The 69,707-nt window shown below is 41.9% G+C and overlaps 4 protein-coding genes across 7 annotated transcripts; 3 read left to right on the top strand and 1 right to left on the bottom strand.

The window, feature by feature from the left end:
- The first annotated feature begins 12,187 nt into the window (after positions 1–12,187).
- CHGB (chromogranin B) lies at positions 12,188–22,651 on the top strand. The gene is made up of 5 exons (XM_075707959.1): positions 12,188–12,236; positions 16,344–16,387; positions 17,736–17,829; positions 19,559–21,327; positions 22,514–22,651. Exons 1-5 carry the CDS (start codon positions 12,188–12,190, stop codon positions 22,595–22,597), a joined length of 2,040 nt encoding a protein of 679 aa, XP_075564074.1. The 3' UTR covers positions 22,598–22,651.
- A 3,198-nt stretch (positions 22,652–25,849) lies between these two features.
- On the bottom strand, positions 25,850–41,395 carry TRMT6 (tRNA methyltransferase 6 non-catalytic subunit). Of its 2 annotated transcripts, XM_075707891.1 has the most exons (11): positions 41,295–41,395; positions 38,971–39,098; positions 38,445–38,554; positions 35,449–35,540; positions 35,276–35,359; positions 33,950–34,074; positions 32,307–32,671; positions 31,983–32,068; positions 28,668–28,770; positions 28,502–28,588; positions 25,850–27,140 (listed from the first exon to the last, which is right to left on the bottom strand). In XM_075707891.1, the coding sequence occupies exons 1-11, from the start codon at positions 41,393–41,395 to the stop codon at positions 26,967–26,969; spliced, it is 1,455 nt and encodes a 484-aa protein (XP_075564006.1). In that variant the 3' UTR covers positions 25,850–26,966. The 2 variants fall into 2 exon arrangements, with proteins under 2 accessions (XP_075564006.1, XP_075564007.1); XM_075707892.1 differs by lacking the exons at positions 38,445–38,554; positions 41,295–41,395 and having other exon boundaries at positions 38,971–39,000.
- A 626-nt stretch (positions 41,396–42,021) lies between these two features.
- On the top strand, positions 42,022–59,317 carry MCM8 (minichromosome maintenance 8 homologous recombination repair factor). Of its 2 annotated transcripts, XM_009485713.2 has the most exons (18): positions 42,022–42,148; positions 42,348–42,422; positions 42,922–43,004; positions 43,185–43,334; positions 44,085–44,188; positions 46,227–46,425; positions 47,473–47,558; positions 49,108–49,259; positions 50,168–50,366; positions 51,171–51,201; positions 51,484–51,624; positions 53,349–53,490; positions 54,124–54,319; positions 54,601–54,814; positions 55,777–55,986; positions 56,575–56,651; positions 57,147–57,336; positions 58,590–59,317. In XM_009485713.2, the coding sequence occupies exons 1-18, from the start codon at positions 42,022–42,024 to the stop codon at positions 58,680–58,682; spliced, it is 2,469 nt and encodes an 822-aa protein (XP_009483988.1). In that variant the 3' UTR covers positions 58,683–59,317. The 2 variants fall into 2 exon arrangements, with proteins under 2 accessions (XP_009483988.1, XP_075563094.1); XM_075706979.1 differs by lacking the exon at positions 51,484–51,624 and having other exon boundaries at positions 42,116–42,148.
- Positions 59,318–64,067: 4,750 nt separating this feature from the next.
- Positions 64,068–69,165, top strand: CRLS1 (cardiolipin synthase 1). Of its 2 annotated transcripts, XM_075707848.1 has the most exons (8): positions 64,068–64,271; positions 64,326–64,481; positions 64,924–65,061; positions 65,682–65,811; positions 66,268–66,353; positions 66,775–66,843; positions 67,177–67,268; positions 68,889–69,165. In XM_075707848.1, exons 1-8 carry the CDS (start codon positions 64,068–64,070, stop codon positions 68,974–68,976), a joined length of 963 nt encoding a protein of 320 aa, XP_075563963.1. In that variant the 3' UTR covers positions 68,977–69,165. The 2 variants fall into 2 exon arrangements, with proteins under 2 accessions (XP_075563963.1, XP_075563962.1); XM_075707847.1 differs by having other exon boundaries at positions 64,068–64,481.
- Positions 69,166–69,707: the final 542 nt, after the last annotated feature.

The following is a 69,707-nucleotide window of genomic DNA, read 5'->3' as shown; positions in this document are numbered from 1 at the left end:
GTTATCTGTAATGAGAGCATTGCTGGGTAAGACGCAGTACATGGGCCAGGAATGCTGCTAAATGGGTGCTAAAATCAGCACTTCTTGCCAGGGAAACAGGATTATTCTGTGATTAAAGGTAGTGAGGTGGGGAGAGAGGGGATCAATGCTATGCCCTGCAACGCATGTGTGCCTTCACAAATTGGTTTGTTCTGAGTTCCCAGCAGCTTGTTCTGGGTATCTGGGAGCTTTGAAGAAGGAGTGAGAGGATAGGGCATTTACACCCACATCTTTGCCTAACAGCAACTCTCCTAAAAAGACCACGGTTTGAGGTTGAAATGGTATGGGTTTATGCCTGTGATCGAGGCCCCCTTGTTTAAGAAGCGACTCGGCGTGTGCTCTGTGAGGCTGGCATGTTTTTGTGTCCTAGTCCCCTCATCCTCCCTGGGTCTGGGGGGTCCCTGAGGAAGCATCACTGCTCTGGGCATGGGCTGGGGGCCAAGAAAGTCAGGGTGCAGCTGAAGGTGGCCATGGAATAACTGTATACATATTCTCAAAGTGCTTCTTCCCCTCAACGGGATGGCTGGATCTATAGGGGAGTTGCTTTGGTTGGTTGTTTGGGTTTTTTTTTGGGGGGGGGGGGGGGGGTGGTGTCTGATCTGAGTTCTCACTTTGGTATGGAAAGGTTGGTCTTAGTTTTGAGATGTATTGGTGCTGGAAGCAGAAAGAGGTGCCCGCAAGATGAGTACCACATGGAGTGATGAGAAATATGTGTGTGTGTAGACAAGTCCCACAGCTAGGTTTTTGTCTCCCTGAGTGTTAATGCTGGTGGTCTGGTGTTCAAGAATAAACTTGTTGCATGTGAATTACTGAGGAAAAAATATCTTCTGGGATGAAGAATCTTAGGAGACACAGACTGTGGCTAAGAGATATTTTGAAGGCTGGGGGAGTCTTTCCAGAGGCAGCAGTGGATCAGGCTCAAAATACAGTGGTGTGCTGGACAAGGGTAGGAATGATTTTTGGGCCGCTTCCTCCCGTTCCCACTACCATGGGGTGCCTCTGTGGCACTGGCACTCGATGAGAGGAGATGGCATCAGTGCCCAGCCTGCCATGAGGAGAAAGAAATGAAGCTGATTGATTAAGTGCAGATGCTTCTTGTTCAGTGTTTGAGTGCAGCAGGCATGCTCAACAGCCATGTCCTCTGAGCAAGGAATGAGGTTGCTAATGCTATTAAGGCCAAACCAGCCCCTCTTGTGAGGCCCTGGAGAGGGTGGCAGGTCATGATAGTGTTCTACTGCATGGCTGCCCTTTTGGGGCTGGGGCCAGGGAGGTGCTGATGCCCTTAGCAAGGAGGGATTGGCTATTTTTGGCAGCAATATCCATCAGGCTGCAACCAAGAGTAGCCTGTAGGCTGGGGTGGTCCCAGGCTGTCCTCAGGTCTGCTCAGCCTGGGTGGGACAGTCACCCATACATGCTGGCTGGCCAGCATCGGGTGCACCTAACCTTGAATGAAAGTGTCCTATTAACTTTGTTCCCGGTGTAAGTTTGCCACACTTGACCCTTTTGAGCTGAAATATCCACCCTGAGGCAGCCACTCGACACGGGTCTGCATGGAGGAGAAGGTGTGCGGGAACTGTCTCTTCCCAAAGCCAGGGCATGACACTTTGCGGGCTCAGTATGCCTTGTGTGAGAGCTGGCAAAGCCATCGCTATGGCTTGCTCTTCCCCATGTCCAGGGTAGCAGAGATCTCTTTCAGGGTCACTTTTTCTGCTTTTCCCTCTGCATCACCTCTCCACCCCCAGAGTTACAACTGAATGCTGGGCCTTTCGTTGGGGCTTGCACCAGCTGTGGTGGTACATCTTCCCCCTGCCCCTGGTTTTTTTTCTGTCTGTCCTGTTTTCCCCTTTACTTCGTCTGCTTTACAATCTCAGGAATTCGCAGGCCGCAGCTTTTGCGTAGAGAGTTGGTCAGTTAAGCGCTCCTTAATTGTACCAGAAACTCCTACATGGCTGGAGCAGAGAGCGGCTCTGTTCTTATCAAGATTCATATTATGGCTAACGAGGGGAACGAGAACAAACAGCTACCCCGGACAGCCTTGAAACAGGGTGGTATCATCACTGCTGGAATTCTAACAACAAGCCGACCCGAATTGTGGCTCGGATGGAAATTTACTGGTGATTAAAGTCAATCATCTCACAATCCTATAAACGGCAGTCCCAGGTGAGGCCCTTTGAGCTCTCCTGGACCGCCCGCAGGCTGCACCAGCATCTCCCTCTGATCGAAATGTCTCTCAGAGTCAGCGAAAACTAGCAGAAAGTCTGCTGCAACCAGAACTCCATTGCCGGAGATCGACAACGGAGCCTCGGCTGCTGATATTCTTCACTCCTCGAGACTCTGCTCTCGCCCGTTGAGAAATGCCAAGGCATTAGACGTGAGTATTTCACTAAACTCGAGGGGAATTTTTAACAGGTATACTATTTTCATATATGCATTTATAGTTGTAAGTGTGCGTGCATGAATCAATTTAAGTAGTTTGTAGATGTGTGATTTAATTTTAAAAGGAGTTTTATATTGCTGTATTATTCTTATAGCATTACTCTCCTAAACCGTTGACCAAGTCTGAGACTAAGAGTGGGCCCAGCCACACCTCAGCTCCTCTCTGAGAAGGAGTTTAGAAAGTAAGGGGGTCCATTCTGAACCTCGTGACTCAACGGGAGGGTTTCCATATCCCCTACATACAATTCCTCTCTCTCTCATATAATCCAATTTCCTTTATATATTTTTCCTATGTACTAAATATACATATATGTATATATATACACATTATACTTATCCATATAAACCGCTGACCAAGTCTGAGACTAAGACTAGACCTAGCTGCACCTAGGCTCCTCTCTGAGAAGGAGTTCAGAAAGCAAGGGGGTCTAGTCTGAACCTTGTGACTCAACGGGAGGGTCCCCTTTCACCCCACCCCCCCCTTTTTTGCCTATATTCCATATATACGCAATGCTTTTATGAATCATCTTAACTTGTTGTGATTTAATTCTCTTTTATGCGCTTCTGTGTAGTAATAGAGTGAACCTTGCCATCTTCGAATCTGTAACTAAGTCACTGTTTGACCAATTTTGTCTAATCACTTTATTAATCATTGATGATTGAGTGCTATTAAAAATACTATGATCAAATTCTGCAATTCGCTATAAGTAAATTCTAACTTTTACTAAATCAAACTGTGTAAAGTCACTCATTCATAGTGAATTGACATAATCAGCAGGATTCACAAACCTGCATTCGTGACACCAGCACATATCTTTTTTCCCCCCCAGCGTGTTTAAAATGCTTTCCGCCTCAGCCTTTCAAACGTCATGTGGAGTGGTGGACTGAGTCACCCCCAAATACCTCCTGTTTGAGCATGGCCAGCACTGGCTGTCAGCAGAAAGGCTGAGGAAACCCTGGGCTGTCACTTAAGCCTGAGATATGAGGCCAAGCCCAAGGGAGCAGGCATGGCAGTGGATTGGAAATCCAGACAGATTGTGCCAAGGAGTATGTCCTACACTTGTTTTTTCAAGAGACAGGCCTGAGGACCAGGTAGTGCCTAACACAAATGGCAGCAAAGGTGCTAAGGACACCAGGGAGAGCTGGCAACACACCCTTCCCATGGGAGCTGGGCTCCCAGCTGGTCAAGGCGACCTTTGCAAGGTCTGGAGAGGGAAGTGGTGGCAGGTTCCCACCCTAGTACCCCTGGATAACAGGTCATGGCTCTTGGCATCTGCTGGCCTCCACCTTGTGAGGATGTTTAATCTTGAAAGAGCTTTTTTCTGTATTCCCTGGCAGGCTGTGTGCTGGCTCTGCATCCCTGGCTAGGGGCCTGCAGCACATTGCAAGGGTTTTTGGCTGGAAAGCTGCAGAGGCAGACGTGTGTGATGGGATTTTGAATGTCAGCAAAGTTGCCCATTGCTCTCTGCTTGGTCCTGCCCGTAGGCTGCCAGTAGCCAGCTGCAATGAACCTCTGCTGCTTGCAGTAAGTGCTGCTCCTTGAAAATTGGTGCTTCTCCAGGGAGCACAATAGGAACCCCATATCCGCTCTCTGGCAGCCACAAAGTCATAAACTTCTGGTCAAGACCACCTAGATGGATGGGGTGGTGAATGAGTGACAGGCACTGTGGAGGTGAATTTCTGCCAGACCGTGCTTCTCTCTCTGACTAGGGAGAGATCTTTGGAGAAGGGGCAGAGTGGTGGCCCTGGTGTGGGATCATGGGATCCATGTGTAGCATCTGTGCTTAGAGCTTTGGTATGCCGGTGCTGCCTGGCTTGTTTGTACAGAGGTGGCAAAGCCAGAAGGTTTGTGACCACCCGTGTTTGAAGAGAAGGACCTAAATTAATGTTACTGGCAGATGGATAGAGAAACAAGACCCAAATTAATGCCTCCCTGAGGGAAGGACAATTGAGTAAGTCAGCTCATGTCCATCCTGCCAGCCAGTCACTCAGCCAGTTAGTACTTCCACAGCTCAGACTGCACCATGCCCAACCAGAATGGTTGGGACAAGAGGGAGGAAGGTGGGGACAGGGCACTGGAGCAGGTGGATGGCCCAGCTGTGATGCAGGAGCAAGCTGGGATCCCTGGGGAGAAAGGGGACACATTCAAAATCATGGAATTCATGTGTCATTAATTCTGCCTCTTGCAGAATAGCTCTGCTACTCTGAAAACATTCTCATTATCTTTGAGAGGGTGCTTTTTTGGTTATTGCAGGGTTGGAGGGAAGGTTTAGGTTGCATTTAAAAGCCTTCAATTTTGGGGAGCCAAACTCTGGACACTCCTCCTGCAAGGAGAAGTGGTTACTGCCACTTGGCTTGCAGAGCCGCTATCTGTTGGGCTTTTTCCCGCTGATCATTCTCACTCCCAGTTGCTCATTCCTACTGACTTTACATAGTATGGTGGCTGCTTTTCCAGAGGCTGGGGGGAGTGCTCTCCTGGCTGGCATGCTGCAGGGGCAGGGAGGGTGTTTTGCAAAACATCAGGTCAGCGCTGAAATGCGGTTCGCTTCCTCTGCCTTGCTGTTGGGGTGAGTTATCTGAGGTCCCTGGCATTGTAATGGGGGACATGAGACTGGAAAACATTCAGGAGCAGAAGGATGGTGGTGTCCAGTGAAGGGCAGGGGGGTTGTGTGTGAGGAAGGCAACGTCTCTGACAGGCCCTACCTTGTCCGTAGGGCATTTTGCAGAGGGATTATAACTATCATTTGCCTCTGGAAAATTGCCCCTACATCACAAATACAGGTAGTTATCGTCTTACTCAGGAGGGAATGCCTGAAAACTCACGTGTCTACAGCAAAGCCTAAAATGACAGGCCAGGGGTGTGCTCTCTGGTCCTGGCTCTCAGCTGGTATCATTTGAATGTAGTCTCTGAAGTCAATGGAACTAGACAAATTTACACTGATGGAGTATCTGCCAGGTATTTGCAGTTCCCAAGTCTGCCTTTAAACTTAAGCCTCTTAAGCCTTTTTTATAAGCACACAGCTTTTCACACAGCCTAAAAGTCTTAAAATCAGGGTGTGCAAAAGAAAAAAAGGATTTTCTAGTGGGAAGAGATCTTAGCAAAAACTCCTCTTGCATTTTGTGGGTTTTGCTCTCTCTTTCATAGGGTCTTATTGCAGCTGGGTTTCTGTTTTTAGTGCCAGTGGCAATTGAAAAGAGGTGATTGAAAATTTCTTTGTCAATTCCTTTTGCTGTGTGAGCACTGGTGTCATGAAATAGATCTCTCAGCACTGTCTTTTCAGTCTGGAATTATGTGCAAGGGCATAATGGAATTTTTTTTTTCAGTACGTACATTGTTCAGCAATAAAAAGTTTCCTTTGAAATCCTCATGGTCTGTTGCAGAAATCTGTATATTTTTATCTTAGAAAATTGAAATTTGCCTCTGAAATTTCCATGACACTATCAACCACAGAACAATATTGTTCTTACCAAACAGAACCCTTGCTGAGAGTCGAAGTGCTATAAATATTTAAAGAGATGAATTACTAAGTAAGCCAGACTAGTGCCCCAGTCTGTAAATACTAAATGGAACATACACAGTTGACAAAATGCAGACAGAAACACTGAATGGGGCTGTTTCATTGCCTAACTGAAATTATTTGCAGTGCAAAGGCAACTGTAAAAGTAATTTTTGCTTAATGACAAGCAGCACTCAAAATGCAAAGGCTTAAGTCAGCATTTTGCTTGCTGAAAGACATTTCCATCCTGTTCTACAGTCTACTGCACAAGCCCCAAATTTCTTCACCAGTGAGGTTACCAGTGTGGTTAATTGCATACTTTAAAAAAAGAAGCGTTGGGGGGTTGGGCAGGGGTTGTTTTGGGAGGTAGTGGATCTAGGTGTGCAGCTCCACTGTGCCCAGGCTGGAGGGTGAGATGCCCCACAGCTCTCAGGCTACTCTCTGGGCATCAGCTGCCTGGGAGCTCTGGTCCTGCAGTGATGCCGAGCATCTGAAAGCTGGTCTGGGGGAGACATGCTGGCAGCTTTCGGGGGTGCTGTTGTTCTTTGTCCAGGACTGATCTCTGGTGAGGAGGGTATTGGGGTGCTGTTACCTCCCCCCCTTGTAGAGGAGGAGGTGTCTGGGGCTGCAGAGGTTGCTTCTGTTGTCAGCAAGGCAATTTCGTTACAGCTGAGGCTACGAGAGGATTTAGTCACAGCCAAATTCATAAAGCCATGAGTAACTATGTAAGGGCTCCCGCGAATCCAAAGCTGCATTTTAGCTTGATGATCAGTTCATCTGGAGTGGCAGGTTTTGACTGGGACTCCAGCACATCATTTTCTGACAGCAAATCAGGAATTTATACCAAGGTGAGAAGTGGCAGCACAGATAATATGAAGAGACTTGTGACTAAAAATCCCAGCAGTGCAACAGTATTAGGCAAATTCCTACTTTGTCTTGTAGGAGGGCGGGAAATGTGCATGTTGTTTCACATCAATGTCATCTTTCCCCTGGGTGCCATACCAGTGTAATTGCAAGAGCTAAGTTGGATTTACTGCCTGGAGCAAGCAAGGTCAGTGAGTTGCTGTCAGGGAAGGATCTAGGAAGTGGCACTGCTTTTTATTGGTAATCATGCTGACAGTGCAGTATGGAAAAACTGTCCTTCATTCTGTAGGCCCCAAAGTCTGATTTTTATTTACATATTTATTTTTGTATTGCAGCATAATCCATTTTTTTCCCATTTGAGCTGACAAACACAGAGGGAAGAATGACCAGGGTGGGGAGATAGGTGTGTGTGAGCAGCATATGTGAAGATGTTCGTGTGGAAAACCTGGGATGCCAGGGAAATGGTTGTGTTTAGACTTGATCTTCCCTCTCTCACTTACCTGTGTTTTGGGTTTGGCTTGGTTTGGGGTTTTGGGGGTTTGGTTTTTTTTTTTTATTCTGGTGATACCTTTACAGCTTCTGTAGCCCATGAGCGTATCCAGAACCCCTGAAGATTTATATCAGCTGGCATAGGGCTTTTTCCAGAAGACCATAGCAGAGTCTGTGCATATATTTTTAATATCCCTTAACAATTATTACATGTCTTATAGGCACATTTTAAACGTCTTTTCAGTTTGGCCATATAACATTTGACCTTATTTCTGTGGTATAGATGTATCACTGAAGAGCTGGAGCAAGAAGGATCCTGCATGGAAGAGAAGAGGGTTACAAGTGAGCAAAATCTTCTTTTTTTAAAAAAGACCAAGAAAGACAATTCAAGAAGAGTCAACCTGAACTTTTAAGGTTCTCTTGGTTCTGAAGCAGAAATACCCTGTAGATTCTTTAGATTTCCTTTGAAGAAAGTCTTTGAGACTTAAGACTAGCAGTTGGTTTCTAGCAGTTGTTTCCGTACTGCCTAAGAGCATGTAGCATGAACAAAACCCCACTGTGTGAAGTGCTATGTAAATATAGAAAGGAAAAAAAGATAGTTGCCCATGCTACAGAAATTATACCTCTGTACCACACAGGGTCTCTTCACAGCTCCTCTGTCTCTCAGCTGGAGCTCGGTTTGCCAGGCAGTTCACTGATACCATGCACTAAGGCCACAGGCAGTGACAGGCGTGTTTAACTGTCAGGGAAAAATGACACAAAAATATTTCAGTGGAGGCAAAATATGTGCATTTTAGATTTAAATTGGAGGCTGGTTATTGTGTAAATACAGAATTAGGTGGGTTTATATCTCAGCGCATTCAGGTGATTTGCATCCCGTGGACTCAGTTCTGCAGTGAGGGTGCATTTTTTATAACTGTTGGGTTTCAGATGAGAGAGAGACTAAACCAAAATGTGCAGACTGACCACCCATTACAAGTAACAAACTGTACCAGCCCAATCCACCCAAGCACAGGCTGCTGCAGGGTGTGCTTAGAAGCATTTTGCCTTATCTAATCGCGGTATCATTTAATCTCCCATGAATTCAGCTCAAGCAGACACGGTGGCTGATGCCTCTGTCCCTGTCGTTTGTCAGATCCTCCCGTAGCTTGTTAAGCAAGCTCCATTCATCAGCAGCATTGCAGGTGCCTGGTACAGGATAAATAGTCTTTGCTCAATAAGAAGGAGGAGGTCTGAGTGTGGTCCTGGCTGCCACCTCTCACAGACTCTTTGGCTGCAGGCATGCAACAATTTTGGATTGTACACAGGCGTATGCACCCATGAAGGGTTGTCCCTGCTGCTTTGCTAGGCCCCCTTGTCTGGATGCAGCGCAGACGAGATCCAGCTGAGCACTGGCCTGTTCCCTCTCCAGTGGATATGTCTGATGGATTTTAACTCCTCTGAAGTCTGTTACCATACACGAACAGGGAGATGAGCCGGGCACCTGATCCTGTCTCACTGTAGAGCTACTAAGATGATAATTGAATTCCTGGGCTGTGGTTCAACTACATGTTGCACCAGCTTTAAGCCACTGTAACAGTTGGTATTAGTGAGCTATGGGTAAATACATATACGGTAATGTATAATGACAGCAAAGCCTATGCATCTGTCCGACCCCACTATCCATTGTGTTGCAACCAGCATTGCATATGCATAGACCTCTGAAAGGATTTTTGCTGCCGTTAGTGAAGCTGGATAGATGGTGTCCCTTGAGGTGCTGGCTTTTCGGATTTGATTGGTGTTTTTCTCCAGATCCATCCCCTTAGCACCTTCTGAATGAAAGAGATGAATTTGTTCATGAAATGGGCTGCAGGATTTTCATTCCATGAAAACTAATTGGCATCCAAGAATGAAGATAATCCCACTAGCACATCTAATTAGAGGAGAGCAATCTTCATATTCCCCGAGCAGTTTCCTCTCAATATAGAAGGAGCTCAGACACAGAAACTTGCTTGTCATCCTTTGAAGTTCTAGCTTCTAGCATCAGCCAAACGTGTTTTTTTTTTTTTAAAAAGTGTTTGTATTTGAGAGAATCCAGCAGGATAACTACTGTTTATTCATAGAGTGAGAGATTGTCACAACATTATGAGGCATGTATATCACTGCAATCAAAGTTCTGACACATCTGAGAAGGGAGGCTGGGATATGCCACTCACAACTGATCGAGTGAAATATGCCACTGTGTGCTATAATCGTGACTTAATGTAGCCACATCTCTTTCCTCATCTGAGGGGAAGCTCGTGCCAGCTGCTATACCTGGCTGTAAAAGTCCATGTGAAGCGACATGGCTTTGAAAATACAGGCTGACTTAATTAACTGCAGGCAAGGTGCTTGGATTCTTTCTGTCTGGTTTTCCAGCACTGGCAGAAAAGTCTGTGGGATCATGTTTTGAAATCCTACCCTTGGGTGCTGAAGAGGAATTAGATATACTCCACCCAGTTCTGTCCCTGTTCCTGTCACAGACCTCTTGGGTGACCTCTTGCAAAACTTGCAAATCTTTGTAACCTCGATTCTGATCAAATCTGAAGGTGTTAACATGTGCTCCCAGTAGACCCTGATATAACTGATGGCAAAACATGGCCCGGCAGTGCTTTAACATCATCTCTTACCAACGGCAAATACAGGACTTCTTGATTCTTCAGGATCAGCCCACACAATGCTGAGGTGAGGGGGCGTTTCAGAGAATCCTCCAAGTCAAATATAAATAAACCAACCAGCACAGAGAAAACAGCCATGAAGCCCCAGTGATTGCTGCTGCAGTGCAAGGGATGGATGAGAAGCCATGTGAGGCAGGGGCGCGGGACTGCTTAATCTCAGCTGTCTCTTCTGCAGCAAGAAGGCTTCTGCAGTGGTGGTTGTACCAGCTATCAACAGCACTTCTGTGATACAGGTACTTAGTACGAATACCTCATAGATACTAAAATAGCTGGCTATTTTTATTCAGCATCTTTGTATCACTTGCCCCTTTTGACTGTCATGCCCAAGATAAGAACAGCCAGGCAAATGCTGGAGTAGAGCAGTTACACAAGGATAACCAGAGTGCTATTTATATGTCAGGGGAAACAGAGAACGCTTAAATGGCAAATGTTTCACCCAAAATTCTTTCTCGTCAGCAGCTGAGGAGGTTGAGGACAGGCTGAATCCTCCCACAGACAGGGGAAGGCATGGGGGCCTTGGAGCCAGTGAAGTGCTCCATAGTCTTTTGAATTGGGCTCTCCACTTCCCACAGTCAAGGCTGGTGATTTCCAAAGAAGCATCTGCCTGTGGAGACAGGGCTCGTATAGACAGCACGGGAACAGCATGCAGGATGGGGAAGTTGAGGAAGCAGAGAAGATGTTGCAGTATCGATTTGCTTTTCATGGTGTCCAGGTATCTGGGTTCTGTCGTTTTGCAGAAACTGTAATCTGAATGCAAGGTGAATGAGCTATCTGGCTTTGCCTCCTGGAGTTAAAGGCTGTCTTCTGAAGCAAGCTTCAAATGGAGCTGAAGTTCCTGGCTTCCTTTACACACAGATGAAGCTGCATGTGAGTTTTACTGGAGTGTTGTGTCCCTGTGTCCTGTTTTATATGTTTAAAGGATATATGGTTATAGCAGCCTGGCATTGTTAATACACAATATAATAGTACACAGAATGATAATAGGGATGACTGCCATTTTGATGTAATAGATCCATTGTCCTCCATGAACACTGGCAACTACAGGGCCACCTGCTTAGCACTGAGAAGAAAAACAAAAAAAGAACAACTGAAAAATACACATAATTTGGAGATGGCCCTCTGAGAGTTAATGAAAGGAAAAGCAAAACAAGTTCTGGTGTTACAATGCCTTTGCCTGGCTCTGTAGGGAACTGGGGGGAGCGTTCAGACTTGTTCTGTGGAGAGCTCATCACAGCTTGTCATTTGTGCTTTCCAGTCCATCAAGGACTAATCGGGACAGTGGGGGCTGTTTAAGAAAATTGTATAAAACTTGGTCTCTGTAGGTTTGCTCTGGCTGCCCAGAGCATCAGCACAGTAAATAAGAGGTTTGCCTGTGGAAATGGATGCTAAGAGCAGTGATTTCCCCGGTAAAACTCTTGAGGAACACCGCATGTCACTCACTCACCAGCTGACATAAGCACGGGGATCACTTTCCAGTGTTCTCAGGTTCTGGGTTTGCTCGGGGTGGGGGTTTGATTTGAGTGGAAGGGGCAGAAACCTTGCAGGAAAAAAAGGCTGCTGCAGCATCTGAAGAGGCTTTGATCGGAGATGGATGTGGGAATGCAGCGGTGGTTTCTTGTGAAGGCTGTTCCAGAGGGATGGATTACCGCACCTCCTCCCTGTACGTAGAGCCTCAGCATCCTCTGACGGAGGGAAAGACCCACGGATGATACCGCATCCTCTGAGCTGGAGAAAGGGCAGGGAAACCCCGCTTTTCTCCTGTTCTGAGGGGACGGCAGGGCGGGGGGATGTAAAGGGGCTTTAGGAATATTAGGCGGGGGGCGGGAGGAAGAGATGCGCTAGTTCCAAAGGAAGGGAAAGCGAGCTCGGCTCTCCCAGCCTGGGAGAAACTTCCCCCGTGCTGGAGGGGAGGGGGCGAGGGAGGCGGGCGGGGGCGGCCTGCGGCGGCGGGGCGCGGGGGTCCCGCGGCTCCGGGCGGCGCCGCTGTGGGGGAGCGGACGGGGGGGGGGGGGGCGGGCGGCGGCGGCACCGCCCCCGGGGGCTCGCGGTGACGCAGGCTCCCGGCGGGGCCCCCCGCTCGTCTCCTCCGCCCCCGCTCCCCCCTTTAAATAGCGGCGAGCCGGCGAGCCGCCGCGCCGCGCCGAGCGGAGCGGAGCGGAGCGGAGCATGGGGCCGCTGGCGCTGCTCGGGCTCCTGGGGCTGGCCGCCCTGGCAGGTGAGCGGGAGCGAGGGCGCGGCCCGCCCCGAGGCGACGGCGGCCGTGGGGCTCCCTCCGCGGCGGGTCAGGGAGAGGCGGGCGGGGAGCGACACCGGGAGCGGGGTGGTTTCGGGGGGGGGGGTGGAGGGGTTGGTTTGAAGAGCGGTGGAGCGCGCCCCGCGGCCGGCGGGGTGACGCCATCGGTGGGTACATGACGTCACGCCCGGTCCGCCCTGCGTCACCCCGGCTCTCCCCTCCGGCGGGCCCGGTGAAGGGGAGGGTGAGGCAGGGAGGGCCGGGGTTTGAGGAAGGCGCCAGAGCGCGGGGCAGCGGGGCGCTGAGGGGGGCGGCGGGCCCGCCGGGCCCCCCGCTGCTGGCAGGCGGCAGCCGGCCCTCGCCCTCCGGCTGTGCGAGGGCCGCTCGGCTACTTTGAATTTATTTTTCTCCCCAGTACGGTTTCTTTCCACAGAGACTTCTCGGTATAATTTTATTCGAGCGGCGCTGCTAGGTTTTTTGCCAGCTAGTTGTTGATACCGGGAGGTGATTGTAAAGTAGCAGGTCTGCAGCTTTAACTAACAAAATTTTTTTTGCATGCGGCATTTAAATGTTAACACCACACTGTGAAATGAAGATTAAACACAATAGGATGAGGTGATTGCTTGCCTTTATATCTTTTTATGAATGCTACATAATTCCTTGAATGAATCGGTGTCATTCTGGGTTGAGTAATTCGGCTTTAGGTATATTAGAGGTCCCCACACAGAAACGCTTCTGGGGCTTGTACAGAAACTCTGAATGAAGTTGACTGCCTTAAACTGCCTTTATTGTGATCAAAGGGGAGGGTGGAAGATGGGGGGAGAGACCCCAACCCAGAGAGCTCACCAGACTTATTCCACAGACCCCCCTGGGGATTTCTTGCCAAATTATCTTTTCTTGGTCATGCCATCAAACAGATCAGGTGCCTCTTTATGTCTTTTTTGGCTATCTTGCTTTCAAATGTCAGCCAGGATCAATGAACTAAGGGGTTTGTTTGGGGCTGGGAATCAGTGAAACATTAACTTCAAGAACTTTCTAGTGCTCCTTCTGCAAATCAATATGCCGAAGTTTCTGTGATCTTTCCTAGGAAGGGGTTTTGCTAACATTTTGATGAGCAATGGCACTGCACTGAGTCATCGGCATTAACGAGACAAAACCATGTGGGGATTTCATCAGGGACCCACCAAAAGATCTGTCCCAATCTTGGAGACGCAAGCAAAAGCTGCGTGAATTTGTTCTACATTTCTCATGCTTTTTCATGATGTTCATCAGCTGTCATCAGCACTTCTGAAAAATCAAATAATCTGATTGCAACTGCCTGGGCAGATTTGGTTCAGGAGGGGGAAGCAGACCCAGGGCTTTGTTTTCTTTTGTGGGTCTGTGGTCTGGTTTTCTGCACGGGCAGGGGAAGGACTTCCATCTCGGTGTGTGCTCTGACTTTGTTTCTGCTGTGAAACCCTGCAGTTGTACCGTCTGCTTGGTCCCCACAAGCCTGGTGGGCGGGTGCCCTGCTTACCCGATGGTGTTGGCGGTGCCAGGGTGATGGCTTCGCCCTTCCTGAGCACATCTGGAGAGGAAGGCAGAGGTGTTGGCCAGCCATCTCCAGCTGGCAGGTGGCCCCGAGGGAGCTCTTGCCAGCTGGCGCGGGCTAGCGCTGCCAGCACCAGTGTAAAGCGGGGCATGCTGGCTCCCCACAGGCTTCCTATCTCAGCTCTGGCAGAGGAGCTGCCTCAATATATTATTTCAGGCTCTGGGATGGATTGGATACTCATTTTGTTCCTCCGGGCAGGTTAATATGACATATGTCTAATACCATTTGCTGCTTCTGACATTGTTATGATAGCCTAGTGCTTCCTCTTTGTCTGTGCATATCAGCTTTCACCATTAACCAAGCACTTGCTTAATGGTCATTAATCTATCTGTAAATCTCCTTAGAGAGGTGGCAGCTTTGGAATGACAGGACAAAGGCAGTGAGTACAACCTGACTTTATATTGCTGCACCACTGACATAGCACTCGAGGGGCAGCCTGAAGTTGGCATCTCTAACAGCAAAAATTCAGAAGTTTGTCTGTTCTCTGCTTTATCACATCAACTGGGTGTAACTCATAGGAGATGTGCTGTGGCAGCATCACTAAAAGGGCAAAATCAGATGTTTGCCCTTGTGTGTGTCATGATTTCTCACGGGCTGGAGGACCTGAGGAGCATCATCAAGAAGAGGCAATGAAGTGGGTCATCGCCTCTGCTTACATGTAAGTGGTGACTATGAGCAGCTCATGCCATAAGAGCAGTGTCTCCAACCCCTGTGGGATTGGGAGAATGTCCTTTTAGTGGATAACACTTTTTTTAGTAGAAGGGACTTTGCTGCCAGTCTCCTGCTCCTGCGTGTACATACATCCTTATCCTCCATGCTCAGATGGAGGATGCAGGCAGGTTAGACTGTAGCGGTGTCAGCTCTGTGCAGTGTGGTAGTTATTTGCATACTAGCTTAGTAAATAAAGTAACATAAAGCCTGGCTGAGTCAGCACTGAACACAAAAGATGGGGGAGAGCGTTGGCTCTGTATAACACCATCTCCCCCGTACACCACCTGGCATTCTGGGGAAATGATGGGGTAGGGGTGTAGTGCTATTTTAGGGGAATCCCTTCTGTGCTACCCTTGTGTGGGTTCCCTTCTCTGATCACAGTTGTATATGCAGAGAAGAGACGAGGGCTGGAGAAGCACATTCCTGCGTATGTGTTTGAGGGAGGAAAAATAGAGGACAGTAAGAATACCAGAGTTGTTGTTATATTGTGTTCAGTTATTACACACAGAGTCAGTGCTCAAGGGGATGCCTGCTTCCTCTGCAGACACAGAAAAGAAGAAAGGTTTTGCCGCTTTCAGTAGCGCAAGGCTAAGCGCTCCTGTCTGCTTTGCAGGAAACTTCCTCGGGGCGGTGTTAGTTTTCCTGATGCTGTAAGGTAAACTGACCCCCTTCATCTCTATAATCTGCTTTGTGCTCATCTGTTACAGAACATCTCTTACTGTCCTAACCAAGCAGTATTGCAGAGAGGGTGATAGATGTATTTAAGACTGTCCTCACTTGGTGTAAGAACTACAGAACTGCACCCCAAGCTGTACGTTTGTGTTCTGTGATTATGTACCATGCAGTAAGTCTGCAAAGCCATGATACAATAAGCCTTGCTTCTGTGTACTCGTGTGTGGCTGGCAGACTTGCTTAACTTCACTTCTGCAAATCTCAAGGTGGATGAGAATTGACACAGTTTATTAATAATGTACAACAGCCAAGCTCATTAACCAGCTGGAGACATATTGCAGCAGTGATGGCAAAATAAAGCAGCATGGAGGTTTCATTTGCAACAGCTTCTTTCCAAAAGCAAATACCTTGGACCAGGTCCAGTAGAACTGCAAGGAGGTGTTAATTGCCCCAAGTATCTTCAGGACAGAGAGAGAGAGAGAGAGACGGGTTGTGACTCTTCCTTCCAGAGTAGTGTTTTCCACTGGGATTTGATTTTTTTTCTTATTTCTTGAGGTGATAATGGACCACTCAGTGAATGGAAATTTTCTTGTCCCCTCTGGCTCTGTCCTTCCCTCCATGAGCGCCTCCTATCCAAGTGAGACAGGATTTTTCCAGTAGGATTGGGACAGTAGTTGCTTTAAAGCCTTGAAGAATGGCCTCCTATTGGGGAGGTGGTGGTGGGGCACCCAGAGCCTCTTGCAGAAGCCAAAAGGTTCTTGGGGTGCAAACAGGCCTTGCTTGTTTCCTGGTTTTTTACTACCAAGCAGGTACAACTACATGAAGACCTGACTTGCAGTAATGCTCCGGTCTTGGAATTTAAGCATTGCTTTCTGTTTTTTGGTGTATATTCTTTTTGTGCTAGCAATGTCAACATCCTTCTCTCATGCTAGGCTGCAATTTTACATTGCTTTCCCATCCTGAATAAGAAAAGATGTAATGCAAAATGTGTCTGGTTTACTGACCTGCTAACTCAAAACTCAAGCCATCTCATGAGACCAATTTGACTGAGGATACCTGTCAGTGATGCTTGTTGCTAGGATTAATGAGTAGGTAATAATTTGTTTTTCTTCCAGGTGTCAGTGCAGTTTCAGTGGAAAAAGACCATATTGAAGAAATGGTGAGTAGCTGTATGTCAAAGCAAATTTCAGAAAATGTCAGTCACATGCTCTCCATGTTTTGTCTTTAAACTCTCAGGGTAATGCTTTCTTTTCCCTAAGGGTAAACTCTTAAGAGATCATCGGTGATGTGGAACTCAGAGTCCCTTTAGCTGTCAGAAGATACCTGCATGCACTTTGGTGCATTTGATGGAAATGGAAGCTGTCTTCTTGTGTCAGTGTGGTACTTTTGAAACTCTTATGTTGTACAGCTGCCTGAAAAATGATGTGGAACGTTATTTGATAGTACATGTTATTGGAGTGTAAAAAGTGAGATGGCAACTTTGAAGAAAGATGAAATATGTACAGTTACCAACTATGTAATGGACTTTCTAATGCAGTCCTCCCATCTCCTGCTTTGGAAAGAGATTCTTAACCTGTTTGATTAAATAAATGCCATTAGCTGCTCTCAGCACCTGTAACCTGACATCAGACCCTGTAACCTGACATCAGACCCTCTCCAGTGGTTGATAGTGTGATCATTTAGATTAGTAAACACCTGGTAATAACTAAAAACAGTTAAAAGACAAATGGCTATATAAATGTTTTATTGTCTCCTCCCATCCAGCCACCCAGCTTGTCAGCCTGAGACTCTCGTACCCCTGACGATCTGAGCGCTCACTCACAACCAACAGCTTCAACATTTGAAAATCACATTGCATGAATTTGTACAGAAGAGCTACTTTGATAGTGCTTAGGATTAGAGGAGATTGTGTGACTTTCCTAAATGAATCAATTTCCTCTGCTTCCAGAAGACTATCCAGGAATGTTAAGCACTAAAAGAGGCAGGGCTTACAGCAGACACACATGAAAAAATGTGGAGCATGTCTCTTATAGAGGACATAAAGGTGCTTTTGGTTTCTAGGCAATCCAAGCAATACTTCTGGTAACACCTTTGCAGCATCCTCATTTGGACAGATCCTACAGGGTGATCCTCATCTTTTGAATGTGTGTGGTGTTGGTTATTTTTTTTTTTTTTGTAAGGTGCTGTTACCACATGTTGTTTGACTCTCCTGTATACTGAATAGGGTATTTAATATTTTAAAATACACAAAAGGAGCGTGTTACCTATGCAAACAAAAGGGGAGATAAAAAGAGCTAATGACTATCCTCTTCTTACTAGTATGGGAATGAGGAGCAAAGCACTTGTTGCCCAGTGCACAGGAAGTTGTGGTAGAGCTGGGGATTACTCAAAACTCATAAATGTTAGCTTGAACTCTAATCCTAAATTAGCTTTCATCACTAACTGGATCAGAAGCAGGATTTCCATTTTTGCCATGAGAATTTTTTCTCCTGTTTTGTTTCTTATAGGTAACTCGGTGCATAGTGGAAGTCCTGTCCAACGCTCTATCTAAGCCAAATGCACCACCAATTAATCCTGAATGCAAAGAAATCCTGAAGAAGAGTAAGTACAGCATTATCTGAACTTGTGAAAGGAATTTGGTAGATGGATTCTGTCTTGCGTTGCAGCTGGTGAACTGTTACATCAGCCCATGTGAAACTGGTGCCTCCAAATTTCAGTGTCAAAATTCTGATTTCCTTCTGTTTAGTCTGACTTGGTCTAAGAGCAAACAGCCTGACCTGATAACTGTCAGGGATTCTTGGCTAACACATGTGGCTCTCTTCCTAAGCCACCTGGAGAGTCTAAGAGAACTAGACAAGCTCTTTCAGTAGCCTAAGAGGTCAACAAATGTGACTGGGTTTGGACCATGTGCTGAATGCATCCCAGAGGGTAGGAACTGGCTTCAAATAACCACCACTTAAATCAACAAGGCTCCTGTGCCTGGTGGCAACTGAATCCACACCCAGCTCAGGAGAGGGGAGTCTTTTGCTCAGCCCAGAAATTATTAAGTTTGTGGTACTGAATCCGGAGGTCTGGAGACGTGTGCTGAAAGCTCCCTGTGGGAGTGCTCATTTCAGATGAGCTTGTTCCTACAGCGTGGTGCTTTGCTGGCTCGATGTCGAGATGTAAGCCTGTTTGCATGCTTGATTACTGTCTGCAGTGAAGTGTGGTTAAGTTTGACACTGCCAAACCGCAGAACGCACATCTTTTTTGCCCACTTATATTTATTTGATTACAGAACAATAAAAGTCTCTTAAACTTACCCGCCGTCAAGAAGCAGTAACAAAACCTGTCTGTTTCCTGCTTGTTTATAGAGGGAATAATGCATGGCCCTAATACAGTCATCAGAAGAGGGTGGGGTTTGGGCTTTGGGAATACATGTATTTGTATCTAACTCAGCCCCAAATTTCTAGGAGATGCTGAATGCCAGCAGGCATCAAGCTTTGTTTATGACATTGTTAGTTTCAGAAAAAAACCTGTGTATTTGCCATGGTTTGGAAAATTAAAAAACACTTACTAGAAAGAGAGGGTAAGGACCATATTTTTGCCATTAGACAGATCTCCTCCAAGAATATTGGATAATGAGAAGCTTTTCAGAAATAATGAGCTATTTTTAAGTCTGCACAGCTATTGTCTGAAAACTTTTAGGATTTGTGATCTATTTCTGATGTTACTCAGACAGAAGTGAAGCAGAAATGTCTTCATAGAAATACACTGTTACCATTGTGGTCAGAGTCAGACTTTCATTTAGCATTTTGAAAATAGTGGAAGGAGCATGATTTGATTAAACCTAACTATTGCAAAGTAACAGATTTTTTTCTTTATTTTCAGTGAATTTAGAACTTCTAAAAGTTGCTAAAAGCCCCAGATATTTTTGAGTAGCTTGAAATAGATGGTTGTCTCTTTTGTGAATAAGCATATGTGATGGATAAGGCTTGACATTCCAAGAACTGAACACAATTCCAGATCCCATTGATTTTTAATGCGAATGAGAGTTAATTTAATTCAGTACTAAAAATGTGATCACAAACAAAGAAAAAAGCCAAAGGAGAAAAATTATTCTGAAAATTTCAGTGGAACTTTTAAAATGCCTAATTAAATGAAAATTAGTTAATGCTTTTCCAGGCAAACATACAAAATATTAGGAAATTACTAATTTTAAAAGCAGAATTAAAAAATTAATTCTGTCCAAATCTTCTTGCTACTTTGGGAAGTCAGTTATCTATTTAAACTGAAATAATGCTTCAGTGGAGAGCTGGATTACTTCATTGTGCTGCTTTTGTTATTGTAGGTGGTAGAAATGACAGAGAGAGAAGCGAAAACAAACAACTTGAAGTGAGGCATTTGGAAGACCCAGCACAGATTGAAAAACATCATACCGGGAGTGTGGAGAAAGAACAAAGTCAGGCAGAAGAAGAATCTAAAAAGTACGTGAAAGCAAGTGATGAGGAGAAACTTGGTCACAAGGAAGGTAAAAGCAAGGAAGAAGAGGGTGGACACCACACACCTATTCAAGAAGAGAGACTTCATACAGAAGAAAAGAAACACTATCAGGAAATTCAAAGAGAGGAGGAGAGCTACCACAGTGAAGAACAAAGCAAAGAGAGCAAGCAGCATGATGAAGAGGTAGAGCATGCTGTTCTCAACAAGAAGTCAAACTCTGGAGGCATGAGCACAGAGGAGTTCCCTAATGGGAATGATCAGCACCCTGTGGACCACTGGCATTCGGAGGAGGGAATGCAGAGCCCTTACAAAAGAATTGATGAAGGTGAAGAGAGACAGGCAGAGGGAGAAAGAAGTGAAGAATACCACCATGAATCTAAGGAGCGTAATTTCTCCCATCAGCAAGAGCATGAAGAATCTGATGAGAGTGAAGAAACAGAAGAGGAAAAGCAACCCTACACACCCCAACGTTATCATGGGAAGCACAGAATGGGTGACACCTCTGAAGAAAAGAGGGGCCGTGGTGGTGAGGAAGAGGAACTAGCTGAGGAATCAAACACAAAGGAGGCCCATCTCTGGGACAAACAGAATCACCATCAGAAACATCATGAAGAGTCTGAGCAGCAGCGTGAGGAGAAGAGTGGTTATCATGGGAGGCATGGGTCTGAAGAGGTGGAGGAGAAGAGGCATGCAGACCAGGGAAGTGAGGAGTACAGAGAAAGGTGGCAGCAGAGTGAAGAGAGCAGTGAAGAAGAAAACAAGAGGCATCACCACAGTGAAGAAAGTAATGAGAAACTGAGCGAGGAGAGGAGACACTATGATGGATCACATGAGGCGAGGAGGCGGCACCATTCTGAGGGAAGGACGTATCTTGGAGATGAAAGTGAGGAAGAGCTGGACAGGTATCTCAGCGGTGGCAGCAAGGAGAAGCAGCATGGCGCTGGAAGGAGATACCGCTTGTGGGACAATAAAGATGAAGGGTTACAGAAAGTGTATGTTCGAGAGCGCAAAGGACAGGCCAGAAGACACTACAGCACTGAGGACAGTGTAGAGCAGCAGCGCTACCCTGGCAACAGTGAGGAGGAAGTAGAAAATAAGCATCACAGCAGTGATCAGATGGAAAATGAGGAGGAGAATATGGAGGAGGGAAGATATGCAGAGAGGGAAGAGTACAGAAGCCATCTCCCTGAAGAGAATGAGAAGAGAACTACGGCATCCTACAGTCCTTTCTACCCGCTGCTGTGGTGGAAAAGCCGGCACTTTGAGAAAAGGGACAGTGCAGGAGAGCAGCTTCTGGAGGGCAAAGAGGGAGGCAGGCCTACCTTGAATGAGAAGAGTCTTTTCCCTGAATATAATGACTATGACTGGTGGGAGAAAAAGCAAATCCTAAGTGCTCTGAACCATGGACGCACCGAGAAAAGGAATCTTAGCAAAATGAACAGATACGATATGAAAAGGCAATACAACAAGATGGATCAACTTGCAGAACTTCTGAATTACAGGAAGAAATCAGCTGAGTTCCCAGAGTTGTACAGTTCTGGAGAAGACATGATAAAACATCACATAATCAGGAATGACAGAGGAAGTCTGAGCCAGAGGCCTCTGACGGAAGAGGAGGTATGTGTACAGGTGTTTCTCTGAAAAGCTAGGGGAAGCTGACTTTATGTGCACATTTCTAAATCCATTCCCAAGGCAGGTGGTAAACCATGAGTGGAAAAACACAAACAAGATTAAGTCACAATGAGAGCCAAATCTGTAGTGATTTAAATATCTGCTTTCTTTGAATAAATTCAGTGGAACTATCCCAGGGCATAGTTTGTAAAATAAAGACAATGTGCATCCTCATTAGCTTCTGTCTGCTGCAAGACAGCGAGGGAGATTTTCTTCCCCTTTTGGCCCGACCTCTCCCTCTAGGGTCTTACAGACTAATAAAATAAAGATGCCTGTTGCAGCAGGAGCAAAGAGGTAATTAACAAGTACCACTTGGTCTGTTGGGTTGTTTAAGATGTACATCTGAAAAGCAAGTTGGACATTTAGAGTGAAATTCAGCTGTCCATTGACTTCACAGCTGTAATTGCAGAGCAGAACCTGGCTTGTGCTTATAAGCCCGATCAGAGCATGTAGTTCCTGTTTTCCTGTTGAACTTCCTGTTCTGCTTTGGTGTCCAGGAAAACTCAGTCTACACCCATCGGCTGGATGCTCCTCATGTACGTCACTGTATCTGTTGCACAAAGCTGAGCTGGGAGCAGTGGAGGTTTAATACTAATTTCTGTAGAGGTTAAATGGTGTTAGCAAGCATCATAATAACCAAGAATTGGCTGCATAAACTTTTTTCCCCTAGCATCTGGTAATGTGGAGACGTTCCTCTTGTTGCACAGTGTGCTTGCTGTATGTCATAAGCCAGAACCACTGTGATCAATTTTGTAGCCTCCTAAGGGACCTTCACCTGGGCAGAAGTGACTGCAGGGGGCAGCAGCTGTGAGATAGCAGGAGGTCACTACTAGATAAAGGTACTTTAAAGCTGAAAAGATCAAGCTGTAATTAGTTCCAGCCCTCAGAACAAGTAGTTTGATACCTTCCCCAGCCCTAATTCAGTTAAAAGCAGGAAATTGCACAGATCTCCAAAGTATGTGCGGCACTGCTGTTAACATCCCCCCCACCCCCACACCCACCCAGCAAGCTCCCCAGGGACCAGTAAGTAGCAGGAGATGTCTGCCTTGGAAAAGGTCTTTGTCTCACTTTCATGGGAGAAAACGTTTGCCAACGTTATTTGATGTGTAAAATGCTCTTTATGTTTTCACAGGAAAACGAACTGGAAAACCTGGCCGCTATGGATTTGGAGCTGCAGAAAATAGCTGAGAAGTTTAATGACAACAGGAGAGGCTGAAGATGATCTGCTTTGGCATTTCAAAGCTAGGTGTAGCTGTACTCACCTGTATTTTGTGGTAAATTCACTGCCACAGGATTGTTGTTTGCCCTAAGACCAGGAAATACTATTTACTGTCCACTGTAGCGTAGTGATTTATACAGCTGACAATATCTTTAATTTGCTATTATGCTATTGAGAACTGAATAGCATGAATTTTAGTATTATCACCTTTCATGCAAGGCAGATATTTTTAATATGCTTGTGAAAATAATTGTGTTAGTGTTCTTCAGAAATATATTTGTCTGAGTTTGAAATAATAAAACCCACTGATCTTGGACCAAACTTTCTCCTTGCTTATTTCATTGATTGGGTTATTTCAAAGTAAGCTGTATCAGGTGGATAGATTGTGTACAGAATGTGGACTTGTGGTTCACCAATATTTTTGAAAAGTTACAAGGAGCCTATCTGTGCCTTTTATTTGTCAGTTAGCAAGAGCATGAGGTAAGAAGGAATGCCAGTTACTTTGCTCCAGTAACTCGGAAACAGCCTGTAAATTACTTAGTTCTGGAAATTAGTCATTAAAGAAGCAAAAAGGTTGCAACACCAAATGGCTGCTTGTTAATTTGGAAAGCACATGGTGCTTCAGCAGCAATGCATTACACAGTGGATTGGTTTTGCCACTTAGACTAAGTAGTCCCATTCATTTAATCACCTACCACACATGCGTTGCTAACGTGTTCTTTCCACCTACTGCAGGGAAGCAGGCCGTGCTGGGAAGCGTTACAGAGCCTGTGCGCTGCGTTGGAGCAGGGCTGATCTCGCACAAGGCGAGTTTCTCAGCAGCCAGGCAGGATGGGCTCTATGTAAGGAACCGCAAAGCGTCTTACGGAGAAGGAGTGGTGTGTGGAAGGAGCCATTTGGGAATCTTACGACACTGAAGCAGTAAAAGAAATGATCCCATAAGGAGTTCCAATTACTCTGAATATCTGGGGTTCAACTGAATTTAACTTATGCAAATGTGGGGTTTTTTACAGGCTTTCTGCTGTGAGTGTCTCCAGTTGCTTGTATAACACCACACACAGGAGAGAGGAGCTACACAAAGAATTCAGCTGAGTCACATTATCAGTAAATGTGCAGTATCTATCATCCCAGCTTAACCCATTTAAGCCACTTGCTCATTAAAACCCAAACACAGTCTCCGATTAACTGTAAGGCCATATGAACTGAAAAGTTCCGTGAGCTACTGATCCTTGAACTGTGTGAGCATGTTTTGGTAAGACCACGCAGATGTTTCATCTTGTTTGGTTAAGGTACATGAAGTTCGAATCCTGGCTCAAAGAAGTTGACAGAATTTTGACTTCAGTAGGACCATGGTTTCACCAGGCTTTTCCAGCAACAGTAAGGAAAGTTATAAAAGTGTCCCAGCTGCAGAAATACTTCGTTTGCTGCCTTCAAATTCTGAGACTCTCCCTTTGAAAATTTACAATACTGTACAATAAGTATTGCAGCACGGTACTTTTGTTCCCCCAGCTAGTATGAGAGAAAGCATGTCTGGGAGCATGTAAACACCTAGAAGCAAATACTTTTAGTTGTAGCTCAGAAAACTTTCTAAATTGTTCAAATATGTAACTTTAGCAATTTTTTTTTTTTTTAAAGCTCTTATGCAAATACATGTTCATGAATCAGCAGCATTTTGCTTAAAAACATCCCTTGAAAGACTTTAAACCCTATCATCATTCAATGGCTTCCAGGAGTTTTGTGACAGCCCTTTTGCGTTGTGTGTCGCTCTGTTCCGCTTGTGTCGGGCTGCAGGGCTGATGCCGCAAGCACTGTGAGCCATGTAGCTGCTCTGACTGCTCCTGCCTGTTCCATTTTTATCTACACATTTGCATCGTCTGTTCAAGATTTTTTATTTTTTTTTTTTTATGAGTAATGCTAGAGCTTTTTTTAAACAGCCAATACAATTTACATCATTAATCTGCATTACTTAAAGGCAAATTGCCTGCTTTTGGCATTGAAGCTAGGTGGTACAATTTAAAACAAGTCTTGGCGTATAAGATGCATAACCTTGTTCCAGGAAATCAAATGAAGCAGAAATAATGGTTTTGGCTCTGGGGGCAGGGGGGGCGGGAGGGGGGGGAGGCGGCGGGAAGCACTGCCTCTCTTCTGGTTCATGCATCTTTCGTTAATGGTAAATTTGACGTGTGTAGTTTTAGTAAAATGCAAGAATGGAAAGCCTCGTAACTACTTATTTCTTCTAATCTCTTTTCAGCAAATTTGCATAGTGAAGGCAGTTGTACGCTCTGCTCTGTGACTAAAGATAGCAATAAAAACAGCTCCCAGGTCTCTGTTTAAATGCAGCAATACCTCTACCAGGCCGGGCCCTGACCCTGCCAAACAGCCACAGCATCTTATAGACACTGAGGCTCGAGAAGCTCGGTTGGCTGTTGTGCTTGGACACTGCCAACCTCTAGAGGAAGGCTGAAGTTCCTCTGAGGTGTAAACAGCACCTGGATCTCCTTTGCCACCCTCCCTGTGCAGATTTCAAGCTTGGAGGAGTACTTCAGGAGACAGAACATGAGCAGACACACACAATACCCTTATTTCCAAAATAACTGCTCTTTTCTGATGGAAGTGGCCCATTTCAAGCTGTAGGCAAGTGTCATTTGAAGGCAGCCGCAGTTCAGCTAAGCTGCCCATAACCACAGCCGAGACAGGCCCGCCGAGCGCTTGTGCTGTAGAGTAACACGCCGTGCCCGTGATGGCCCTCACACGCCAAATGAGCCCCAGTGGGGGAAGCTGGCTGTTCAGCCTGCCCATCCAAACCACGGTCTCTGCCTCTTCAAAAGGGCGGCTTCTGCGTAACTTGGTGGTCTAAATGTTAACCCTGCCTTAAGGAACCCACCTCTTGTTTAATATCCACTACCTTTCCCCATTCCTTACCTGCACATCATTGACCAAAATTAATTTATACCTCCAGACATAAAAGTTCTTGAGGCTTTAGCAATTTACGGAGACTAAATACAGGTGCAAGTATGTCCTTCCTTTTCCTCGCCCCCACTTTTGTCTTTTTCTCTTGGAGATGTTCATTACATCAGTTATTTTCAACTTATGTTAAGATCTTACAGGATGCACTCTCTTTCCTCTCATTTATTCTGTATTTTCCCTAATTTGTTACTTGTAAAAACATAAAGGCTCCCTAGAGTTTCAGACAATCATAACTTGCATTTCAGCAATGCTTCTCTCTTATTATAGTCTTTAGAGTTTCATTTATCCATGTGTTTCAATTCAAATAGGAACAATGTTACATTAAGATGTAGTCTTCCATTATTATATACAGAATATATTCCATCAGTTTGAAACATCAATAATTTGAAATATTTTACGTATTTCCCATTTCCCCACTAATTCTTGAACAAAGTTGAGAAATAAATACAGCAAATGTTAAAAAGCTTAGTAAAAGCCAAACATCACATTTCTATTCCATACATCTGAAAGCCAGCAAGGGTATTCTCCTCCTAAAGCCTCTGCTAGACCTTTTTATTTCCAAAAAGAGGGAAAAGTTAAGACAAGGGAAATAAATCTCATTAGGAAAAACATCCTGCAGTTTAATTGAAATGGCAAACGCAAAGTTAAAAAAATAATAAAAACCTACACATCATGAAAACTAAATCAGTAGAATAAATATATATACATATAGCAGTTTTCAGAGTAGTTGCATCTTAAAAACAACTCATGAAAATGACAGGCAATACTAATAGAGACATTCTGTTTAAATATTTGGTATTTTAATTTACGAACATACACTTTCTCTTCTGTATTTATTTCAGGAAAACATGGGGTCATGCTGTAAAGTTCTGGTATTAGTATTCTCTTTTTATTGTTCCTTTGGAAAGAAAAGTGTGTGATTTTTGCTGTTCATTCTACTTCCTTAAATTACTGAACACAGCCAGGTTCTATGTCCAAAGCAGGAGCAGATCACTACATAGAACATTTTACCCTGATGCTGTTCGGGGAGCAAAATGGGAAGCTAAGTTGAATGTGTTGATTCAGACTCAGCCTTTTAAAAAACTACTTTGTCATATCCGCTTTTGGCAACAAACAGAATGCCTTCACTGATGCCTTATCTTCTCTTGATCTTCTCTTCTTTTTGAAGTTAAGTGTGTTTCCAGTGGAATGTTTGCTTCCAAGGGTTTTTCTTCTCTTTCTGATCATGTAAACTGGTAAAGAGCAAGACAATCCTCCCTACCACGCAGTTCTACTGCTTTTTGCTGACAGGTGTATGACAGGTACAATTTCTGTGCTGTCAAGAGCACAGAAAGTATATTTCTTATTTTACTAACAGTAGGGCTCTTGAGATCTAAAAAATAAATCAGTTCTTCAAATGTTAACAGTGAAGGTCTTGAACTCTGCATCTTTTAGATGATGGCTCTTCCATCCTCAGTGCTTCTGAATTACTGCAATCAGATTTGCCCTTATCCAAGACAACAGTTATACCAGATAGAAGGTACCCTCCACCTCCGCTCATTGTCAGTTTTGGATGGCTTCGATCTGGTAAGACCTTTAAAAAAACAAACCCCAAAACAAACAAAAAAACAAGCATTTGTAAAAACTCGCTCTATATGTGCACATCAAATTGTGTAATTTAAGCTTACAGTATAAGATGTAATTTTTTTTTTTCAGCCACCACAACAAACAGCCATTTGGAAAGTGTATTTATCATTAAAGGGCAAAGTATCTGCATAGCAGAAACCAGTTATAAAAATACATAAGAATACAGGCTACTGCCTTACTGATTACTTCATTACTCCACCCTTAATTGGTTTAGTGGTGGACTTGGTAATGTTAGACTGGTAATGGTTGGACTGGATGATCTTAAAGGTCTTTTCCAACCTAAATGATTCTATGATTCATGGCATTTCCAGCAAAATTACAAAGCCAAAGTTTGGGATACATGAAAGTCTCATTAATGTGTTTGGATCTGGTGTACTTTATAAGAAACCACAGCTGGTCTAACAAAACAGCAGTAAGTAGTACAGTAATTTCCAGTTCTGTCGCTGTCATCTTTACGTAGCTATGCTTAAGGTAAGACATAGCAATCAACCATCACTTTCAGCTGCATTACACTTTTCTGTAAATGCTTTCTCTTCAGTTACGCTTCCTCCTCGCTTTGACTGCCATCACAGGTCTCAGCTGATTTACATGTGTCCAGAAGACGGTGCAGTATTGTTCCTAACTGCACCTGAACATTGTAACTCTTGCCAAGCCTAGTGTATGTGAACATCTTCATCTATGTATCTCCTAATCATTCCCAATTTGGCTGCCTGACCAATAGTAATCATGGCCACCCCTGAATTAAATCTTCCCCTAAATAATAACTCCTTATGGACTCCAGAAGCCTATGGGCAAAGAGAAAGTCAGTAAAATGCATCTTGTTTTCATTGTTCAGTTCCCAGACTGGAAACTTCTTGTTACTTTAGTTCCAGGAAACGTGTTATTTGAAGACACTGACTTTGTAAGTCACCACCATTCTTAACATTACAATTTTTTTTTCAGCTATCAAACCAACTGGAAATGAATAAACACTTGTAATATTTTGCTACATCTCTCTTACACGACAATAAATTGTCTCTCACTTTAGGCTAGCCACTAAAGCAGCACAACTATTAAACTGTCAGTGTGCTACAAGTATTTCAGCAAATGTTTAAATGAAATGCTTTGGAAGAACACAATAAAGTATTTCCATTTGAAATTGTTGCAATGAAGCATTAAAACTCTTCAGAATATCTTCCCACCGCTCTCAGGTAAAACAAACGCATGAGCTTATACACAGTTTCAGTCAGTCCAAAAAACATAATTTCAGAGAGTGTTTTGCTCCCCAATATTCATGCAGTTTTGACAACCACTTACTGCAATCCTTACCTGGTAGTTTCGTAGCCAGGTTTCAGACAGCTTTAGGTTAATAACACCGCCTCTTTCCCTCAGCTTTGTGTAACATTCTAATAATGGCTTAAAAAAAACCCAAATAGTAGGTTATACATCAGAATAGTCTTGAACTATAACAGCTAAAATAACATACTTGATTTACCTCTTTATACTGGCAGTAGACAACAAAAGGCCTTGAAGGAGCAACAAATTCCAATAAAGAAAGTAATAAAGGAGTGGGATGAAACTTGCTGGCTACAATTAAGCTGCAAAAGAAATTACATGTGCATTAGTTTTCTGCTTCTAAAACCTATTCATCAAGTGACATTTTCTCCTACTTAGGAGAGTAATCAATTATAGCTTAAATGTTGCTACTCAGCATGTTTTCATGGCTCTAACAACTCCCCAAATATAAAAACAAATCACGATTTCCTACTTGCATAATTAAGAGGATAAAATACTTGTTCCCTGAAGTGCACTATATTAAACATATTGCAGAAGCACTCATTTCAGCTGTGTGGAGCTCCACAGGAATTCCTGTGACCCAAGAATTTGCATGCTGCTTTCTCTACCCTAAGACCATTGTCCAAATTAAATTTCTCAATTAAATTAAAATTAAATTTTAAATTTAAATTAAAGTTAAATTTTGTGACTGCTAATTGTTGCTTAGAATGTAACCTCAGTCGTGACTCCTTAAACTGGGTAATCTTCATTAAATATAGTTTTATATAAAAAAAAGTTACTATAGTTACTATTTACGCTCAAAACAATCCCTTAATGGTCATGACTAAAAATCTTTTAAAAAGAAATTACGTCCTTGCCAACTTAAAGGCTTCATATTTTATTCTCCACCCTCATTTTAATATCATAGTACAACTTGGATTTACAGATGTTTAAGATTCTCTGCAGATATCTAGAGTTTTAATCAAAAAAATCACTGGTAAACTAGATTGCAAGAAATGGTTGAGTAAATTAGTTAATAAGTTGTACTTGTGCAGAAAGAACGGGCTAATTAAACTACTTCTCCAGTATACAAATACTGTATGAGACAACCCATCAATTAATATTTGGTCTCCAGGGGAATGTACAGCACTGGAGACACTGTTAAACTTACCTAACAAAAGGAAGGTAAAAATGGATGTTCAATTTTCTAAACACAATAGAGGTGAGACAATTCTTTTACAGTTGTTTCCAGTTTGGTTTTCTGCTGGCCATGGCCTTGCGGGCCATTTACTTCAAATCCAAACTTCAAAAAATTTGTGCTCAGTAATTAACCAAGCAGACCATAAAGCAAAAAGACTCCAGAATGTGCCTCAGAAGGCTTGGAGTGCTGCATTGACACTGCCAGGAGCTCTGCCAGACAACAGGAAGGTAAGTGAGAGATGGGAGACTGTGAAAAATCAAGTTCTGTTCTCTCATATGGCAGCACATATTGCTGTCAGCAGGTAGTCTGGCCAGTTGCAAAATTAACGTAATGGGTGAGAGAGGAGGAGGTGGTAGAGGAAGGGCAGGGAAGGGTAGAGGCAGGGGGTGTGGTCTATTTCTGAACATATGGAGTGTCTATAAACCAATCTCTGCTTTCATCATATCAGAAAAAAATTAATAGTCTATCTTAAAAAAGTATTCTTTAGAAGAATGCCAAATCCCTAATGAATGTCTTCCTCAAAGACCTATGACAGACTTCAACTGTCATAAATGGAATTGAACAAATAGGTTCAGTAGGACTGTTTTAATACATAACAGCACAGAAGACATAAATTTTATTGAAATTGTATCTTCTACATTAAGTAGTGAATATTGTAAAATTCAGGACCTCAAGAAGTAATTCTCCTAAAGTTGGTGCCCCTCTTTACGTAACGACTAGTTTTTCTTTACTCTGACAGTAAGTCCTAATCTTTCTCCCCACCTCCAATGTCAACCAGCTTTTACCTATCCTTTCCCTGTTTCTCTCTTGCAAAACAAAACAAAATCCTAACTTCCCTGCCTGCTTCTACTCATGTGCCAAGTTGTTAGTTTGAATCATTTCTTTACTGTGTGCCAATTTTTCCTGGCTTAGCAGTATATGTACCCTGTGGTTCTTGATCTAAACAAATGGTGGGCTATGAAAGGCAGATGACTAAAGAAAGGTGATCCTGACTGAGCCATTCTTCTCCTCCCCCGCATCGTGCTGAAGACTTCCTAAAGCAAGAAATCACTCATACCTTCAAGTATATAATTTGTTACAGCTTTCATGCATTACAAAGGACAAAAGAATTAGACAAGTGATTGAAAACAAATAAACAAGAGACAAATACTAAATAGGCTTCCTTGAACTCAAACTTAATCAAAACCGAATATACTATTTTAGACTACAGGAAGAAGCAAGTAAAGTCAAATACTAATTTTCACTTTGCCAGACCATGCACAGACATTGATTGTAATGATGAGTGCAGGAAACGGTGGTAAAACCATAACAAAACACTACCACTGTTTAGGCAGCTTAATGGTCATCCACAGGCATCACCAGTGGTGCTGCTGCCCAACAAACATGCAGTACTTTTTATGAACCTCCATTACTGTTTTATTGCTTCAGAGAACACAGAATGACCTGTCTCTGCATCTTTACAGAAAAGGCTAATTCTACCACTTAAATATGCTAAATGAGATATACTAAAATATGAATGAGCATGAGTTAAAACATTTAATAATAATAAAAACTATACACAAGCATTTAAACATAAGTGTGTATTAAAATTTAGCCAAGCAGAACAGCTTTATTCCCAGTGAGCCAATATTCTTAGGAGGAAAAAATGAATATGAATGTTATTAACTAAACCAATGTTACTTGATGAACTCAAATCACTTCAGCATTTGCTAAGAACATCATGAAAAAGTCACAACCACCAAGTGCTCTTACACTATTGTGGGGCTGAATTTCTAGGAATATATTTATCATATTTGTTTTAAACTTCTAATATTAAATCTGCACATTAAATTGTTCCTTGGGAACAATCAATCCTGGCTAAAGCACATAAAATGAAGTTATGTGTTTTTTCCTGTGTAAAAAAGAAATGAGTTTCTAAAAACAAACCAACCAACCAAACTCCAAAACAACACACTTCGTTCCAATTTAATAAACCTAAAACCTCAGGTTCTATTTTGCCAATTAGAATCCTGTGATTTTTATCAGCAGTCCCTTTGTATTAAATTCCACCTGGATTCTGTTTCTCTTTGGATAGATTGGTTTTTTTAATGTTTACTCATAGCAGTCAGCAAACTATGACTTTTAGATCATGAAGTTTCAAACTGCTTAAATAACAGAAAAAATCTCAACCAGGTAAGAACCAAACAAGACCCAAGACACACCTGGGTTGACTGCTTGCTTGTAAATCTTAAGAAAAAAAATCAGGGTACTTTTAAAACAGTTTTTAAAGGAAATTATTTTCTGTAGATGTGTTTTCTAATGGAAGACAGAAGACCTTTCTGACTACAAACTCACCCATCAGCGTTCTTCTCTCTCAACAAAGCAGCAGTTTCTATTAGCTTTTTCCTTCTCTCCCATTGTTTTCTTTGCTTTTCCTGAACCTTTGAACAACAAAACAAATAGTTTGCACTTTACATGGCAATTATATATTGGATCACTACTGCATGGACTGAATTTTCATTTTTTGCATCTTAGATAGCTTAATGTAAGACAAAAGACAACTTCCAGAGTTCCATTTTAACACCCGAATAAGCTGTATTTCAGCATGTCTGATTCAGATGGCAGAATTTTAAGTATATAGACTTGTAAAACTTGAATACCCAGAATAAATAGTCTTACATTTTCTTTATTTTCTTTTTCTTTGTTCTCTTTAAATTCTACATTTTCAGCATTAATGTCCATTGTTTCTTGCTCTTCTGTTTGGTTGATCTCCATAGCTGCTTCAGTAGTAGATTCCTCTTCTGTTTCCTGTAGGGAAGTCTGCTTCTCATCAGTCAATCCATTGCTTTCTTCTTCCACTAGCACATTATCTTCAGGTTCTGAAGGCAGAGTCTCTGTAGATAATGTCCCAGAGAGGAGACTATCCACTTTGCTGAGAGGAAATTCATGAAGATTATTGAAAAAAAGTTTTGGAAATCCAAAACAACTGGTAGCAGCTCTAACGGGTCCCCCTCCTGGATACATCTGAATAATGGATCCATAGCCTATAAGAGCAAAAGAATCAAAAACACATTGGAAAGCCAGAATTTCTTAAATTGCTTAAAATTTTCTACATTTCTAAAATGCTTAAATGAAGCATTCCTTTAAGAATAGGGAAGTAAATTGCCTGCTCTTAATCTAACCTTCATCACATTTAACAGGCTGCTGAAGTATGCCTCTAAGGTAGAAAATCTTTACTGGAGAGACAACAATTACTGCAACTCAGAAGGATAAGGTAACTCAAAGATTATGCATATATTAAACATGTACTTAGGATTAGCACAGAACATTTAAGCAGTGACAAGTTGTTAGAAAAGCTAATTTAATGAACAATTAAAAGACAAATTTTCGATAGTATTTGTTACTTGTAACTATGGAGTGGTTTTGAGAAAAAATAAAAAGCTAATTTAAACAGCATTAATAGGCAAAGAATTTCTTCAACATCCAGACTCTAAAGGAAGAGACGTCAGATACTTAAACATACTAGAAAGAACATTTCAATAGTTATATTGAAATTGCATCTTATTTAATTCACTTCAGAAAGCATCCCTATAGCCAAAAATTGCTGAAACAAAACCAATTTATAGCATAACTGCCTGTGTGCTTCTCAGCCAACAGACAGCACATCTGGGTGCACAGTATTGCATCACACTTCCTACCTTTCCAGGCTTCTGGAGTATAACTGTCACCTCTGTTTAGTGTCTTTGAATGACTTATGATGAAACTAATTAACTGAGTTTGAGAAATAAAAAACAAGTCAAACTTCTCCTAGAATACACTCAAGAAAACGTCATATACTACTTTTAAAATGCACATCTTGCAGACATTAAATCTCTGGCACAGTGAACAAGAGGAGTGACAACATTTTCAGTGCTGCAGGCTGTCTGAATTCCAGCGTTACTATTCCTGTTTTCTGCCATTCAGTTTCCTGGACTTCTCAGGTGCCTGGAAGAATCTGCATACAAGCTCCTTACAGCCTTTTCTGAACACAATGTCATTATGCTAAAGAAAATAAAATAGATCTACATACAGTGATACCAACTTTAAATTTCATATTTTTTTTTAAATAGTGAAAAATAAATCCAACTGAAACATGCAAAATACAACTTTCTCCAATAGAAAATCAAGTATCTTTTTGAATACTGAAGACAGTAAAAGTAGATTTTAAAAACCGAGAAAGTATTTTGAAGTACTGCCTTTTAAAAGTATCACAAAGATGCATATTTCTTAAGTTTCAAGTAAGCCCGCAGTCAGTACGTTACTAAAGCTGCTGTGTTACTTGCCTCCCATTCGTTCCATCACCGCACCCAGCACAAGGCCTGCACATGTTTCCATTACAATCATCTTGTTGCCAGCACGGATGTTTCCTAAAGTCAACATCTGAGCTAGGGTGTCATATCGCAAGTGGCTAGAGGACAGAGGGTTTTAAGAAATACCAAATTAGTTTTCTTACAGTTAGAAATCCTGTGTATTAGCTCAGGAGCCTGTCAAAAAAAAAGCTGGATTACAGGTAGATTTTTGGGAACAGGATCAGTGGCCATCACAGTCACCATGCAGAAACTTATAATTAACCAACTGGTAATAAAGAAGCCCTAGAACCAGAGCCAACAAGGAACTAGCAGGGAATAGGTGTTTAGGTTTACAGACAAAATAGCAGAAGTAAGATATGAAGTTGCATGCATATAATAAAGCGCACATCTCATACTGTGCCAGTCAGACAAAATATTTTTTTAAACTACTTTTCAATTTTTTGTTGTTCTCTCTAACATGTCAGTTTTGCAAAGAACAAATGGTATTTGAACACATTTCCTAACCCAGTAATGTATCCTCAGTGATTTTCACCTGTTTCAGAGCAGCACGCACCACCTGCAATCCAGGATCAAAACCTAACTCTGCTGACTGCAGCTCCTCCACTGATAAGACTCGGTGATGGGCAAGAAAATTGCAACTAATCTTAATAGACAAAGCAAGCCATGTGAAGGAGATGGGAGAAGGAGAAGGGAAAAGGTTTGAGAAGCCTTAAATAGCATAAATGGCATTCTTTTCAGTCTCAGCATCTTAGACCTACTTTTAAAACAATAAAACAGTCCATCGTAAACAATGTATAATTTAATCTAGGCAAATGAAAATCAAACCCAGCTAGCGTTCTGCCCACCCTATCCCCCCAATGTTAACCACCTGTTTTTAAATTCTGGAGACTTCTCATTGAAGATTTGATTCCCTAACATGTTTAAGACAAAAATTCCTGTTTCTGGTGGGTGGCTTATTTTGATTACTGAGCCAGAAAACAGAGACAATATGCCACTGACCAATGACAGATAAGAGATTCCTCTGCAAATGCAAAGAGCCTCTATCTACACAGGTAATTAGCAAGACAGTGGTGGCAGGGAAGGTAAAAACTGATGCTGCATGCAAGAGAGTTTTCACTGCAATAGCATATTGATTCATCTTCTTTATCATATTATTTTTCATTAATTTACAGTCTTTCCATTAACAGGAAAAAAAGGAAGAAATGTGATGGTATTATATACTCTGGAATAATATAGGTATTTTGAAAAATACTAAAATATCTGTTATAATTTGAAAAAAGAAACAAAATGGAAACTTACTTAATCTTTCCAGGTTCTCTTGCATAATACATTGTTGAAAGAATACGAGTGGATGGTTTCACAATTGTAATAACTGCCTCATATCTGTAAGAAACACACAGTAGTGGTCTTATTTCAAGCTCAACAAATTTAGAAAACTACTAAGTATTTTCCAGATTTTAAAATTCACTTACTTTTTTTTCTTCTTCTTTATGTATTTATCTTGAGCAAATTCTGTTTTGTCTCTGAATGTTGTACTGTTCTCTATTAACTGTTGAACTATTTCCTTGGAAGAGACAATTTATTTTTATTATAGCTGGTATCTATTTCTCGTTCATTTCATATATAGTATTTTTTAAACAAACACTTAAAGTATTTTCTCCTGTGGAGGCATGTATACCATTAACTTCTACTGACATTAATGGCAAAATAAATTTCTACTGATCAACATGACACCTGAGGCACTACCCTGACCATGTGCAGGAATTTAATCATATACTTCTGCCCCTAGGTGTTTTATCACTACATAATGTCAGCATAAAAAATTATAAAACTGGAAATGCTTATCCTGGAAACAGGATATTTTGTGGGGAAGGAGTCTGGTAGGTGCCAGAACTAACTTGTGAGAGAGGGCAGACTCATATGGCCAGAAATTAAGAAAAAGCAGGTTTGTTTCTTTCAGCATCAGCAAGTCATTACTTCAGCTCTTACTGTGAAGCCTCAGCACCTACATATTCTATCCTATGCTGAATGTCTAGGAGACTACCTTGCTTAGTGATTATTTTTAATTTCATTTCATTGATTTAGGATGAGGCAGAGTTATGTTTATTGTCAGTTATTATGGAACAGCTGATGTATATTCTGTCAGTCTAACATTCCCCATGGTAACTGGTTTACATGACAGTACCCTAAGTCCTGCATGAAGCTCTACAGGCAAAAATATTTTACAAAACCAAAACAAAACAAGGAACCTGATGTCATATATAATATTTACTTTAATCCAACTCCCTCTTTGGGTCTCTTATCTGACTTTAGCACCTCTATCTCTAAAGGTATCTTTTTTCCCATCTTGTGCTAGTTCTTCCCCTATACTCTGGCTATTTATCAGACATCTCCCTTATCCCACTTAATTTCTTCTGCCTCCCAAATTGTGCTAGACTCCTGTACCAGCTCCTTGCACAATGTCAAACTCCTTAGCATTTACTATTTCCTACAATACTCCCTCTGACTTCTTCCTTCGCTAGCTCCCAGGTTTCCCCAGAACACCAGGCTTTGTTTCCTGGTCTCCTTGTTCTAATCTCCTCCCTTTGCCAACCCAACTCTTCCTCCTCGTACTTTCAGGTTCCAGCTGGAGGAATCGTTAAGACCTCCAACAGAAAAAAGCTTTCATTGCTCAGAGTTTGTCCCCATGCCTGCAATACAAGAACAAATGCTGCAGAGTGCTACTTTGGTTGTTTGGTTGTTTAACTGCTAAAATCGTAAGTTTCTATTAAACATGTAGGAAGAGCAATAGTATAACCTGGGCTCACAGGAGTTTGGAGAGGGTGGTGGTGAGGAATGACAAAAGGAGTATTTTCAACATGGACACTGCATCTCCCATTGCACTTGAAAAACCTGCTCCAAAATACAGTGGTGCAAGTACTTCTCGCATTCTATTGCTATTTTTCAAGCCATTATTTCTTAAAGCTCTTCAAGCACTTGAAACGTACTATTAATGCCATGAAACAGCGTATCTTTCTTTTTTTGCCTTATTCTTGGAAAAAGTTAAATGCAGTGTCTGGGTTATTTGGGGTTTTGCTACTTCCCCCCCCCCCCCCCCCCCAATAATTTACAGCGAGGAAACTGGGTAGTATTTCTGTAGGGTAAGCAAAACAAGCCAAAGGGAAGCTGCAGCACTATGCAATGCCCTGGGAGTACATGTCACTTGAAGTCTGCATCCTAACATCTATCCTTCAGGACCTGAGAAGGATTTGGGAAGTGATGGAAAAATCAAACCCCATTAACACTGTGGTTGCTTTATTTCAAAGAACAATCATCTCTAAAGTGAGCCTGTGTCGCAAAGACATGCCATTCACAAACATGAGTTCAAATTTTACCAGACATTTATGGAAGAATAGTATCTACTGCTAATACAACACAGTCTAACATGAATATTCAGCTACAGTTCAGAAGCTAGAGTTAACAAAATAGGATTTTTTTGATAACCTAAAATAACAGTATGGTAGATATATGGCACAGACATGCTGAGGACATACAGAGCTGCAACAGATAATAAGAATGAATAGAAAACATCAAAGCTATCAGACTGATTAGTACATTCTTCTCAAAAAGATAACACCACGAGTAGCACAACCATGGAAACAGAAGAAATACCATTCTAAACTCCTTGGACCCATCCATTATTAAGCAGGCAAAAGCAGAACAGCTGCTCTGAAGAGCAGCAGCAAACAGCAAGATGGAGAGGAGATGAACTTGATGTAAGCATAAGCCATTTCTTATTTTTATTGGAAATGGTAAACCAAAGATGAGAGAGAATTTTGACTGATAACATATGCAGAACAGAACTGGCTGCAATGGTTATTAACATTTAAGATGGCCTCACTTCTTGTTGACAAAATGCGGGGTAAAATCCAATCTCTATTCTAACAGAACTGAACTGATCTTTTGAGAATATTCTTAGCTTTTGAGGTGCAGATAAAACACCGGCATCACATGCGTTTGGTACGTACTGCCTAAAGGCGTGCTCATAGTACATTTGTTATATAGTGTAATTGGTTATTACTTTGGTGTTTATCCATAATCCTTTCCTTCTCCTTTGATAGTTTAATTACTGCACAATTTTAATATGTCTGTAATATAGAAATAATATTTTTAATCCAAAACTAAAAGGTGATTATGTGAGCTGTATTTCCTTAACAGCTTTAATATTTCTGTCTGTTATGACTTCTCACGCCACAAAAATTCATACTTTACTCTCTATTGAGAAAGTTGCCAACCTTACATGAAGTTTTCTCTGAAAATAGCCTTTTCATTTTTGTAAAAACAGATCTTTAGGAAAAACATGACTTGAGCAGAAGAACAAAGAAAAAGCACTGAAGTCTATACACCGATAAAAAGAATAGCCTATTTCATAAACTAAAATATAACCATCAAGGTAGCACAGAAATGACACCAAAACCTTATTTTTTACCTGTCCTTTAATACCCTTGTCCTTCAAAGCCTTTATGTCATCATGAGTCAGTTTTTGAGACTTTCCATCGTCAACTATGTTACGATTATCTGTACCTGCTTCTTTTGCGTCTAAAGGAAAAGGATATAGACTTGTAAAATCTAGCTCTAAGTATCTTTAAGTTGGAGAAACACATGATTTTAGTTTCACAGAAAGCAGACTCCTCAGGATTAAACCCACATGCTTCATGGCCTTGCAAAGTATTGCCTAAGCAATCAATGAAATGTAGTATGTAAAAAACACTTTAGTATATATATTTACCCCAACTAAGGTTCAAATTTTCTCCCATATTAAAAAGCTGATTTGTTACAGGACTAGTAAAACAGCAGATCAAGACAAAACCATGGACTTTTATGACAGAAAGAATGTAAGTAATCTTAAGTTAACAAATGATTAATAGAAAGATTTTCCATCATCTTTGGTATTATCAAAGAAACAAATTAATTAGAATTCATTTTTCCAAACACTAGTCAATCCTCTGTAATACCTGTGGTAGTCTCTTCCACCTCTTGCTTTGGCTGGAGGTTTCCACCAGTGGTTACTTCAAACGTAGTTCCATAAATATGTCCAATAGCATTATCCAGATAGAACCACTGCTTCTCAAAAATAATTTTTCTGAAACAATAGAAAAGTTAATGATATTAAAAGCATTATTTTTACTATGTCTAAAACCCACAATAGTTGAAAGTAAACTATAGCTTCATATATGTCATTTCTATCTATATCCTCCAAGAAAACCAGGACAAGCATAAAAAGTGAAATACTACTATTAACAGCTAAACCACATTAAACTGAAACTGGTTAGGAAAAGAACAAAGAACTTAAATCGAGCATACAGTAAGAATTTTTTTTTTCCAGTTCAAAAGAACTCTAAAATGGCAGATAAAACAAGGACCTAGCATTTGAATTATACAGTACCATTTCTGACAGAGAAAGTCGGAACAAGGCAAAGAATGAAATTCATCTAAAGTACATTAAATCTAGGCTGGGTCATGCAGATTAGTGCAAAAAGATGAGCATGAACCTGTATTTTGCAGAGCTTCTTTGACGTAACATTTGGCAAAGGACTATGAAGAAAACAGAAAGCAGAGAGTGTCATGTAATCCTAGAAATGTTTAATACGGGGCGGATTTTATTATCCGTTTCATTTTGACTGCACTAAGGGAGGTTTGCATTTTTCCTTCTTCACATGAAAAAGCACCTACAATGCCTTTAACTTTCAGGCTGACCTACAAAGGTTTCCTGGCTGACCAGAGAAATATCGATCTTGTCAAATGAAATGGGTACCAGTGTCTATGCCACACTCACATTTGAATCAAAACTTACTGATGCGAGCTCTTATTACGCTGATTATACTCATCACTAATTCTGACGCTATGCAAAAAGATTGAGTTCTTTGTTATTTCCAGGTTTCTACTGACTGAAGTACACAATTCACGCATATATTTTAAATATGATATTATTTGTATCTCAAAATACAATCCAGAATTTAAATAAAGCATAAGAATAAAAAGCTTTGTCAGAGACATTACCAAATCCTCTTAATAAAAAATTACGGACATTATACTTGCTCATGTAAAGTCTATTAATACCTGCCAACCCAGATTTTAAAAGACTAATAAATGATTGTAAAACACTTGAAATGACTGAAAAGAATTTAGATAGATAAAAAATTGGGTGCATGTGCTCAAATTTCATTTTGGTGACCACTCTAAACAGACTATCCAACCACAGCTACTGTCACATGTTCTTGGCATGTACTTACCCTCATCAGATTATAGAAAAGGAAAAACTAATGCAAAAATTATTTAATTTCCTGTGGCAATATTTACTCTTTGATTTTTTTTATTATTTCTTTCTGTTATGATAGGGGTTTTAAACAAAAACTGAAGAGGGACCTAATGAACAGATCTTGGCAGTGCTCTGCAGGCTAACAGAGTAACTACCTGATTTTGGTGCCAGATTCTACCAGTGAACATTAAGCCTGTCAACACCCAGTACTCACAAATTCCTAGGTCTGAGCTATGCCATTTTTAAACCAGTCTCATTCAAGCACAATACCTTTAAATCTCCATGCTACTGAATCAGATGTCTGGCCTCAGTACCCAATACTGACTCTTACACATTGGTCTATAAAATTGTCTGCTGCAATGGGAAGAGACCAGGCTATGTCCACTGATTACAGTATTTCCTGCTGGGGTGCAGGCGCTTCTTGCTATGCCAGCTGGCCTAGGAAAAAGAAATAGGAGACCTTTCAGAGCATCCTCTCCAAAGCAGTAACCATCCAGAACTGACAGCTAGCATCTTCCTACAGTCTAACACCGATGAGAATACTGAAACCAATCCCTATTAATAAGGCAGTGCTGCACCTCGCAGAAATTACATGCCACAGCAAGGTAATATGATGAAGACACACTTCTCAGGCTGCTGCGCCTCTTCTCCTATTCAATCGGCACCGGTTTGCCAACGACAACACAAAGCCATATTAAATACTTTTCAAATTCTTACAAGAAACGCAGCCAGGAGATCTTCCGGGGTTTTTTTCCGTCATAGGAACTGAGGCAGCATTAAAATCTTTCACGCTGCCTCTCACATGGGCCTAACAAGGCCGTTGTTTCTCACTGACACGGCCGGAAAGCCGTTGGTCACAAGGGCCGCACCGAGACCCCCCCCTCCCCTCAGGCGGGGCCGCGCGACGACCGTTGGAGTCCCCTCACGGGAGGGTGGGGGAGGGAAAGGCGCAAACCTCTGCCTAAGGGCGGGGAGAGAGAGATGACAAGCGGGATCGAAAGCCCCAGACCGGCCCCTCACCTCCGCCGTAGCACGGGTACCGCTTTGAAGACGTCGTCCCGCTTCAGGACGGCGCAATCCCCCTCACAAATGCGTGCGCCCGGCCTCGGGCCTCCCTCCATCGCCGCCGCCGCTCGTGCGCCTTCCCGTCGCGGGGGCGGCCAGCGCGCAGGCGCCGCCGGCTCCCTCTCCCGCCAATGGCGGGAGAGGGAGCCGGCGGCGCCTGCGCGCTGGTGCAGGGCAAGCGGAAGTGGATTGCAAGCGGGCGGAAAGAAACGCCCTCGGAAGGGAAAGGGCCGACGAGCTACGCCTCCTGCTCCATGGCGACGCACACATGCTCCCTCAGGATTAGTGGCAGAGCCGGAAGTAGGGGGGAGGTGACAAAATAGGGCGTGGAGGAGGAGGAGGGGGGCTGTACGGTGCCTCGCGCGGGGCAAAAAGTCTCGCCAGCGGCGGCCGTTGCTGCGGGAGGTTGGCGCCGTTGTTTCCGTCTCTCATCGCCGGGGCTGTGTGGTAGAGGCGCTTTAGCGGGGGCTTCCTCTTTGCCTCCCTGGGCCCTGCGGTGGGGAGAGGGAGGCCGGGTCTTCCGCAGGGCCTTCGGGGTGCCTCAAGAGCTTTCTGTCCCAGCCCCGCAGGCGAAGTCCCCCTGGCACATAACCCCAGCTTAAATTAAATATTGTCTGGTAACATTTCTGTTTCTTTAGCTCAGTTTGCCGTCGCGTCCCCAAACTGACGCCTGCAGAGCGAGATGAGCAAGGACCTCAGAGGCAGGGGATGCACCCGGGGAAGAGGCTTTCAGGGGTGGCGAGGAGGATGGCGAGGCGGATGGCGAGGCAGGGGACAGAAAAGAGAGTGGAGAAGAATGCCCGAACCTGGTGAGGCAGCTCCCGTGCTTCTCCCTGTTTTCTGAAGCCATAATGCTTTCAGAACAACCTTTTCTTTTGCCCTATTTTTGCATTGGATGATTACAGCTGGTTGCTTCCTGGTGCTCTAAAGGATCACTGAGGAGAAAAAAAGTTGCAAAGTTTTAGTATCCACACTGTTTTAATCCCTGCTTTTTTTTTTTTTTTGTAGTAAGATCTCGACTAGTTCAATCAACATTGGACCAGTTTATTCCCTATAAGGGCTGGAAACTTTATTTCTCTGAAGGTATTTTTAGACCAAAATTGTATGTAGCAAGTATTTTATTCAATTTTTTCTAGAACTGCTTATAAGTAGAGAGGATAAGTTCAACAGAAAGCAACTGAAATTCATATTTGTTATATAAAAACACAAATACAGTAGACATTTTGGTCTTGTGGCATACTGTAATCTCTGTGGGCTCCAAGCCTTGGAAAGGAATCTTGAATAGTGTAAAACATGAACTTTCTTAAACCAGTTCAATTAGGCACATAAAACCTGCAGTCTATCAAAGACCTCTGCTGTGCTTGTCTTGATCCTGTGTGCTTCTCTTACACTATCTTAGACAAAGTTCTGTTTTATAACAGGTTTTATAACAGGACATTACTGTGATACTGTAGAGATCGATCATCTTCCTCAGTTTTGGAATGCAGAAAAATAATGGAAGAAAAATTGCCTGTTCATGTTATTTTTTTGAAATGGAATTAATTATTTATGTTAATTACTAATGCAGTGTGTTTCTAATTAGCTTATGCTGACAAGTCTCCTTTTGTCCAGAGGACTCAAGCCTTTGAAAAGTTCTTCATGCAACGCATTGAGCTTTACGATAAGGTAAAAGCAAAACGAAGCATGCCCCCACCCCCAACCTATTGTTGATACAATAACATTATTTTTAATGGAGAAAATACATAAAATCTGTAATCCATCATAGGAATGAAATGTTTATGACATTATTTGGATGTGTTGTGTTTATAGCTTGAAGTGTATTTAATAACTTAAAATGTTTCATAGGATGAAATAGAAAGAAAAGGAAGTATTCTTGTGGATTATAAGGTACTGATACAAGACAGAGAATTAACTAAATCAATACCAAATATATCTACTGAATTAAGGGATATGCCTCAGAAAATACTGCACTGTATGGGTCTGGCAATTCATCAGGTAAATATGATGTTCTAATACATAAAAGCATAACCCTCACAAAGAATGTGTGATTTAAAGGCAATTACATTATAAAACCCAAATTTCTGTTTTTCTGTCGTACTGAAATTTACTGTTTATTCAAAACTCAGACTCTTCCATCTCTCCACCATTTCTGTATGGCCTACAAAATCATGTTTTGAAAATGCTTTAGTCTTGGTGCATTTTACTTATTCATCATCAAAGCAGTTGACTAAAACTAAGTGTAGTTCTAACGTTTATGTTACTCCTTATTGGGAGTTCTAATTCCTGGGTTTTTTTTTTTTTTAAAATGTACTGTGAGTTACCTGTGCATCCCACCTCATGCAGCAGAGCCATGGCTCTGGTGGGCAGTGAGCAGATTCAAGAATTCCTGGCTCTATTGAATGTCTCTTAAAGTAGCAATTCACTGCTTGTTGACAGGCAAGTTCTCAGATGCTTGTGCTTTAGTCAAACAAAACTCCACACATTGACCAGCATTAAGGATTACTGTATACATTCTTTTTCTTTTTTTTAATTAAAGAAACAAACACAACAAGTATGTTTATCTTCAATTCCATTTAAAATGAAGTTTAAAACTGTTCAGAAGCAGAAAAACACTGTTTAGCAGGGGTCACTGGACAGCAGAGGTCTCTTTAGACTTCAGTAGGGGGTCTAATTGTAAAGCATGGTAATCAAACTTAATAGTATCTTGAATCCATACTACATTTGTGGCCTTTCCGTTCTGTCTAGGTTCTAACAAAGGACCTTGAAAGACATGCTGCAGAGCTGCAGGCGCAGGAAGGATTACCACTTGATGGAGAAGCTATAATAAATGTGCCTCTCATTCATGCTAGGTAATGGGTGTTGAGTCTTTGTTTTGTTTTCAGGAGGATCTATTTGCCTCTTGTCTAATGGTTGTCAGTGTCCATGCATGGCACTGTAGGCTTATTTATTTTATTGAAACACTTGACACTTGTGAAGCCATTTCCAGAAAAATGGTCTATGCTTTGCTTTTTTCTTTGCCATGACAAAGGCTAGACTGTTGTCATGAAGACAAAAAGGAAATGAAACCTGATTGTAAGCTGAACAAACAGCTTATAACTAGAAAAGCTTATAAACAGAAAAGTAGCTATAAGTAGAACAACTGTTCTGTGAAACGTGTTGATTAAAAACAGAGAATTATATTTAAATTTCTGCTGTTTACTGGAGAAGTCAAGAAGTCATTATGGTCTAGCCTTTTGTTAGCAAAAGGCTTGTCTTTGTAAGGAAGTTGATTTGGAGGGTGTAGACCTAAACTACAACTGGTAATAAATGTAAAATAATAATTATTACTCCTTGTATGGATGTTTTGGCAGTGGTGTATGAGGATGTGTTATTTCATCCCACCTTAAATCTAGTAAAGGGTTACTGGTAGAAAGCCTCAGAATATTAATTCTAATTAAACTTTAATTTGAAATTTGAAGAAGCTGAGGTTACACAAATTCTGAACAAGCATGTACTTATGAGAATCATAATTACTGTTATTTTAAAAATGTGACTTCCTTTGAGTTCTTAACGAAACAAGCCCTTAGCACTTTTTTTTTTTTTTTTCCTTTGTCAGAAGTAATGGAATCTCAGACTTCAGGAGTCTGAGGGGGACTGGGAGTATAAGCCCTATTTGAGTTTGGTTTGGTTTTGGTTTGTTTTGTTTGTTTTTTATTTTTCTTTTTTTCCTGCTGGTACTGGTTTGGTATAGGAAAGCAGCATGTTTGGGCATGGCAGGTGGATTTAATTTGGGGGTTTGTCACACTAAGATATGTTTTTAAGTTCTGCATTATTATAAAACTGCACCTTTTTAATTACACGGTAGAATGTGTTCAGGAAAAACCTGTGGCATAAAAAGGTATATACAAGCTCTCAAATTCTAAGAGACAGTTATGGACCATTAGCCTGTAGAGGAAAGTATTCAGTAAGTCAATAAAATATCATGCTCCTAAAATGGTTCTGCAGCATAGGCAGGGTTGAATAATGAGATGGTGGTGTTCAGGGTCCTAAGCAGAGAGAATAAGGAAAACCCTAGATTTCAGGAGCCAGACTCTTCTCATTGGTGCTCAATGACAGGACAAGGGACAGTGAGTACAAATTAAAACACTTAAAATTTCATGTGAATGCAAGAAAATGCTATTTTACTATGAGAGAGGTTGTGTAGTCTCCATCCGTGAACGTATTCAAAACTCAGCTGGGTACGTACCTGGGCAACCTGCTCTAGCTGACCCTACTTGAGCAGGAGGGTTGGAGTAGACAATCTCTGAGGTCCATTCCATAATAAATGATTCTGTTTAAAGTTTATTATTCTGAACTAGTTGGCTAGGTATTCTTTGTCATCCTTAACAAGATGCAGTGTTTTACCTGATGACCAGGTCTTATGTCCTTGAAGCATTAAAACTCAGCCTTCCTTTTGGAGCATAGGCATAATAAATCTTTGATCCTTTTGTGTTGCAAGTCTAAACTCTGGTCTTAATCTGAAATAAATAAAAAAGACAGTTATGGATGACTATAAAGTAATTTCTGTTGTATCACTAGTCCCAGTTGTTTACAGGAGGGAGGTGTCACTGTATAACAAAACTTCACAGCTGTTGAGGTATATACACTTGGGGAATATTAAATGTTAGCTGCTTACTAGAACAGGAATCAAAGACACTGCAATGGGTCCACAGACAAAATAATTCTAATTGTTGCTCTGGATTACTTTAAATAATTGGTGTGTAAACCTTTTTCTTGTTGTTGTTGGGTGTGGGTTTTTTTTGTTTGGTGGGTTTTGGGGGTTTTTTTGTTTGGGTTTTTGGGGGGATTTTTTGTTCTGCATTTAAGTATGGTAAACTTTCAAAATGTTAACGCTTAACTGTTGTGTAGGGTGTACAACTATGATCCGCTAACTCAGCTGAAAAACGTTCGGGCCAACTGCTATGGAAAATATATTGCCTTGCGTGGTACTGTTGTACGTGTCAGTAATATTAAGCCTCTCTGCACTAAGCTAGCTTTCATATGTGGCACATGTGGAGATGTTCAGAGTGTTCCTCTACCTGATGGAAAGTATACTCTTCCAACTAAGGTAAGTTAAAACCATTTAACTTCATACGTTTCTCTTATCTGTAGTGATTTGACAAAAAGCAGCACCACTGGTATTAAAAAAAAAAACAAAAACCCAAACAAACAAAAAAACCAAACAAGAAAAACCCCAACCCAAAAAAAAGCTAGATTAAACAACTGACACATTAGAAAAAATTAAACTTGCCATGCAACATTGTATTACTGCATACCCTTGTTATTTGAAAAAATTGTATGCTGCTGAAACAAAAGCAGTGTGTAGAAACTCCCAGAAATCTGGGGGGGGGGGGTGGAACTCTTTTTATTTCCATTTCACCAGTTATGTTTAAAAAGCCTCCTCCACCTCACTGCAGTGGTTTTCTATGCTTAGATTGGGTTTGTGGTTTTTGTTTAGAACTTTGTTTTAATTGCACTGGTTTTTATCTGGATTTAAAGTCATTAGACATAAAATAACTGGGTACTTTTCTATGTTACCTGATGTGCTCAAGTGAAAAAATATCTCCTCTGGAACATCTGCAAGTATTAAAACAAACAAAAAAACCTCCAAAACCAGCCAAAACTGCCACAAAAACCCACCCACCACTTCTGCTTCCCCCACCTCCCCAACACCCAAAAACTCAAACCAGTTCACCAAGGGTATCATACAATTTAGCTGTATTTACTGTAACAGCTGTGAGTCAGGGTTCAGGTGTCTGTGCATGATAGTTCTTCATTAATTGTGCTAATTTTTGGTCCACAAAAACCCACCCACCACTTCTGCTTCCCCCACCTCCCCAACACCCAAAAACTCAAACCAGTTCACCAAGGGTATGATACAATTTAGCTGTATTTACTGTAACAGCTGTGAGTCAGGGTTCAGGTGTCTGTGCATGATAGTTCTTCATTAATTGTGCTAATTTTTGGTCCTAATTTAACTAGCTTTTTTCCTGAAATGTTGTTAATGAATCACATTGTGGTTTTGTGTTTTGTTTTGTTTTTTTTTAAAAAAGGCAATTTCAAATTATGATTTTAAAAAAATGTTGAGAATGAATTAGAATTACTATTGTTACAGTGCCTTGTTCCTGAGTGCCGTGGCCGGTCCTTCACAGCTGACAGAAGCTCTCCTTTAACCACTACAGTGGACTGGCAGTCTGTTAAGTAAGCATCTCTTCCCTTCTGCACACAAGTGTTAAGCAGCAGGGTAGTCAAAAAGTGACAGGATGGCTCATTCTATGTTACACTGTGTAATTTTAATAACATTATTCTTTTGTGACAAGCACTCTTCAAAATTTGTATTACAAAGCAGTTGTTTTATCCAAGCACTAGTATACTTTGTAGATTAAACCTACTCAATACAATAGCTTCTTGGAAATTTCTCCTACCATGACTGAGTTCTCTGAGAAGTGTTTAGTTTATGCTCTTTGCAGCTTTTCTCGACCATTTCTGATTGCATCTGTTATTTAATGATTCCTTTTAATGAGCTGTAAGTCAGCTTGAAAAGCCCTGTTAAATTACATTGGTCAGCTGTGATAGTTGACTTGAATGAACTGAAAGTAAACTTGAAGATTAAAAATCTTAGTTTGAAGTGATATTGATTGTGTCCCCCAGTCCTTAAGGTACACTCAGTAGAAGGATATAGTGCCTGCCCATTCATCTATTTTCTATGTCTAATCAGCAAGTAGGTATGCCTAAAATTTGTGAGACCTTTGGTATGGGGGGACAAGTTACTGTTTCTACAGAAATAAACAATGTTAAAGTGTAGGAAGGTGGATGGGTGGATCTGGTTTTCATTGCTTCCACCCTACTATGCACTATCAGTGCTATGACCATCCTACTGTTGCCCCACAATATACGTTCAGAACAGTTTGATGTGTTGTTTCTTGTCCATCCCATTAGCCTACTACAGTAAGGGTGTCAGCTTGGAAAAAACAGGACTCTACTTACTTTTTCCCACTTCTTACATTCAGATTCTGCAAGCCCATGTGGTTTGTGTCAAAAGTCTTATTGTGCCAAATGACATCTAAATATGGGGGTTTTTTAATTAATGTCCTGCAATAAAAGTAATGTAAAAATTCATTAAATAAATAGTGCTGACATTCTTGTCAGCAGCTCTAGAGGGTGCTCTTTATTGCAGCTTCTTGAGAAAAGCTTGACTCTGAGCTTCAAGGAAAACTATCAGAGCTCTAAGGGCAGAGCCAAAACTGGAATCTTTTAAAAAGCTTGTTAGTTGCTAGCCTTTTACAGCTACAGAAAGAGTGAGCTACTGTTCTTGTTATGGTCTAAGGAATTCCTTGTGCTTTGCTAGGGTTAAAATGCCAGTTAAGCATTCATCAGGGCTATAATGTCTGACCTCTTAATTTTTATATATGAGTTCCATCTTATTTCATGTACTGTACTTATTTCTACATGAACATGCTTATCAGTGCTAGAAGATCTGAATTTCAACATTGGTTATTATTTCTGGAGTTCATAGTTATTGTCTTTCTGGGTTTTAAGTACAATATATCCAATTTATTGAAGTCTGAACTGAAAAAGTCTCTTTCTCCAAACTCGGCACTACTGTTTCTGGTATTTATCAGGGCATTTCTGCTGTCTTCCTTTTCAATTTGGAAAGGATTGGTTGGAAGCACACAGCTGCAGATCTTGTATGCCGTAATTGAATTGGAAATGTTGTGCATGGAGTGTACGCTCACCTCACGTTTTGCAGGGTGCAGGAGCTCATGTCAGATGATCAGCGAGAAGCAGGCCGAATCCCTCGCACAATCGAATGTGAACTGGTTCAAGATCTTGTGGACAGCTGTGTCCCAGGAGATATAGTCACAATTACAGGGATAGTAAAGGTGTCGAGCACTGAGGAAGGTAAAATACATCATCTGAGAACACCTTTTTCCTAGGGTGGGGATTTTTCTAGTGGTTACACAAGAACAACAATAGCCATCCCCCTTAATCTGAGTTCTCAAAGTTGTAAGTGCATTAAGAGTGTATTTCTTCAGAAGTTCCCAAAGTTTTATAAGGAGGAGTTATTTTGAAAAAGCCAGAAGCGGTGCTGTCCAAGAGGAGCACTGTCTTTAATGTCCACTGATAGAGAGGGGGTTTTGCAACGCACTGGTCTATATACAACTATGGTCCTGAATCCAAAGTGCCAGTCTGACATCTGATGGTTGAGTATGTCAGCTGATAGGAAAGCCTTCTCTGGACTACCTATGTAAGGGGGACGTACTTATTTCCTAAAGTGTCCCTGAGAGACTTTTTTTTTTTCTTTTTTTTCTCCAAAGTGAGGCTGTAATAGAATACCTTGCAGAGAACTACAGTACTGATTTACTGTGAGAACACATTCTCTGCTCAGTAATTGTTGGGGGATATAGAAAATTATTAAGCTTCATGTTTAGTTCTTCTGCACTATGGGGTTTTTTTCCTCTAAATATTGAGTGGAAACATTTTATGTTCAACTGGAATAATGTAATGATTTAAAATTCCTCAAAAACTTCATTTATTCTGGGAGAAAATTCTCTCTATACACATATACCCTCCTAATCCATCAAAATATTTTATTGTGTACCTAAATGGAGGGAACTTAAAGAGCAAATGTAACTAGAAACTTACTTTGCATGAATTTTTGAAAATGTAGATGTTCAATTACCTAAATATGAATATTTTGCATATGACCGTACTTGATATTTCTTAATTACCCTATGCCATTTGTAAATAATATCAATACTTAGTGATAGAAAAAATATTCTTTCATCCTTTCTCAATTTTTCTAACAGGAGCTTCTAAAAATAAGAATGACAAGTGTATGTTCTTGTTGTACATTGAGGCAAATTCTGTCAGCAATAGTAAAGGACAAAAGCCAAAGAATTTTGATGATGAGACTTTTCAAAGATCGTTCATGGAGTTTTCACTTAAAGACCTCTATGCTGTTCAAGAAATTCAAGCTGAGGAAAACCTGTTCAGGCTCATCGTGAAGTAAGTTGTGCCAGACCTAGACTAGCTCTACGATTAGACTTCTGAATCAGCATGACCAACTTCAGACAAACATGACGGCTAATCTGAAAGCTATGAAATGTCTAAGGCTTGTGCAATAGATACCACAGAGATCTAACAAACTTAAGTGGGCAAGGGGCTTGGGAGGAAGTGAAAGTATTGCAGTGGGGATGTTAGGACCCTGGGAGGGATTTAAGGATATGGGGAAGTTAGGAGTGTTTCAGTTCAACCCTAAGACAGAAAGCCACAGGTAAAAAAACCAATTCATTAATTTTGCTCTTCACTGAGCAAATTCAACTCATGTGTACTGTTTTGTTCTCTGCTCTGCTTTTCTACAGCAGAGGAAAGAGGTGTAAGAACTGAGCAGAGGGTGTGAAAGACGGTGAGTTCAGACTGAGAAGTACTTTTCTAGCTGGAGTGTCCCTTGGGTCCTCCCAGTGGAGTCAAAGAACACAAAACTAGCACCTTTAAAAGAAGGGTTGCAGGTAGTTATTTGATTAAGATAGGAATGGGTGCAGAAACCACTGGGAAACTGGTGCTCCTCTGTGTTTGCGTGAACTCAGATGAAAGGCTTTTCTTATTTCAAGCATATCTGGTTATCTGAAAATTTCAAGAAATCTGATGCTGCTGATTTAAACTGATTCTGTTGGAAATTTAGTAACAGCTAACCAAAAGTTTTCTATGTTTTTAGAGGTATTCTGTGACAAGAGAGGTGGAACAAGTGATTATTTAATAGTAATACAAGATTTATATTCCCCTTACGTTACAGTGTTCTTTGTTTTTCAGCTCTCTCTGTCCTGCAATCTATGGCCATGAGGTAAGTAATTTAACAGCTCTGCTTGCAACTTCAGTTTGGAATGTTTATGCCACAGTAAATCCTAAAGGATTTATAAAGCTTTTCTGGGGTGGGGGGAGGGGCAGGGACTGTATTTACAGGTGACTGACTCACAGTCACTTTCAGTGACAAGGAGGTGGCAGCCTTATATACCCGTAAGTTCAGCCATCCAGAAGCAAAGGGTTATTGCAGCCAATTCTAGGGAGCTGTCAGTATTGGTCACCATGATCAAATACTTATTAGTGTTGGTGTGTACCACTACAGATTGTAAAGGCAGGTTTGGCCCTGGCATTATTTGGAGGATGTCAGAAGTTTGTAGATGACAAGAACAGAATCCCGGTGCGAGGAGATCCACATGTTCTGGTCGTTGGAGATCCAGGATTAGGAAAAAGTCAAATGTTGCAAGTATGGGTTGATTTATTTCTATTGTCTGTGTTTTTCTCCAATTCCTTGCTGTCTTGACTTCTTGTAAGCGTGGTAGGATAACTGTGCTAAGACAAAAGGGTTGCTTGAGCCTGGCTGGAGCTATCTTTTAATGTAGGATGCCTTAAATATAGGATAGTACCCAAAGGGGTCCCCTGCTGTCCTCTCCTTCCAGAGAGCCTTGCAGAAGGGATCAGGCCTGTTAAAACACTTACCAAAGCAGGTATACGTGGTCAAGCATCTGAGCTTTCAAGTATAGGCTTGCTGTCCTGCCCTTACAGTTTTTTTCACGAACCCTTTTCCCCAGGGAGGAGTTTCACTCCTTATCTTCATTTTGCTGATCTATTGTCAAATAAAATAAGTACACTCTTGAAACTAATGCAACTTTAAATACCATGTCACTTCACCATTCTGGAAGGTTTACTTCCATTCTCTTACCCTATTTCTATGTTGCTAGCACAGATCTCAGCTTTTTGGGAAACAGACCTGCTGCCGTGTTTGGGTTTTAATCTTCGGTATTTCTACATGACTCTGACAAAATCAGTTAGTAATAGAATCTTTTCATCTTAAACTAAGTGGTTTTAAAGTTCCATGTCTTTTCCCATGGCTACTGTGAAGTGAAAGAGGAACAGAGTTCACCTAGACCTGTAGCATTGCATTACCTCATTTAAAAAGTCGTGAGTCTTTCTAATGTGGACATGTTATGTTAGGATATGACTTGCAATAACTTAACCGAAGTCATGGATTTGTATGCAAGCATCTTGGCAAACAAATTTTTAAATTATTTTTTTCACCAAATGGGGACTCTAGCATACAGTAGATGATTTGTTTTTTCACATCGTTACTAATGGAATGCCATTCAAGAAAAGCTAGTAATCAGTTCCTCAGATAAGATCCTGAGACTCAGGCTCCTCTCAGCCATTGCTGTCACAGAAAAAAAAATTCCCAAGGAGAAAACCAAAGTTGTGTAGGAGCCAGGTTTTTTTTGTTTGGTTGGGTTTTTTATTCAGTACTCAGTGCCTGTCACATATCTGGTACTGAACAAGGATGCTTTGGGTGTCATCTATTAAATAAAATAAAGGCACCAGTAACTGTAGGGATTTACTGGGAAAATCCAGTTATGGTAACTGTATTCTAGGCAAATTTAACTGCAACATGTTTGTGTTTTGCCAGTCTATGTAAAATTTCTTCAAGTTTGCCATGCTTTGCTTTTCTAGTTCATATGTCAAATTGTAAGCTGCTTTCTGGATACTAGAGGCACAACAAGACTAGGAGCATCCTTTGTCCCTTAGTTGTGGGGAGAACTGTGCATGCTTCCTTTGAAGCAGCTTGTGTTGGGCACTTAGACAAGATATTAGGCTAAATAGACCTTAGGGTCTGAAGATACAGAACCTCTATATATGCAATTCTGTGATGGACAGCTGTCCCCAAGCATTTCAATATACTTTGGAATGCAGATGTTGTGTCCAAAGTCCTAGCAGTCTTGATAATACATAGACGTGGCTGCGTGCAAATAGCGTGACCAAAGTTATTTCTGCTGTTCTGCAGATTTATGTCTCTTGGGGTTGCAAGGAGTTTTAACTTTACTGTTGGGCCATGTTAAGTAGAAGGAAATAAATTTGGGTTTGCTTTGAAGTGTTTTTCTAGAATAAGGCTTATCAAATTCTTCACCTTGGGGAGGGAAAAAGTATTTCTTTCTCTTCTAGGCAGTGTGTAACGTTGCTCCTCGAGGTGTGTATGTTTGTGGTAATACTTCCACCAGCTCTGGCCTGACTGTTACACTGTCTAGAGATGGCGCTTCTGGAGATTTTGCCTTGGAAGCTGGTGCTTTAGTGCTTGGAGATCAAGGTAATACTTGTAATGCTACAGGTTTTGTATGAACAAACATGGAGGGGGGGTGTGCTGCTGAATCTAAGGTTAACCTAGTGCTTGCATAATTGGGAACTACAAATGTAAATTTGAAGTATGATGTTAGCTTTCCACATCTTGGGAATTTCTGAGCTTCTCCAGTGACTTCTCTGAAGGTGGCTCCTGCTTTCCTAGGGCTTAGGATGGGTAGGAAACTGGAGTTCTGCAATTTACATATACCAGCCTTACTTAATGTGTCAAAGAACTAGGATTTTCTTGTTGAGAAATCTCTGACGACGGCAGCTACTGGATTCTTACTGGTTTTGAAAAATAGCTGGCTTATGACATTTGTTGTCTATTTCTATTTTTAAAAAACTTGTTTTGTCATCTTAATGTGTAATCAAGACACTGCTTCTGTGAGTCAGGCCAACTTGATAATGGTTCAGCTGCGGCAGCATGAAACAAAAACAAACCTTGCTGAAATGGAGACTTGGTCCCATGTCTCCTGCAGTCCCTGAGATGTTAGGTTGGACTTCTGATGCATTGTGCAATCATCACTGGATTGTAGCATACGCTTGTCCATCAGTTAATGTGTTTTCTAATAAGTCTTTGTCTTATGTTAATTGCTTCCAGGTGTTTGTGGAATAGATGAATTTGATAAGATGGGAAACCAGCATCAGGCTTTGTTGGAAGCCATGGAACAGCAAAGTATCAGCCTTGCCAAGGCTGGCATTGTTTGCAGTTTGCCAGCTCGGACGTCTATTATTGCTGCAGCAAACCCAGTTGGAGGACATTATAACAAAGCCAAAACAGTATCTGAGAACTTAAAGTGAGCACTTTCTGAAATGCTGCTGATACAGTTCACATTCAGGAGTAGGTGCTTCTGGCAGTCTTGTAGATTGTATGTAATTGCTTTCTAGTTTCCTGGAGCTTGAACACGTACTTACTGTAATAATTTTTCTTGTGGCTTTTGAGAGAGAAATTGCTGTTCTGCTTTATTCTGAATCAATGGGATAGGATTTTTTTAAGTGTCTTTGAAGTGGAGCAGAGTTGCTGTAATTTTTCCCACTTTTTTATGAGGATTGTGTGGCTTTCTTGTCTTTACTCTAGAATGGGGAGTGCTTTACTATCGAGATTTGATTTAGTTTTCATTTTGCTGGACACTCCAAATGAGGATCACGATCACTTGCTGTCTGAGCATGTGATGGCAATCCGAGCTGGAAAGCAGGCAGCATGCAGCAGCGCTGTTGTGACTCGTACCAACACTCAGGATCGCTCTGTTCTTGAAATCGTTCCAGATCGACCGCTGCTTGAAAGACTAAAGGTAGGACTTGCCCTGGGACTGTTGCTATGCCCCTTCCTGTGGTGATCCTTGTAGTGGGACCTGGCAATCCTGACCTGCTGGATGTCCTCAGTCTCCCACCCCCATTCTTCTGATGATAATTGGCTCTGAATTAAAGAGGAAGCATTTAAGGCTCCAGCCACCAGTTTCTACCAATTGTCTGTTGTAGCTAACATTACCCGCCCTGCTGGAGCTGCTAAAGATGTATCTCAAGCCATCTTCATCTCCACACAGAAGAGAATTTATTAGCTGAGCTGGTTTTTCTTTTTGGTTGTGGTAGTGAGAAGACACTTTGCATGAGATGCTCTAAGGCAGATTTGCTGTGTTAGATTTCAATAAAGAGCTACATAGCTAGACTGGATATAATAATTTGATATAACACAATGTGCTGTGAAGTACTGAATCCGAATAAAACAGTGTGTAAACAAATCCTTGGGCATCTGCAACTCATGACAGATTTGGGGATTATAGGAGAGGAAGCATATTTCTTATCAAACTTAAGTGATCAGTTTGAGGGCTGATACCGTCAAATGGCAGGTCTTGGGAGGAATATCCCCTACTGGAGCTAAACGCATGCACTTTTGGAAATGGGATGTCAGCAGTGATGGTTGAATCTCCTATGGAGATATATCTTATAAGAATTGGGAAATTGGATTTTCTTTTTTTGAGAAAGAATTCTTGATATAGTTAAATCATATTTGGCACTTCTTATCATTGTAAATGAGAAGTTTCAGCTGCTTTTTCTGAAATGGCCAGGTGTGTTTAATTACATGTCTAAGCATAGTGTATGGACTTTTAAGTACACTGTTCATATACGAAGTACTAAAGCCCTTACAGTGAAGATTTCACCAGATAAAGCATAGAAGATGAAGATTTTATGTTAAAAAAATTTATTGTATGGGGTTCTGACAGACAGAGGTCTAAGCTCTTTGTAATTGGGTTAGATCTTACCAGGAGAAAACTTTGATGCCATTCCACATCAGCTACTGAGGAAGTATGTCGGATATGCTCGGCAGTATGTTCACCCAAGGTTATCTCCAGGAGCTGCTCAGGTCCTCCAGGAATTCTACCTTGAGCTCCGGAAACAGAACCAAGGAGCAGACAGCACACCAATCACCACAAGGCAGTTAGAGTCACTGATTCGACTTACGGAGGTAAATGCAAGCTATAATACTTAAGAGATTGGAAGCAAAGAGATTATTCCTAAACTACTACTGATATCCTATAATTTTTGACAGCTGCTTCACAGCTATGGGGTTTTTTTGTGGGTAAAAAAAAAAAAAAAAAAGAAAGAGTGCAAGAGACTTATAAAGGCTTAAGACCTACTGTTGCTTAAAGCCTCTTATAAAGTAAAACACCCTTGAGGGGGTGGAAAGAGAATCTATCACATTCTCCCAAAAGAAGTAGGTGCAGCCAGAGACAAGCTGCTGCCCATCTTGAACTTAAACTGCTACTGTTTTCCCTAACACTATGCCTTAATAGCACTGTCTGTGACCTGCTGCTTCCCAAGAATGCACTATTAAATAAACTCAAAGCTACAGCCTAATAATGTGAGTATGCAGGAGATGACATTGAAACACTGTTGAAAAAATAGAGGAATCTTCCTCTAAATGCTGTTAGGCTCAGGTTCCATCTCTGCTCCTAAAATTTGTGCATGTTGTAGGGCAATTGTAGCCCTTTTTCACATCAGCTATAATATATCTTAAAATATGCCTTTGTGGGTTTTTTTGTTTTGTTTTAAGGCACGATCGAGGCTGGAATTAAGGGAGAAGTCTACCAAGGAAGATGCTGAGGATGTAATAGAAATAATGAAATATAGGTAATATACACTGCTTTAAAAATAAAGGAAGCATTACAGTGCTATTCATTCAAAACTTTTTTTTTTTTAAATACAGATATACAGACACAGTGAAGAAATTACTTTATCAAGTTTAGGCCCATTGATACTGATATTCAGATTTGTTAGCTCTTCTTTAAAAACTGGTATCAGCCCTAAGTTGAATATAATTGCTTAGGCCTTTGAGTTGTATCATTGTAGCAGTTATGTATACCAGTGCACAGTAACTTTTGACATGAGGTGCTGCCAAAGGTTTTTCTCTTGTGTGATTACTTTCTGTTGTTGCAGTGGAACAATTTAAGGTCAAAAGTGACTTGGACAGATGCTTAGCCTAGGTTCCCTAGATGGTGACTTTCTTACTGGGGGATGGTTTCCTATGTGGCTTCTGAAAGCTTTGTCAAGCAGTTATGTTTCAGGAAGCAAATTAATGCACTCTTGCTTTTAGCTCCTGTTGATCTTTTTTTAATATATTTTTAGCATGCTGGGAACCTACTCCGATGAGTTTGGAAAACTGGACTTTGAACGTTCACAGCATGGGTCTGGGATGAGCAATCGGTCACAAGCAAAAAGATTTGTTTCTGCCCTTAACAGTATTGCAGAGAGAACTTACAACAATCTCTTTGACTTGCAACAGCTTCGACAGATTGCGAAAGAGCTACAAATACGAGTAAGTTTGGAAATCAAGCATTTCTTCAACAAACTGCAAGACCAATCAAAATTATTTGTTGCAAAATGGGAAGTGGAAAAAGTACATCTGTTGTGCCTGTCTGCAGTGAATGCAAATAAGCAGTGTTTGCTGCTTTTAGGCTGAACACTCTTCCTGAACTGCCTTTGTTTGTAAGCTTTACTTATCTTACTAGCTGTTTGACAGTAACAACTCCTTGCACTAGTAGGGGTTGGTTCTGCTTCTGAAGCTGGTCATTAACAAGATTCTGCTTCGTTTCGTGAAAGGCAATTTTGGTTTCAGTATACTTTACTTCCTCTGGCTTTCCAGGGGACACACCTATTTTTGTTCCCAAATTTAGCTTGTTGTGCTGTCCATGTTCTATTTCAGCAGTGCAGTAACATTGCTGTTTGTCCTTGTCTGGCCCAAATACACCTTTGGGGTTTTCAAGTGTCCTAATGTTGTAACTTGACAGGAACATCAAGTAGGACAGGTGGCCCCAAATGTGTTTTATCCTGTAATTGATTTGTGTTTTGTACTTGTGGGGGACTTCAGCCAAGCAAAAATATTGATAGCTAATTCTACTTTTTGCTTCATGATGAAAAGCTTTAAATGCCAGTTTAAAACTTAAAACTGGATTTCAGGTGTAATGAGTGAAAAGTAGCGACAATTAATTTCTCTTTATGGAACTTATTATGGGCAATAATGTTGTCCTTTCTATTACCGGTTAACCTACTTTGGCCTGCTGGGGCGAGATAGCTTCAGTCTCCAAACTTGTTCAAATGTTCATTATACATAATCCTGTCTGACAGAACATGTTATTGCCAACTCTTTTCTCACATGATCATTCATTCATTCAGTGACTAGTTACCTATAGCTAATTCAATTAATTCTAATTTTCCATTTATATATAGGATATTTTTTGCCCATTCAAAGTTTTATACCTCCAACAAATACTTGGAAATCAGCGAGAGCTGTAGAAATCAGGCTTTTCTTTGGTAGATACTTGTGTTTCAGAGCTTAGATTCATACATAGGTTACTCTGTATTTTCTGCATGCCATAAAGTGTCTAAGTAAAGCGCAAAAGGGTGCAACTGACTGTATGCCACCTGTAGTAGGTCAGGTGTTTGCTAAGGAAACTTATTCTTAGCTCACTTCATTTCACTAAGTTCTTTCAAACTGTTTATGTTGCTTTACATCAGATAAGATGTCATTCTTCCAATTTGATATTTGGTTTTGTCTGTCTCCCCCCCCAGGTATCTGATTTTGAAAGCTTTATTGGATCCCTAAATGATCAGGGTTACCTTTTGAAAAAAGGTTCAAGAGTGTATCAGCTTCAGACTATGTGAAAAGAGCCACTGTGATAAACTTTGAGACATAATCGTTACATCTGGAATGGACTGATGGACCTGCAGCGATTAAAGCATGCTGAACTGCAACCTACCACGGTAGTCAATGCACCGCTGGCACTCTCGCTTACTGAGGTGTGAGATTGCCTTTCAGAAACAAGCAGCGCCCACAGGCGTGCTTTAAGCTGCCATAGGACAAACTGGCACATGGTATTGCTGCTCGTCTCATCCTGTAGGTTTGCTAGCCCAAATGAGACTGTGCAAGACTAGCATGTACTTCATCATCCTTGAGGAGTGGAAAGTGTATTTTATATTGACATTATCATAGTGCCATAACAGACTTTACTTCTAAAAGAGACATTGGACCCACGAATTTAAAAACTAGAAATCTTTTATGAGAAGACGAGTTGTGTTTTTTAGCATTGTAGTTCATTTGAGGAATTTAAATTATAGAAATGTTTCTGAAAAGTTGGGAACCTTCAGGTTAAGACAACAGTTTTGTAGCTGTAAGAAGTGATACCTTGTTGAAACTGACTTGATTTTCTGCTTTGCAGCACTGGTCTTTGTAGCTGAGACTTTATTTGAAATGCAAGTCTGATTTAAGAAAATATCCTTATTACAATATTTAATTTTTAAAACAGAAATTGGATTTTTTTTATGTCTTTCATTAAACTTTATATATAGAGAAATGTGTGATTTGTTCAAGAGTGTTATAAAGTAACAGTGAACACTGGTGTGGGTGTTAACGACCATTACAAAATATATGACATGAACATGTCATGTATGTTTCTGTGTGTCCTCTCTGTGGTCACGCAGGTAAAACCACAGGGTGGCCCATGGTGTGTACCCTCTATATCCTCTCTCTTGAGCAGAGGAGTGCTTACTCCTCATAGCTGAGATACTGGTCTGTACAAGTGGGGAGTACGACCTATCCTCTTTGAGTTGCTGGACCTCCTGGGACAGTTTCTCCACAGGCGAGACAAGGGAGGAACAGAGATTTTCTTCGTATTGCTGGAGTTGGCCAGCCAATTCATCCACCGTCTGTTCCTCTCCATCTTTCCAGGTCAGTATCGCCAATGAGTTTGCATACGATGCTGGTGCACTCCATACAAACTTCTGCCACATGGGTTGTGTGTACTGAACTTCATCTGGATCTTTGGATAACCGCTCATTGTTCAGGTCACTATAAATCACCTCCAGCACAGCTAATTCCCTCAGGTACTGGATACCTCTCTCCATGGTGGTCCACTTGCCTGGGTGACATATAACATCTCCCTTCAAGGGATACCTTTCCTTCATGCCTGACAAGTCGCCTCCAGAGGCTGAGGGCTTTGTGCCCCTTTTCCAATTGCTTTGTCAATGCCTCCCTCCCTAGAAAGGGATCCCAGCTGCTTGGCTTCCCTGGCCTCTGTTTTCAGGCTACTGGCCCTGTTATCCCAGCATCGGAGCAGCCAGGTGACAATGTGCTCACCTGGACGACGGCTGAAATCCTTTTGCATATCTCACAGTTCACTCAGGGATAGGGATTGGGTGGTTACCATCTCATTTACAAGTTTTTCCTCTTCTTGTGATGACCCTGCTTTTTCATCATCTGTTACTAAATGAGCTGACTTTTGTTTCCAAGATTTCTTCTTATGTATAGGGGCGACTGATACTGGCATGGTTCTCTGGTTCAGCCACAGTGTCTGGCGCCAGGGCTGGAGTAGCTGCAGTGCCTTGTCGTTTTGTCATCAGACTCAGAGACCTCCTCCCCTTGAGGGTACTGAATAGTGTTGACAGGGCTCAGTAGGCATGGACCAGGCCCTTGCAGGTTGCAGTGATTTGTGTGTCTCTGGAGGTGCCAGGGTGACACCATACTTTTTCCAAATATTTTAATATTTGTTCAGGATTCTGCACTTGTTCAGGGGTGAAGTTCCAAAACATTAGTGGTGCCCACTGTCCTAGGCACTTGCATATACTATCCCACACACCCTGCCACTCCTAACTATCCAGCCTTGGGGCAGAGCTCTGGGTGGCATTCTTGGATAGTTGTTTAACCTTAAACAAGACCTGACACACATTCAGGAGTAAGAGCAACAGGAGCATGCTGGTTTCAACATCCCAAGGATATTCAAAATTCTCAGAAGTATTGTAACCAGCCTGGAGGAGAAGGGGAAGGTGAAAGAAGGTGTCTCTCCTGTAAACTGGCTCTCTGAGGAGAAAAGGCAAAAAGTGTAATTATTAATAGTTTCCAAGAGATGGCTTCTGAAGTACAGAGGTGATGGTAATGCTGACTACAAATACCAGATTAGTCTCACGACCAGCCACATTATCATATCATAAGCCAATGTTACACAGTGCTGCAAAATGATAACCTTGACCCGGCTCCCAGTGGAGATAAACAGCACAAGAGGGAACATACACTGCAACTAAGGGGTTACATAACGCAGCCCTGAGAACAAGCACAACAACTTTGAGAGCAAATTAATAATTGTGACCAGTGACTATCAAACTAATATAATGAATGTTTAGAACAAATTTGTTCTAGTGTGCTCTGGTCAGGCTTGTCGTTACCTCAACCTGTCGAGCCCCACAGTGGGCACCAAAAAGGACTGTTGTGGTTTAACCCCAGCTGGCAACTAAGCACCACACAGCTGCTTGCCCACACCCCCCCAGTGGGATGGGGGAGAGAATTGGGAGAGTGAAAATGAGAAAACTTGTGGGTTGAGATACATTTTAATAATTGAAATAAAATAAAATAGTAATAATTATAAAAGAATATACAAAGCAAGTGATGCATGATGCAATTGCTCACCACCTGCTGACCGATGCCCAGCCTGTCCCTGAGCAGTGGTGCCCCTGGCCGGCTTTCCCCCAGTTTACATACTAAGCATGACATCATGTGGTATGGAATATCTCTTTGGCCAGTTTGGGTCAGCTGTCCTGGCTGTGCCTCCTCCCAGCTTCTTGTGCATCTTCAGCCTTCTCAGTTGGTAGAGCGTGAGAAGCTGAAGGGTCCTTGACTTAGTGTAAGCACTACTTAGCAACAACTAAAACCTCAGTGCGTTATCAACATTATTCTCATGCTAAATCCAAAACACAGTAGTATAGCAGCTACTAGGAAGAAAATTATCCCAGCCGAAACCAGGATACAGTGTAACTCTGTTCCTGCCACAGAAGAATGTGTAAAGTGCTGAATGTTTCCTGACTTTTATGAAATGGTCTAGTGCAATAAAATGGCAGATGAGAAGCTTTCAGTGTAAGCATTTGGAAAAAAAAAAAAAATTCAAGAACACATTGCTGATACTTCTGTTTTCCCCCCTTTTATTTCTAAGATATGATACATGAATTGTAAGGTAAGAAAATAAGCTTAATTATTTCTGCTTTTTTTATTAAGTGACAAGAATCTGATCTACAGCATGCTTTCACAGCAATTTTTGTATGAAAATATGAGCTTTACAGGTTTGAAAACATACTAAACTGCTCAATGCTGCCTCAGTTTGAAGCTACTTCAGTATACTTGAAATTGAAAACTAATTTGAAGGATGAGACGCTTAAGAGAAAACTAAAACTATAGCTCTACGTATGAAGTCTTAAGTGGCAAGCAGTCTGCTCTTTCCAGGTTTCGTTTGCTCATTATGGTAACTATGGCTATTGGCTTTTTTTTAATGTAAGAACTGTCAGTCTGCATGGGCATGCAGTAGTCATCTGCCCATGAGTGTTAGCATTTGGGCAGCAGAGAAGACACACACCTTCTTGCAAATCAGGAGTTAGTCCTACGTGACGAGGCAACCTACTGTATCAACCAATGCGAAGCAGGCGTTAGACATTGATTTTAATCTTTGCCAACAGATTAATGCAGGGTTTGGGTTCTTTTTGTTTGTTTGTTTTCCACATATAAGAAATCTTCTGACTTCCACAATGTAACCAGGACATAATGGGTAGAGAAGACAAATGGAATTTCAGAAGCAGGGTTCTACCTCCCCTTCTCTGGAATTCTGGAGCCTGTGCTCAGAACCACAGAATAGCAGAGGTGGGAAGGGCCCCACCTTCCTGCTCAAGCAGGGCCACCTAGAGCCAGGCGCCCAGGTCCGTGTCCACTGGGGTTTTGAGTATCTCCACAGTTGGAGACTCCATTCTCCACTCTGCAGAGGTGCTTTCCAGTTGATAGGCCACCAGCATGTACTGGGGCCTGGCGTTATCCCTCCCCAGGTGCAGGACTTTGCACTTCCCAGTGTTGAACTTCCTGAGGTTCCTGTCAGACCAATTCTCCTGCCTGGTGAGGTCCCTCTGAAAGGCAGCACCAAGACCCTCTGGGCCATCAGCCGCTCCTCCTGCTTTTGTATCATCTGTGAACTTGCTGATGGTGCACCCTGTCCCAGGGTCCAGCTCATGTTCTTCTACTCCTGTCTTTGCCCTCCACACAGTTGAAAAAGAAATGAAACTACCTCTAATTTGATGTCGTAGAGGAATTAATAATTTAACAAGGTCATATACATTTTAGCTCATTTGTCTCGATTCTTTCAAACATCTGTGGAAGAGGTGGAGTTAAATAACCTACATGTGATTGGATGTTGTTTGTTTGTTTTTTTTTTTCCAAGAGTACCTTTGTTTTGCCAGTTATTGACTACTGTGTTTAAAGTGGGTTGAACACCTCGGGGTCAAACGTTCGCAGCGTGATAAATTGATGCCAGAAATGTGAAAAAATAACAATGTCTCTTAGCGTTAGGGAAGGTGGGTAGGAGCAAGCCTCAGAAGCAAATAAATGATTGCAACTGGATAAGTAAACTCTTGTTCTTTCTCCTTGAGCTAAAGTAAACGTGGGCGAGGGAGGGTGAAGAGCAAGTACCAAGAACAAGTACCAAGTACTTGGGTCCTCTGAGAAGTCTCTTACGGTAAAGCAAACCTTCACCTTCCTCCGCTAAGGGCTTGCAGGAGAACAGCTGGAGCAAAACGCGCGGCCCCACGAAGCCACCCCGCGCCGAGGAGGAGCGGGGTGACCCCGGGCAGCCGCCCGCCATGGACGCCGCCCTCCGCGCCCGCGGGCCGCCAGGGGAGAGCTTCGGCCAGCAGGTAGGCCGGAAAAGGGCGAAAAAAGCGGTTTCCCCCTTATTTCTCCTCACAGCTGAGATTTATTTTTTAATTCAGCCGCCGCACCTCCCGCGGGTGGCAGCCTGCCGTAAAGCGCGCGGCCCGGCGGAGAGGGACCTGCCGTAAAGCGCCGCAAAAAGTCGCACGTCCCCCCCCAGCCATCGCCGCACACGGACACCCCGCGGCTCGTCCCCTGTCCCCGAGCCCCTGCCACTCTGTCAGGGCAGCGGATGGCGCCGGCGGCGGGAGGCCGCTCGCTCCCGCGGGCAGGGCCGCAGCGCGCGTAGGGGCCGCGGGCAGGCGCCACCCCGCACCATGCTGGCCGCCGCTTGGCTGGGCAGGGGTTTCTGGGGGCTCCTCCGCGGCCCGGGGCGGAGGCGGCCGGGCGGCGGCGCCAGGCCTCTGGCCAGCCGACCCGGGGCGGCGGCGGCTGAGGCGGCGGAGGGGCGCGGCGGGTGGGCGGGCGGCGGCCGCCGCCATGGCAACGGCGGCGTCTTGTGCCTCGCGGCGGGCGCGGGGGCTCTGGCGGGGCCGCGCGCGGCGCCCGCCCTGCGGCAGCAGCAGCAGCAGCAGCAGCAACGGCTGCTGCGCGCGCCCGCCGCTGCCTGGCGCCTCCTCAGCGGCGGGGCCGGGCCGCGGCGGGAGGGGAGCGGCGGGGCCGGGAGCGGCGGGGCCGCGCCGCCGGAGCCCCCCCGGGAGCGGCGTGTGGCGGGGCGCTACGCCGAGCTGGTACGTGACCCGGGGCGGGGGGTGCGGCGCGGCGCGGCGGTCGCTTTGTCGCCGTCGGCGGTGCGGGAGGCTGCCTGGCGCGCTCCGGCGCTGAGGGGCGGGGGCGAGGAGGTGCAGCCCCGGGGGGAGCACTTGTTACCCCGTAGCACAGTGCAAGTCACGCTGCCTGCTGGAAGCGGGTGTCACGCCCAAACTTCCAGCCAGACGAGGGCTTTTGGGGTCTCTCGGTGGCGGCGTCTTTTCTTTTTGAAGGCTGAGTTAATGTTTAGTAGTTCGAGGCCGCGTCTGTGTGTCTTGCGCAAACGGCAGGTTGCTTCTAAGAACTTAACAAGGCTTTCTGGCTAGTTCAACTTAAAGCGTGTGTTTGTCTTGATGATTTCTGTTAAAAGCCAAGTTAGGGTTTGCCTTCCTGGCCTGAAGTTTCTGCTTTCTTGCTTTACAGTATGAAAACCCCTGGACGATCCCCAATATACTGTCAATGGCAAGAATGGGTTTGGCGCCAGTTTTAGGCTATTTGATTGTTGAAGAAAATTTCAATGTTGCACTAGGTGTCTTTGTTTTGGCTGGCGTAACGGATTTGGTATGTTTACATCAGTTTGGAAATACTTTGGGGATGGCATGGGTTACGGTGATCTCTTTAACATGCGTTGAAATTTAGACTCCAATGCAGAATGGAAATAAATAAAGAGATTAGGTTTTATATTCATTTTTTTCTAGAAATGGTATATACATCCTTTGCAACATTGTGAAGGGAGCTCGCAGGTAGCTGAAGGGGGTTAGTGCTGGTGGAGCAAAGTGGATATCAGGGTTCCCTGACCAGCCCCAGGCGGGCATTGTCCAGTCAGTGTTTATGCATCCAGTGGGCCGTTACCGTATGCAGGTGTACCCGGTGCACCCATCATGACAATAATGGTGTGAATTTTAGAACATCCATTACCTTTTTTCCCTTTTCCTTTTTTTTTTCTTTCTTTTTTTTTTTTAATAATGAGAATTGAATATGTTCAGAGGCTTTCAGAATCTTGAATGTAATGTGAAAAAAACATGATACAAATATCAGCTAACAGGTATCATATTTCGTCTTAGTTAAACTAGCTGTATTACGTGATGTTGTTCATGAAATATCTCTGTAACAGTAGCATATACAAGCTATTTGTATTCTTAGTTTTCTAACAGAGAAACACTGAACTTTGTTTTTCCTAGTTGGATGGATTTATTGCACGAAACTGGGCTAATCAGAAATCAGCTTTGGGAAGTGCGCTTGATCCTCTGGCTGATAAAATTCTCATCAGTGTGCTCTATGTAAGCCTAACTTGTGCAAATCTTATCCCAGGTGAGAAAATGTCATTATTTGCATGTACTGTATAAGGTAAAGAAACTAATTCTATGTATAGTAATATTTGTTGTGTTTCTGTATAGCTTGGAACTCTTGCTTTGTCAGTGGCACTTTGCTATTTGGTCCTATTAAATACTTAAAAAACACCCCCCCCATGGATCTCACAAAAAGCATGTGCTGCCATATGCAAAAATAACTAGCATATACTGCCATTTTTCAAATGTACTTTCTTTAAAGCATAATAGTTAGTAGTTATATCAAAAATGTTCTCATAGACTGGATTGTTTTAAGACTTCGGATTAAACCCTTTCAGAAGTCATGTTAAAAATCTTCAGTCATGCATAAAACTTGTTCAGATGAATTTGAGTGGTTATTTCTTCTTGCTTCATACTTTTGTTTTATTTTTAACCATAGATGTGATTTTTCACTAGATCCTGTTGGCTTACTTTACAGTTTCGCTTACTTCAGTGATTATTCTGAGGGATGTAGCGCTCATTGCTGCTGTTTTTTATGTGCGATACAAAACTCTTTCTCCGCCGGTAAGTGCAGAGCATTAAAGAAAATTGTATGAACATGTAATAATTTTATTTTTATTAAATCTTCTGTATTTTTACAAGTATAAAAAAATGAATAAGCCTTTAACTAAGCTGTAAGCAAGAGATTTTCATCTTGAGACTTGATGGTTGCTGAAAACTTGAGTGGATAGCTATGCTTGTTCTTTTGCCAGATAGATTTGTAAGCAGAACAGTATTTCATAAAACAGGTCTCATAAAGATGAATCGGAGCTACTGATAACTTTTTTTTCCCCTGTGTATGATGTGTAATAAATCATATAAAAGCAGTAGCAGTATAATTCTGTAGTGCTACAACTGACTTTTCTGTATCATGTGAAGAGGTATATCAAATTATCTAGTATATCAATACTAGAATTGCCTTTTTTTTTTTTTCCTCCCCCAACAGAGAACACTCAGTAGGTATTTTAACCCCTGTTATGCTACTGCCCAATTAAAACCAACATTCATTAGCAAGGTAAGAGTAGTCACTTGTTACAAAAGATAACTCCTTGGTACTTGGGGTGGTGTTAAGTTTGGAGGGATGGGGCTATTTACTACTACTGCTGAGTGCAGTCTCAAAATAGTGCCAACTAATTTGGAGGCAACTTAAATCCCAAAAGATTTTCAACTATACTCTGTCAGAGCACATGTTAATTTTGAATGTGTAAGATGCTTCATTAAAAAAGGTTTCTAAATACATTTTCTGTATATACACTAATACGTAAACCAGTAATAAAAGTGTATATTGGTATTCCTTGCATAGTACATGTCTTCATTTTGGTCACGTTTCCTATTTTGCTTTTATCAGATGAATACAGCAGTTCAGCTAATTTTGGTGGCAGCTTCTTTAGCAGCTCCTGTTTTCAATTATGTGGACAGCATATATCTGCAGACATTATGGTAACTTATCTCTTTGCTTTTTTTCCGATAATTTAATGTACACCTAAAGAAACTGGTAATTGAGATTAATCTAATTTGTGTGGAACAAAAAAACTGTGTCCAGATGATGTGATAGACCCATACAGCTAAATTTTTACACATTTATTCTTAAGTGACGCAAGAGCTACGTATTTATTGGTACTTAATTTCCTATACAAGCAAAAAGTAGTCAAATGAAACTAGTTTAGATCCAGGAATAATAGCTAAGAAACAAGTCTTCAGAATAGACATGGTGTACACAGACAAAGTGTATACTCGTTAATAGAAAAGAAGGGAGTGGGAAGAAAGACTGTATGGTTCTTTATTTGCTCATGCTGTAAGTGTCCTTGAAAAAGCAATCTTGATATCAGTAAAAAAATAGGAAGGTAGTTTTTTTTTTTTTTTTTGCTTTATATTGTACGTGCTATCTTGAAATCTAGGTTTCTGAAGCCTCTTTGAAAAGCACCTGAAGAAATCCGGTGATTCCTGCTAGACTATAGGAAGGAAGGGGAGGGATCGAATGAAAAGGAGCATACCTTCTTAAATAATGGCTGTTCATTTCACTGCTATCATTGGAGGTCTGAACTGTATCTGAATCTGAACTGAGCTGAGGGCAGGTGTTACAAGTGCAGTTACTTCTCCTGAGCAGTTAGGTAAGAGTTCAGAACAAAGAGGTTGACCAGCAGGTAGCAGAATTACATAGTAACTTAGTTTAAAGTAGTAGAAAATCCAGTGTTACTGGTCTTCTAGGAAAAAAAAAACCAAACCAAACAAAAAAAAACCACAAACAAAAAACCAAAACAAAGCCAAAGCTTTTAAGGAACTAGGAACCTTGATCTTAACAGTCAGTGTGGTTTTTCACCCTGTTGGAAAGCCAAATCTAGAATTGCATCTGTAAAAGATGCTTGCCTTGCTGCTTGTCTGGGACTCTTATAATAAGAGAGTTATCATATTGTGAATAATGGAGAAATGCTGGGTGTAACTTACCAGGGTCCTCTATAAACACTCTCAGAAATGACCTGGGTGACTCTGGCAGTGTGTCCAGGGAGGGCAGCGGTAATGGAGGGGCAGGACTGTAGCGGTGGCTTACACCTGAATGGTGTCAGTCTTTGACACAGAGGAGCACTGCTAATTTAGAAATAGATATGGTTATTACCCAGCATCTGGGAGGGGAACAAAAGAGGCTGAAGCCAAAACTTGTGCTTATGCTTTGGAACTTGGTAAAATGGTAAGTTCAAGTCTTGTACGATTTGAATGCTCCCCTTTCATACTACCAAGGGATAGTTTGTCACATCAGTCAGTTCTCAAGCTGCTAAAAATCATGTAGGCTACAAATACTCTTATCTTTTGCGTTCCCTTCTCTGAAACAAATGCTAATAAGGTAAAAAATTGGCCTAGTATGCCATTAAACAGCTGCGTGCTGGATGGCAGTTCCTTGTTTATCTAATCCTCCACTTCACACTGAATTTCAGCATGTAAACTGTATTTGTGTAGGACATAGTCCGTGACCATGTACTGAAAAATAGCGAAAATGCTTAAAAATAACACTTTTTATTATCATACTTAGACTCAAATGACTTACAGGAACTATTTTTCCCAAAGGTGCATCACAGCTTTCACAACGGTAGCCTCTGCCTACAGCTACTACCACTACGGTCGAAAAACAGTTCAGGTGATAAATAACAAATGAAGTATTCCTGAAAGGGCTGGGCCTTGGCAGCGTGGTGTGCTGTACTGCAGAAGATGGTTGTAATGCAACTGAGTTTTGGATCAAGAACTCTTGTTTTTCTGCTTAAACCATGGTATCACAATGAAGTGAAGTTTGAACATGTACTGTGTATATATATAGAGAGAGACTTTTCAATGTATTTTTAATCTGTTTAAAAATGAGGTTATTTACAAAAACAAATAAATAATATTCTTAAAGCCACAGGTTACTGGTTGCTGCCATGTGCATTCTGAATAATTTTATACTGTTTTTGAAGTCAAAATACGGACTTTTCATCAGATTTTTTGCCATCTTCATGCAAGGCACTGAGTAGGCTGAGATCTGAGAAGAAAAAGCAATTACAAGAACAAATTTGTCTTTGTACCTCAACCTAAGTCAGTAAACCAGCATTGCTCATTAGGACTTAATGATGTATGTCAGCTTGCGGCAGAAGAAAGCATGTCATCAAGGAACAGTATCTTCAGAACTTTAAACCGGAGTGATAGAAATTTTACTTCATAGTCTGTGGTGGTGCGGATAAGCCATGAGGAGTTACTACCCTGCTCCCTTTTCTCTTTAAATGTGAGCACCAGTGAACTGTGCTCATCAGAGTTTTGAGTCTCAGAAGGGTCAGCCATGCAGTGAAGACTCTGTACCCAAATGGAGTTACATTTCTCAGACTATATCTTCATTTCTAGTGATTGAAAGAAACT

Source organism: Pelecanus crispus, chromosome 3, assembly GCF_030463565.1.
Source record: "Pelecanus crispus isolate bPelCri1 chromosome 3, bPelCri1.pri, whole genome shotgun sequence".
NCBI classification, from domain to species: domain Eukaryota; kingdom Metazoa; phylum Chordata; class Aves; order Pelecaniformes; family Pelecanidae; genus Pelecanus; species Pelecanus crispus.
The sequence above is the reverse complement of the archived record's forward strand: the minus strand, read 5'-3'. Positions and strand labels throughout refer to the sequence as shown.

Bases quoted from the DNA above. Each gene is read 5' to 3' on its own strand.
- CHGB (XM_075707959.1), top strand. From the start codon at position 12,188: ATGGGGCCGCTGGCGCTGCTCGGGCTCCTGGGGCTGGCCGCCCTGGCA. The intron at 12,237-16,343 runs GTGAGCGGGAGC...TTTTTCTTCCAG, and splicing joins GGGGCTGGCCGCCCTGGCAG to GTGTCAGTGCAGTTTCAGTG. The intron at 16,388-17,735 runs GTGAGTAGCTGT...TGTTTCTTATAG, and splicing joins AAGACCATATTGAAGAAATG to GTAACTCGGTGCATAGTGGA.
- TRMT6 (XM_075707891.1), bottom strand. From the start codon at position 41,395: ATGGAGGGAGGCCCGAGGCCGGGCGCACGCATTTGTGAGGGGGATTGC. The intron at 35,360-35,448 runs GTAAGTGAATTT...TGTTTCTTACAG, and splicing joins ATAAAGAAGAAGAAAAAAAA to ATATGAGGCAGTTATTACAA. The intron at 32,672-33,949 runs GCAAGTAACACA...TTGCTCTTATAG, and splicing joins GGTGATGGAACGAATGGGAG to GCTATGGATCCATTATTCAG.
- MCM8 (XM_009485713.2), top strand. From the start codon at position 42,022: ATGAGCAAGGACCTCAGAGGCAGGGGATGCACCCGGGGAAGAGGCTTT. The intron at 50,367-51,170 runs GTAAGTTGTGCC...TTTGTTTTTCAG, and splicing joins CTGTTCAGGCTCATCGTGAA to CTCTCTCTGTCCTGCAATCT. The intron at 51,202-51,483 runs GTAAGTAATTTA...GTACCACTACAG, and splicing joins CTGCAATCTATGGCCATGAG to ATTGTAAAGGCAGGTTTGGC.
- CRLS1 (XM_075707847.1), top strand. From the start codon at position 64,068: ATGCTGGCCGCCGCTTGGCTGGGCAGGGGTTTCTGGGGGCTCCTCCGC. The intron at 64,482-64,923 runs GTACGTGACCCG...CTTGCTTTACAG, and splicing joins CGGGGCGCTACGCCGAGCTG to TATGAAAACCCCTGGACGAT. The intron at 67,269-68,888 runs GTAACTTATCTC...TTTTTCCCAAAG, and splicing joins ATATATCTGCAGACATTATG to GTGCATCACAGCTTTCACAA.